This window comes from Vicugna pacos, chromosome X, assembly GCF_048564905.1.
Source record: "Vicugna pacos chromosome X, VicPac4, whole genome shotgun sequence".
Classification (NCBI taxonomy): Eukaryota; Metazoa; Chordata; class Mammalia; order Artiodactyla; family Camelidae; genus Vicugna; species Vicugna pacos.
In genome coordinates this window covers 10,610,739-10,682,827 of record NC_133023.1, presented here as the reverse complement: position 1 = coordinate 10,682,827, position 72,089 = coordinate 10,610,739, and the positions used below count along the sequence as shown (strand labels likewise).

Genomic DNA, 72,089 nt, shown 5'->3' with positions numbered 1-72,089 from the left:
CCTTAAGTAAACTGGAATCCGTGTTGCAAACTCATCTGGCCCTGTGATTTGTGACTTTCAAGATGTGTGAATTGCCGTTCACAGCAAATGTCTTTTATGGTCAAGAATCTCTATAAAAACTTATTGTGTAGATGCTGAAATACTCACACAAAACATGACACTACTGTCACTAGACTGAATTTTTATAGTTTTTCTTTATCTCACAGCACATCAAGGTGATGTCTGAACTCTCCAAGTGGGTCTGTCTGGCTAAGCTGGAATATTTAGAAGAAACCTAAATCAGTTCACGTCTACCTATGATAAAGAACAGGATTCTAAACAAGCTGAATTTTGCTTTTCTAAGCACCGAAGTCAAATTCAATCTGCCTTTCAGAAGAAATAATCAATTCAGTGCTTCTCCAACTTTCAGACACTTAAGATTTTCAGGCACTAACAAGCTTCCTGATTTTTTGGAGGATTCTGATTCAGGGGACCTGAGTAGGGCTTAATAATCTGCTTTTTAAAATAAGCCCTGCAGGTAACTCTGATGTGGGTTGGCCTGTAGTCATTGTTGCAGAGAGAATGATGAACTCTAACCCAGTGATTCCCAACTGGGGGTGATTTTTGCCCCCCTCCCACTCTGCCACCAGAGACGTTTGGCAACATCTGGAGACATTTTTGGTTGTGACGGCGAGGGAGGGGGTGCTATTGGACAGAGCCCTGGGATACTACATCCTACAGCGCACAAAACAGCCCCCACAATCAAGGATGGTCTGGCTCAAAATGTCAGTTTTGTCAAGTTGAGGAACCCTGTGCTAACCCACTGGTTTGAACCTTGGCTACACACTGAAATTACCTGGGGAGCTTTGAGAGATTCCTATGCCTCTGTCTTACCCCTAGAAAGTCTGATTAGTCTGAAATGTAGCCTAGACTTTGGACAAGGTGATTTTTCAACCAATCAGGGTTGAGAATCGTGAATATAGGTGGTTCTCAAGCTTGACCGTGCGTCAGAATCACCAGGAGAATTTGAAAAACACAGATTGTAGCGCTCCTCTTACAGTATCTACTTCAGTTGATCTTGGGTGGGATCTGAGACTCTGTGTGTCCACAAGTTCCCGGGTGATGTTGATGCTGTTGGCTTAGAGGCCAGACTTTCAGGCTCTCTTGGGAGGTGCTGAAAAGTAACTCTCACTAGTTGGTCTTGCTCTCATCTGCCATTCTAATCTGGGGACTCCTAAGCTGCAAATAGCCCTGAAGACAGGAAGAAGGAAGGAAGAAACTTGAGATAGCTTTACTGGGTGGAATGAAACGCTCAGAGAGACAGAGGTGTGTGTGCGGGGGTTGGTTATCCTAAATATGGTTCAGCATTCCTCCCCTCTTCTTCCACAAGACGACCTGAGGCTTCCTATCCCAGGGCTGAACAGCAAAGCTGCTCAAGACTTTGTCATTTCCTCTCCCTTGAGCCTGAGCTCCCACGATCCCTGCCAAGGCCGAACAGACAGCTAGAGATAGTGACAGACCATAGCGAAGATGTGTGACTTCAGCTTGTGGGTTGTCATCAGGGGCTGCCCAGAGAGAGAATGCATGGTTTCACAGCTACTGGTTCTAGACCAGACCTAGAAATTACAAAGGGGTGAAGCTGGAGTGAGTGGAGGAAAACACGTATGAGAGTGACCAGCTTCTAGTGTGGACGGAGCTCCAAATACTGACTGCCTGCTTATTCTGTGAGCGGTGCTGTAGTGGTGCGCTGCGAGCCTGTGGCAGAAGCAGGATAGGTAAGATGCAGCTCCTCGAGGTCTGGAACTTGGTTACATGAGTTTCTTCGTGGTGTTTCTCAGGACCAGCCTGAGAGCACACAAACCATCACTTTCGATTTCCTACTCTGTCTGCATTTCTTGTTCATGTGACTCTCAACTTGCGAGAGAGGGTGGATGGGTAGGGTCGCCGTTTGGGCATGCAGTGTGCTGGGGTTGGATCTCGGTCCTGTTGCTCGCAACTTCCATAAGCTTGGTCAAGTCTTGTCACCTCTAGGTGCCCTAACGGTAAAGAGAGAACAATGATAGTACCTACTGTGTAGATTGGTCACAAGTGCTTAGCACAGTAGCAGGCACGAAGTGAGCCCTCAGAGAGTGCTGGCTCTTATTATTATAGCATGCTGATCAGAACTCTTATTATGGAATATAAACTTTATAAGCAGCATGTTCGTAAATCAACAAAGTAAAATCTGTCTTGTTCTTTATGAAAAATAACACCAGGTAACAGCAGAAGGAAGTTTATTTTTAAGAATGGCTTCAATAAGGCATTATGCTAAGCAGAATAAGTCAGAGAAAGACAAATACTGTATGATAGCATTTATACGTGGAACCTAAAAAATAAAACAAACTAGTGAGTATAATCAAAGAGAAACAGACTCAGAGAGAGAACAGACTAGTGGTTACCAGTGGGGAGAGGGGGGAGGGGTAATAAAAGGGTGAGGGAGAGGCAGAAATTATTGGATGTAAGAGAGACTCAAGGATGTATTATCCAACATGGGGAATATAGCAAATATTTTGTAATAACTAAATGGAAATTACCCTTTACAAATTGTATAAAAATAAACAAATTTAAAAAAGGATTAACATATATCTGGGGTGGGGGAAGAATGGCTTCAATAAAGATTGCCAAGACCTCATTTACAAGAACTTCAGGAAATATGTTGGGTTCAGTTGTTCACATGCATTGGCCCAGTTGCCACTGAGCATTTTTATCTACAAATAGTCATTGACCCTGCCAAAATGAAGAAAAAAGATCAGGTCATTGAATGAAAACTCACTGAAATGAAATGATTTCTAGGAGCAGTGCAAATAAGCATGAACAACCTTAGATTTTTCTTCAGCACAGCTTGTTAGAGCCTGTGTACACATGTTTGAAAAGTTATTTTCCAAGAAGCTTGAACAACAGTTTCAAATCCAGTGAGAAAAGGGTTTTAATTTAGTCCTCTTAGCAGTGGTTGCCAGAAGGGTCAGCTGAGAAATTTTTGTAATGTGAACATCTAAGCATTGCTTTCAACTGAGTGCTCACACACTTTCTAAATGCTGCATTGAGAAACCCAAGAGCCAACTGTCAGAAGAACTGATGATGGGGAAAAGTCATGGGACCCTCCTGCAGCAAAATAATCCGACCATGCTTCTCTTTTTGCTCTGCCTCAAAAGAATCAAGAGTGTCATGAGAAAGAGGGAAGAATCTTTGACCTGAAGAAGAAGAGGAAAAGATGCTTATCAAATCTAACTATGAGAGCATGTGACTCTTCTGTTGCTGGTTCTGATGGGAAGAAGCAACTCAATGAGCTGAGAAGAGGTCAAAGATAAAAAAAGTCTTTGGCCCTCAGCTGGCTTCAGATTGTGAGTTTAGATCTTTAGATCAGGGTTTTTCAACTTTGCGCTATGGATATTTGGGGCCGGCTCATTCTTTCTGGTCGGGCTGTCCTGGGCATTGTAGGACGTTTGTCAGCGTCCCTGGTCTCTCCTCGCTACATGCCTGTCGAACCTGCCACTGCTCTCTGCTGCTGTGAGGATCAAAAATGCCTCCAGAGATTGACTGGTGTCCCCTGGTGGGCAAAACGACCCCCAGTGGAAAACCACTGCTTCAAATCTGATGGAGATCAGAAGATTTAGAGCAGCGCTCCCCAGGTTATAGGGAAAACCAGTTTTGAAAAAAATTTCCCATCCCTTGTGAACCAATACATTTGGAAACACAATAAAAATGAATAACTTTAAAAAAGTAAAGTAACAAAAGGACATAAAATACAAACCAAATTTTTTATGGTTAGACTCAAATGGAATAAAATGACTCTGTAAAGTTGGCAAAAAGGTTTCCAACTGCTTACTCTCCGTTTCTGTACTTACCTTATGTGGACCGGTAAGGAACAGTAGACTGGCTCAGTCCCAGTGGTACTAATTTGGAGCAAATTAGACTTAAAGAGAGAGGAAAATGCATTAAATCAAGTAATATTTGCAGCACAGTAAGAAATTATTCTCAAGTCTTAATATTATATCATAATCAACATTTTAAATTATATGATTTAGGTTAGCTTTAGTGGTTTTGTTGGTGACTTCTATTTAATTTTTTAAAAAAATAAGTGCCTTTGGAAAAGCATGATAATTTATAGCTGTTATCCATGGGAAAGCTGGCAGTGAAGACTCCTGCTGAAATACAGCGTTTGTATTTGTACTTGTAGGTAGTGCATCATTTCTTTGGTTCATTCATTGATTCATTAATTCAACATGTATTTGTTCAACAACCCACAGTGTACCTACCAGGCATTGGGCTGGGCCTTGGGGATCCAAAGATGAATGAGGAAGAAATTCCATCTGTGAGGAGAGGGTACTGGCATTCTGAAACCTTTCTGGAGGAAGTGATACTGAGTAGGACCCAAGGCATGAACAATAATTCATAGGGCGAAGCAGAGGAAGCTGAGTGTAAACTTCAGGCAGAGGGTACTAAATGGGAGACGGTCAGCAGTTAGTCATGACCCTTCCAGGGAACTGAAAGTAAAACGTGGCTGGAGCTGAGAGTAGAAGCGGAGGAGGCAAAAGATGATGCTGTAGGAATAATGCAGGGATCATCGTGACGTCCTCGTCAGCCCATGCTATGCCAGGCGTGGTGCTAAGGACCAGCAGCACTAGCATCAATTGGGAGCTTTTTGGAAATGCAGACTTTCAGGCCCTCCCCCGAGATCTGCTGAATGAGAATCTGTATTTTAACAAGAACTGCAGGGGAGACTTAGGCTCAGTAGAGTCTGAGAAGCACTGTTCTGAGACATATGAAGGCTGAATTTTTTTATTGGAACCTTCATCCTGAGGGATACAGGTAGCTGTTATAAGATGTTTAGGCACTGGAGATTGGCTAAACTAATATCCCCAGGCACTCTTGCCTGCCTTTGCCATCGGTGCCAGATAGGTGAGCATGTAGCTCAATATTGACTTGCCTAAACTCCCTTGCAGCGGGAGGAAGGGCAGAGCACATCAGTGGAAATCTACTGGGGTGATTTTTTTTTTATTGAGGTATAGTCAGTTTACAATGTTGTGTCAATTTCTGGTGTACAGCACCATGCTTCAGTCATACATGAATACATACATGTTTGTTTTCATATTTTTCACCCTAAGCTACTATAAGATATTGAATATATTTCCCTGTGCTATACAATATAAACTTGTTCATCTATTTTATACATACCAGTCAGTATTTGCAAATCTCGAACTCCCAGTTTATCCCTTCCCACTCTCCTCCCTGCTGGCAGTCACAAGTCTGTATTCTATTTCTGTTTCTGTTTTACATATAAATTCATTTGTCTTTTTTTTAGATTCCACATATAAGTGATATCATATGGTGTTTTTCTTTCTCTTTCTGGCTTACTTCACTTAGAATGACATTCTCCAGGGTCATCCATGTTGCTGCAAATGGCATTATTTTATCATTTTTGTGCCTGAGTAGTATTCCATTTTATAAATATACCACCTCTTCTTTATCCAGTCATCTGTCGATGGACATTTAGGTTGTTTCCATGTCTTGGCTATTGTATATAGTGCTGCTATGAACATTGGGGTGCAGGTATCTTTTTGAATTAAGGTTCCCTCTGGATATATGCCAAGGAGTGGGGTTGCTGGATCATATGTTAAGTCTGTTTTTAGTTTTTTGAGGAATCTCCGTACTGTTTTCCACAATGGCTGCACCAAAGTGCATTTGTACCAGCAGTGTAGGAGGGTTCCCCTTTCTCCACAGCCTCTCCAGCATTTGTCATTTGTGGACTTTTGAATGCTGGCCATTCTGACTGGTGTGAGGTGATACCTCATTATAGTTTTGATTTGCATTTCTCTGATAATTAGTGATATTGAGCATTTTTTCATGTGCCTATTGATCATTCATATGTCTTCACTGGAGAATTGGTTGTTTAGATCTTCTGCCCATTTTTGGATTGGGTTGTTTGTCTTTTTCTTATTAAGTCATATGAGCTGTTTATATATTCTGGAAATCAAGCGCTTGTCAGCCTCATCTTTTGCAAATATTTTCTCCCATTCTGTAGGCTGTCATTTTGTTTTGCTTATGGTTTCCTTTGCTGTGCAGAGGCTTTTAAGTTTAATTAGGTCCCATTTGTTTATTTTTGCTTTTATTTCTATTGCCTGGGAAGACTGCCCTAGGAGAACGTTGCTGAGATTTGTGTCAGATAATGTTTTGCCTATGTTTTCTTCTAGGAGATTTATTGTCTTATGTTTAAGTCTTCAAGCCATTTTGAGTTTATTTTTGTGTATAGTGTGAAGGAGTGTTCTAACTTCATTGATTTACATGCAGCTTTCCAGTTTTCTACTTGGGTAATTTTTGAGAAAGCTACTGCTTTCCTGATTAAAATTACAGCTGAGGCCAGCAGATCCCTTTGCTATTTCTTTCTGCCTTTAATGAGGTTGTATTCCTGGAGCCGTGGCTGCCGTCTTGATTATGGGAGAAAGGCCAGTGCCAGGCTTGACTTGTTGGATTGTGGCACCATAGCCAAGAGACACTTGGGTTTTTGTTGTTGTTGTTACTTGCAACTGAAAACACTCCTGTGACTAGCCCTGAATGACAAATCATTAATATATCAGTATTGTGTTTATACAGCCACAAAAACCCAAAACAATGTTTGCTTAAATGAGGTTCTATATGTACTGCACTCACATAGAGAAAATTCAGCAATATGAAGTCTAGGCTAGAATGGAAGTTCCTTACCACAAAATACCAGGAACCCTGTTTGTTATCTTTGTCATTTTCACTGTGTGACTTCTGTCCTCATGATTGTTGCTGAAATTCCACCCATCACTTCTGCACCCCAAGTCAACTGACCACTTCCTAATTTTAAGGAGCCTTCCTTGAAATCCCATACCATACTTCTACATACAGTTCATGTCCAGGACTTGTTACATATTTACCCTTTGCTGTGAAGGAGGCTAGATGATATTTTTTTTCTGGGTTGCCATGTACCAAACTAAAAACTAGAACTCTATGACAGAATAAGTAGGAGGAAGAAGATTTTTGATATCCATATCTCTGTGGAAAATTCCATCCCAATCAGGTTTGCATTTCAGGACGATTATTCTGATAGCGTGGAGAGCAGGTTGCAGGGAAAGAAGACTGGAGGTAGGCAGACCAAGGGATGAGGCAGTGGAATATTCTAAGGCAGGGGTTGACAAACCACTGACTGTAAGCTTAATTTGGTCTGCTGCTTGTTTTTGTAAATAAAGTTTTATTGCAACGTAGTGAGGTCATTGTTAGACATTGTCTGTGACAGTGTAGAGGGAAACAACCATTTTCCACTCTATCTTTTGAGTTCTCAGCTGGGAACCCTGTAATCAAAGACAGTTGAATAACATGTATACCTCCTGTGTACATGGGAGAGACCCAGAAAAACTGAATAAAACTCCCAGAAATGGCTCAAGCCACCACTGTAAATATCATCTTCAGCTGAAGATGAAAGAAAGATGTTGGTGAGGAGAGGGAGCCAGTTACAGAAGGTGGGCAGGAGGAGGAGCACCGTAAACAAGGGTCAGGTTATGCAGATTTAAGGGGGTGCCTCCTCCATTGATAAGAGTTTCTAGAGTTTTAGATCATCCTTCTCTTCCTGGTACAAAGAGAGCTGCGGGGAGACATTAACAAATAGAAATTTCCTTAAAAAATGGTAAATGTCCTTTTCACAAAGGTAACTTCTACCATGTTTCTGGAGAGTCTCCTGTGTCTGCTGTTTCTCAAAAAAATTCAACTCAAAATAATCCTCATGCCAAAGAGGCACATTTTATGGTAGCGTATTCTGTTCCTTGTCACCTGCTTTGTCTCTCTGACAGCAGAGTTGAGTAGTTTAGACAGAGGTTGTGTGGACTTAGAAACCCTAAAATATTTACTGTCTGGCCCTTGACAGAAAAACTGTGCTGACTCTTGCTCTGGAGGAGTAACAAGTAGGAGTGCAGAAATCAGACATTTTCCAGAAGACATCGAAGAGGTAGAAAGGGCAGGTGATTGTTAGATGTGGGGGATTAGAGGCAGGCTGGAGCTCTGGCAGAATAGTCCAGAAATCCTAAACAGTACCCAGGTCACTGACCTAGCAAATGCATGTTTACATGGGAGCGTTCTCGTGCAGCTTCAGATTTATTGTTATTTATGGCCCATTAATGAAAGAACCAAAGAAGTAATTCAGATTTTGAGATCTTGGCTGTGATGAATAAAAAACGAGAGAGGGGACTGGTGCATGCTTGAAAAGGGAAGAGAATGGCCATGGGGACACAGGGTGTCTGCAATGTGTCACAGGCTGTGCTGGAAGTGTATTCGTGCTGCTGGGTAGTACCCAGTGACAATTCTTTTAATTTGGTTTTTTGATGATTGATAGTTAACGTCTTTTAAAGTCTCAAAAAATGATATAACTAAGTCACACTTTTTAATTTTGTTTTGTATCTTTATAAATTTCTTCTTTGTCATTGTATGATGTTTGCCTCGTTTGGGGTCCTGTTGAAAAACAAAATTCAGTTGAGTAAACTTTAAAGATCCTATTGGCTTTATTAAGTGATTCATGCCAGGCAGCATCCCATCTAGCAGAGAGAAGGGAGTTCCGAGGAGCTGTACGAGGTGAGAGACTTTTATAGGCAGAGGGGAGCCAGGAACAAGGAAGTTACACTAGGCAAAAAAGTGAGTTGGTTATGGCAAGGTTACTTTCCTTTAGGGGACGGCAGGGATCTGTTAAGCAGATGACCTCACCAGTGCTGACTGGGCGATTTCAGAATTGACTGGTATATGATTCCATTTTGGGGAGAGCCGAAGCTGTAATTAAGTCTTGGTTTGGTGTGTGGGCCTTAGCATCAGCAACTCCATTTTGGGCCTGCTGTCTTGTTTTTAACAGTTCAAAGCCATTCTGAGGATTTATAGGAGGTGCCTGGATTTGTACAGACATGTGTGAATTTCAAAGGTCCTGTATTCCCTAACCTGGAGAGAGAAATCCCTGGCATAATATCCTGAACGACCCACCACCTACTCAAAGGACTTTTTGAGCCAAGAGTCCTTTCTAGTGCAACCCAGCACTTTCCTCACATGGGAGGAAGGAATCTAATCCTTCTGTTGGCAGCAAAGCCTGCAAGTTGCTGCTTTTGTTCGGTGGCTCTTTGTAGATGCAAACTTGCCCTTTTACTCTCACGAGTGGCAGGCAGGGTTGCTACACCACACAAAATAACTCTTCCTTCGCCATCTGCCTTCCAGTGACATTTCTTGGCTTTAATCATAATCTAAAAGCTCTGTCCTTCTCCCCCAGCCTGGGAATACTTGGTAGCTAACCCTGGATTCAGGAATCTTTTTTTTTAAATAAAGAAAAAAATAAAGAAAACTAAAGGAGACAAATGAGTAGAGTTATGGGTTATCTAAAGTAGCTAAACAAGAAATGGAGTCACTTCGCAGATCCAGCAATGCAAAAATCCATTTAATTAGCACCCAAAGGAAACATACTTAATTGGAGGGATTGCCAGGAGAGAGTTTCACTAGTGTTTTCTGTTTCCAAGGACCATCTCATGTGTTAGAAAGTTGTAAATGGCACCTGTTGAGGTGTCTCTTTTATAGGCACTCTGGAGAGTCTCAGAATGTTGAATAGTTGGTCCCCAGAATAAACTCTGTTTTGCTAATGGGTTTTGAAACATTAAATGAATCCATTAATTCTCAGTGGAGCATTAAACATCTGAATTCATTTTGCAAAGCTGAATATCAAAGTAATTTTTGAAATGAGAATAAGCACAGAGCCATTTATTACTGGTAATCACACCAGCAGTTCTAACGACTAGACCCTGCCAAATAGAGGCTGGGGCATACACTGCATTTTTTTTTTACCATGCAGGATGAGCCCTGCACGAGGGGTGTGCTCCCACCAGTGTGGAAGAGGGTAATCACTTGTGTCCTCAAGACCAGTGCAGGGATATGCTGGGGTTTAGTGTTCTAGAATGTTTGCCCTCAAGCAGTTTTACATTTTCATTCATGCAACAAATATTTATTGAGTGCCTCCCCTGATTCACATGCTATATTTCCAGGATGAGTTTTGTTAGAATAAGGTCAACTCTTTTCCGCATTAGCCTCTTAGCAATTTGTCTCTCCTGTCCTTCTGCCTCTGTAAAGTCCACACTCTATAAACGGTGTACTTCATCAACCAGTGCCCAGCAGGACACATCTGTGCAAGTGGGAAGGAAAGAATTGACAGCTGATCTGAAGTCCAGCTTTTCTCACCCTGGGGACACACCAGGGACAGGTGACCTGAGCAAACCTTGTAGACTTCCTAGCTGGATGTCCTGATGATATTTGCTAATGGGGAGTCCTTATCTATGGAATGTTTATGTCAGGATATACCAGTTTGTATAGGATTGCTTATGGTAAATGTACCTAGAATCTACAGATTTCATGGCCAGCAGGAGAATGTCAGTGTCATCCTTTTAATTATCAGAGTATAAAATGAATAAGTTTCACAACAAAAATAGCTCCTTTTGTATAAATGATACCCCATATGTTAAATCTGGGTGGGACCACTCCATCTGAAGGCTATGATTCCCCGAGGATAGAGACCACATCTTATTCCTCTTTGTAACACTGTGCCCAGCATAGTACTCAGTCCCTAGAGAACACTCAATGAATGTTTAATTCATTTTAAAGAATATGCATACATAACATAACCCACTTATAAATGACCATGAACTATTTAACTAGCACAATCCATAAAAAGATTGCAATAGCTTCTAACCACAACTGTTGGAGCCAAGGGAATGATGAAAAGTCAAATAAAATGGGAGAAAGAATTTTGGAGCAAAAGATAGGAATCCTTTAGATCAGTGCTTTTTAAACTTTAATGTGCACATGAACCACCTGGGATCGTGTCTACTTGCTGCTTCTGATGCAGCAAATTCGGAGTGGGCCCTGAGATGGTCTTTTGACCCAGGTGCTTGTGAGAAATGCAGAATCTCTGGCCTCACCCACTCCTTCTTAATCAGATTCTGGCTCACTTTTCATAGATTGGTTTTTTTTTTTTGGTTGGGGGATAGGGAGGTAATTAGGTTTATTGATTTATTCATTCTTAGAGGAGGTGCTGGGATTGAGCCCGGGACCTTGTGTGCATTCTGCCACTTGAGCTATAGCCTCCCTGCTTCATAGATTTTTTTTTTAGGATTTAAAAAAATATTTTATATAATGTTTTTTATATGTCTAAGTTAAATGTATAAACGTAGCCTGAGTAAGTACTTTACATTAAATTTAACATTTTCCCTAAATAGATAATATTTATATGATACAGAGCCATAAACCTTTTTTAAAATGTTCATGTATACAGAATTATATTATGAATCATCCTTGATTTATGACATACTTTTGCCACTGATCCATTCAGAACCTATTTTTAATTAGTCTGTTAGCTGGTTATTTTTAATAAGGTAATAGGTATCTATAAAGCCACAACCCAATACAAAAACTCAGATCTTGACAACAGTTGACATCTACTCATATGTCCTCTGTCCGTCCTTCTCCTCCCTCAACTAGATGTAACCGTCATCCAAAATTTGGGTTCATTGTTCCTTTGATTTTCATATATGTATGTGTATGTATATGTATATATAATTTCATATATAATATATACATATACATTCTTTAAAAGTATATATCTCTATGTAATATATTTTTAAAACTTACTATTTTTCATTTTGCAAATAGAATGTTATGCTCTGTAATGTTTTAGACATTACTTAAATATTTTCTTTGATATTATTGCATTATCATTCATCTTATTGTTGAGTGTAGCTTAATTCCTTAATTTTGCTGGTGTCTTAAAATAATTTCATTGTGTGACTAAACTCCATCTTTTTATCCATTCTCCTGTTGATGAACATGTGGGTTGTTTCCAAGTTTTTGCTACTGTGAATACTGCCACTAAGATGTGTCCGGTTGCACATGTGCAAGAGCTTCTTTCTGGTGTAGACTTGGAAGTGTTATATACTCATATCACAGTGTAAGTGGATGTTTTCAGGATATGATAGTAAGTAGTTTTCTAAAGTGGTCAAAACTATTCCCACTGGCACCAACTATAGATTCTTGATTTCTTCCAACCCACTTTTTGAAAAGGACCAGAGAATCCTGTTGCTCTCTCTTGAAGGTTACCAGGCCTTACTTTAGAAGTGATATATTCTTTGGTGCCACTGTATCTCCTTCATAATTGGTTGGCTTTTCCAAGCTTATGGCTGAAGGGCAACAGAGATTTCTATCCCTTGTACCTTCCTGAAACCATACAACTGTGAACTTGCAGTCCATTTGATTCAAGCACTGTTTGTTAGGGGCTGCCGGGCCAACAGTCTAATACGATTACACATAGTGTTTACTGGAGGGCAGGAGAATACACTATTGAATAATGAGTCCTGTGGGCAAGAAAAGGCACATGGAAATTTCACCTATAATTGAGTCAAAGAACATTAGATTCAATAGATTTAGAAAGATGTACCTGGGGTAAGTAAAATGTACCTGTGTGTAGGGAGCTCACAGAGTCAGCCACCTTTTTTTCCCCTCCCCTAAAACCTTCATTAAAAATGTATGTTGATTTTTAAGTCATGAAATGGAAGGGTTAATAGGTACAAGTGGCAAAAGATCAGTGCCAGCGCCATTGAAATTCTAAAGAAGAAAATACTACTGGCATGAAGTGAAGTAGTCAGCAGAATTTCTGTCTTCAGAGAAACATCAAGATGCAAAAGAAAACTCAGAAAGGAAATGCCATTAACAGAGAGAGAAGAGGGCAGGTTGAGAGGAAAGGATTATATACAGTTAGATCCAAGTCTGCCAATTCTTAGAAAATGCCATTAACTTTAAACATACTTAAATTGAATGTCTATAATGAAGTCCCCTAAGTTAGGATTCTTGTAATGCCGTTGAGGTCTATTTGAATTTGCCCTTAGTGATGGAAAGCCAACAAAAATGAGTGTGTTTCCTGGAGGTGATAACTGTCTGTGGGCCATGAACTTGGGCCCAAAGTCATGTATGGGTTGGCTGAAATCCTGCCAAGCAGAGAGCAATAATGGCTGACTTTCATGATGAGCTTCCATCTCGGCTAGTTGCAGACACCTTTCACATATTTGACTGATACAGCAAGATAAAAGACAAACATTGGTCCAGATAGCAATAGGAAGGAAGGGGGAGTCAGTCTGTAATCTGGCCACACCTCAAATACAGACTAGCTAAAGGGGGAACATCAGACATGGAAATGCAGATTCACAGAAAGGTCTTTGAGATCGCACACGGCTTTGAGTTAAAATACACACTGCCATATTCAGTAAATTTTGCAAATGGCATGTAGAAAATGAGAATCTTAAGATCGATGCTGGGCTTAACGGTATAGATCTCTGTATTTCTATGTGTCATGACATTTTCACTTTGAAGCCTCACCTTTGGCTCTGACTTAAATTTCTGCTGCCAGCTGGGCTTACAGGCATACAGGATCCCTTAGATTTCTGTTAAAATTCCCAACACAGCGTTTTCCAAAGTGTGCTCTCAGGACACTTAGTCCCTAAATAGATCGCTTGAAGAGAGGATTCCATGATTATAAAAATTGGAGAAATACATAGTATTCTCAAAGATTTGCCATGCACATTAGTACACTAAAGATGCTGAGAAATTCTATGGGGGAAAACTTCAATTTTGTTTAATATACTGTTTCTCAAAATTCTATGACAGTGGAAAACATTTGGCCCAGAGCCAACTATAGAATTAGTATTTTAAGGGATCTTCTGGGGAGAAATGCAGACCTATGGAGAGAGAAAGCAGCCCTTGAGAAACTGCTGGGGCATGATATTAATGGAGCCGTAGTCATCTCTGCTGTGATATGAGTAGGGTAAGAAAAGCAGGGGGAAGCTCCCTGCTCCTTCAACATTTGGGTGAGCCCAAACACGGTCGTGCTCTAGTGAGTCCATGATGAGTGACAGGAGGAATTCTGTCTTTGTGAGTCTTGGAAAGACAATGGGTCTGCTGACCTATAATACCTATCAGGGCTGCAAACCAGTTATTCTAGGTTCTTGGAGAACAGCCACTGTCTCTCTGACTTGATATTTTTCCTACAGCAGCAAGTTATATAATTTGCCTAAAGCTGTGCTAATTAATTGAGGTGCATGGGGTAAAAGGCTAGAAACAAGGAAGGGGAAGGCTGGCCTCAAATTTCAGAATAGTCTTTTTCTTAAAACCAGAGAATTAATTCCTTCATCAAGTAGGCTCCACCCATGTGGCAGGGACGTTGCTAGGGACCTGATAGTGAATGCTGTCCCTTCCCTTGTGGAGTTTATGGTCTAAAGGGAGAAAGGCAGTAATAAAAATCACACAAATATCCAACTATAAGCAGCAACAAGGGCTATAAAAAAAAACAGGGTGTCATGGGAACATCTAATAGTGGGAACTGACCAACCACATACCCTTGGAAAGAGAGAGGCCTTTTTTTTTTTTTTGAGATATCGTTGACATACAACATTTATATATTCAGGTATAAAACATAAGGATTTGGTATTGGTATATATTACAAAATGATCACCATGATGAGTCTAGTTAACATTTATTACTACACATAGTTACAGAACTTTTTTTCTTGTGATGAGGTCTTTTAAGATCTACTCCCTTAGCAACTTTCAAATTTACAATACAGTATTATTAACTATAGTCACTATGGTGTACGTTTCATCCCCAGAACCTATTTATTTAATAACTGGAACTTTGTACCTTTTGACCCCTATACCCATATTGCCTACCCCCACCCCCTAGCCTCTGCCTCTGTGCTCTGTAGTTATGAGCTCATTTTTTTTGGTGTTTTTTTTTTTTAAGATTCCACAAATTAGTGAGATCATAGGGTATTTGTTTTTCTCTGACTTATTTCACTGAGTGTAATGTTCTCAAGGTCCATCCATGTTGTCACTAATAGCAAGATTTCTTATTTCTTTATGGATGAATAATATTCCATTGTGTGTGTGTGTGTGTGTGTGTGTGTGTGTATTACATTCTCATTATACATTTATCCATCAGTGGACACTTAGGTTGTTTTCATGTCTTGCCTATTGAATGTAGTGTCACAATGAACATGAGGGTGCGTATATCTGTTTGAATTAGGATTTTCGTTTTCTTTGGATATATACCTAGGAGTGGAATTGCTGGATCATATGGTAGTTCTGTTTTTAGTTTGAGAAACCCGCATACTGTTTTCCATGGTGGCTGCACCAATTTACATTCCCACCAACAGTTCACATGGGTTCTCTTTTCTCTACATCCTCCCCAATACTTGTTATTTCTTCTCTTTTTGATAATAGCCATTTTAACAGGTGTGAAGTGCTCTCTTATTGTGGTTTTGATTTGCATGTACCTGATGATTAGTGATGTTGAGCATCTTTTCATGTGCCTTGTACGTGTGACCTAAGGAACCTGGCTTATTGGCCATCTGTATGTCTTCTTTGAAAAAAATGTCTCTTCAGATCTTCTGCCTATGTTTTAATCGGATTTTTTTTTTTTTGCTACTGAGTTGTATGGGTTCTTTAGGTATTTTGAGTATAAGCCCCTTATCAGGTAGTATGATTTGCAAATATTTTCTCCCATTCCATTGGTTTCCTTTTCATTTTGTTGATGGTTTATTTTGCTGTGCAGAAGCTTTTTAGTTTGATGTTGTCCTACTTGCTTATTTTAATTTTTGTTGCCTTTGCTTTTGGTGTTGAATCCAAAAAATTATAGCCAAGACCTGTCAAGGAGCTCACCCCCATGTATTCTAGGAGTTTTATGATTTCAGGTCTTATATTCAAGTCTTTAATCCATTCTGAGTTAATTTTGTCTGTGATGTAAAATAGTGGTCCAGTTTCATTCTTTTGCATGTGTCTATCCAATTTTCCCAACATCATCTACTGAAGAGACTTTCCTTTTCCCATTACATATTTTTGGCTTCCTTGTCATAAATTAATTGACCATATTTGCATAAGTTTATTTCTGGGCTCTCTATTCTGGTCCATTGAGCTATATATCTGTTTTTATGACAATACCACACTGTTTTGATTACTGTAGCTTTATTGGATAGTTTGAAATCAGGGATCATGATCCTTCCAGCTTTGTTCTTCTTTTTCAGGATTACTTTGGCTACTTAAGGTCTTTGTGGTTCCATACAAATTTTACGATTGTTTGTTCTATTTCTATGAAAAATGGCATTGGAGTTTTGGTAGGCATTACATTGAACTCATAGATTGCTTTGGGTAGTATGGACGTTTTAACAATATTAATTCTTCCAATCCATGAGCACAGAATATCTTTCCATTTATTTGTGTCTTCTTCAGTTTCTTTCACTAATGTCTTATAGTTTTCAGTGTACATGTCTTTCACCTCCTTGGTTAAACTTATTCCTGGGTATTTTATTCTTTTTGATGCACTTGTGAATGAGATTGTTTTTCTAATTTCTCTGATAGTTCATTATTAGTGTACAGAAGCACAACAGATTTTTGTATGTTGATTTTGTATCCTGTTGCTTTACAGAAATTCATTGATTATTTCTAACAGTTTTTTTGCTGGAGTCTTTTGGGTTTTCTCTTTATAGTATCATGTCATCTGCAAATGGTGACAATTTTACTTCTTCCTTTCCAATTTAGATGCCTTTTATTTAATTTGTTTTTGCCATATTGCTCTGGCTAGGACTTCCAATACCATGTTGAAGAAATGTGGTGAGAGTGGGCAGAGAGGTACCTTTTATGAGCAAATGATAAGCTGAGAGCCACCTTGAAGAGATGAGGGTGGGAGGTTGTGATGGGGGAAAATTCCAGGCAGAGAAATGGAACCCAGCCATAAACAGGAAGAGAGAGGCGGAAAATGAGGCCAGGGAGGTAAGAAGGGCCAGATCATTTAGTAATTTGTCAGGCCAAGTTAGGAAATTTAATCTTGGGTCAAGAGCTATGGGAGCCACTTGAGGGTTTTAATCTGGGGAGTGATCTGATAGCGTGTTTTTTTCAATGGGTCCTAAATATCCCTGACTACAATATGAAGAAAGGACTACAGAGGGTCAGAAGGGAAGCCCAGACACTGCCTGGGATTGTTGCAGAAGTTCAGGTGAGAGATGTTGTGGATTAAAGAATGGGGATGGTAGTGGAGAGGGAAAGAACTGGAGAGGGGAGGGGCCCTGTGGGATCAAGGATGAAGGTCAGGTTTCTAGCTGGTGTAAGTGTGTTACCATGAAACTTGGTTCTGCTTGCCCGCATGCAGTAAAGACAATCTACTGACACCGGGTTGTAGTGAAGGAAAGTACAGCATTTATTGCAGGGTGCCAAGCAAGGAGTATGGGAAGCTAATGCTCAGAAGACATGATGGCTTTCAGGGAAAGGTTTTTAAAGATAGGGTGAGGTCGCAGGATGCCTGATCAGCTCGTGAACATTCTTCTGATTGGTTGGTGGTGAGGTAATCAGGAATCAACATCATCAGCCTCCTGGTTCCAACTGGTCTGGGTGCTATGTGCTTGTGGGCGACATACAATTAACTTCTTCCACTTGCTGGGTTTCAGTGTTTGCAAAACAGCTCAAAGATATGGCTCAGAATATTAGCTATAGTCCCTGAGCAGGAAATAAAGGTTCTTAAATTTGTTTAATGGTTAAACTGTTATTATTTTGTCTTGCTTGACTGTTTTCTGCATTTTCTCACTTCTCTGGTTAAATTTGTTCTTTGGAACTTGGGGAGGGCCTAGAAGGCTAAAGTTTTTCTACAAACAAGAGGCAGCAGAGGATAGAGAGGGACGGTCTGTCCCAAGAGGGCTCCATAGGGTCCTGCTCAGGTTACAGTCCCCCTTTTCCTTGGTACTCCTCAATCTTGAGGGAGAACAGGTGAGGAACAGGAAAAAGAATAAAGTTTTGGTTAGAGAGGTTAATCAGAAACTTGGCAGAGGGACTTGGTTTTAGGAGGACTCTGTTTCACATGGATGGAGGGTGGTACCATCCATCGAGATAGGGACTGGAAGACTAGGTCTGGGGGAGAATCATGAGTTGTTTTTGACATTTTGTCATGTACACCTGCAACTGCTGAGTTGATGGTGGATACATATGTTTAGATCTAGAACAGGAGGTCTGGTTAGAATATCCAAGGGTTAGTGGCTTGCTGATGCTAATAGTAGCCCTGAGTGTGGAGGAGATAACCTATGGAGAGAAAGGAAAGCCCACTTCTAACTTTAACATCTTGTAGACTTTGTGAAGGAAGATGGGCCAGTAAAGGACACTAAAGCGGGAGAAAAGAGGAGCAGGATCTTGTTGTCTCAGAAACCTAGTGGTTGATACAGCTGAGTACTGCTACAAGAACTCACTTCAGATTCAGGCTGGAGCAAGTCCACTGGATGAAGTGATAAGATTCCTCAAAAGACTAGGAATAGACTTACCATATGACCCAGGAATCCCGCTCCTGGGCATATATACAGAAGGAACCCTACTTCAAAATGACACCTGCACCCCAGTGTTCATAGCAGTAATATTCACAATAGCCAAGACATGGAAATAGCCTAAATGTCCATCAACAGATGACTGGATAAAGAAGAAGTGGTGTATTTATACAATGGAATACTACTCAGTCATAAAAACTGACAACATAACGCCATTTGCAGCAACATGGATGTTCCTGGAGAATGTCATTCTAAGTGAAGTAAGCCAGAAAGAGAAAGAAAAATACCATATGTGATTGCTCATATGTGGAATCTAAAAAAAAAAAACCAAAAAACAAACAAAACATAAATACAAATCAGAAACAGCCTCATAGACATAGAATACAAACATGTGGTTGCCAAGGGGAATGGGGGTGGGAAGGGATAGACTGGGATTTCAAAATGTAGAATAGATAAACAAGATTATACTGTATAGCACAGGGAAATATATACAAGATCTTATGGTAGCTCACAGAGAAAAAAATGTGACAATGAATTACATATATGTTCATGTATAACTGAAAAATTGTGCTCTACACTGAAATTTGACACAACATTGTAAAATTATTATAAATCAATAAAAAATGTTAAAAAAAAAGGTCATTGCTGCACCTTAGCAAGTACTGTTTTGCTGGGGTGATGGGAATAGACACTAGAATGGAGTGAGCCAACAGGGGCGAGATGCAAGTGGAGATGTGATGAGGACCCTTCGTAAAGAGGTTCGTCTAAGAGGAAGACCAGATTTTAGTCCTGATTTTGGTCCTAGCTGTGTGAGCAACCTCTCTTACATCTGGCCCTCAGCTCTTAGAATCAAGATGGTCCTTTCCACTGTATATAGCATGAGAAATATGAGTGTTTTTCTTTCATTCATTCCCAATTCTCTTGTGTCTCTTAAGAGAGTCTTACTGATGGTGATTCTAGTTTTAAAAACACAATACATATATTTATTATATTACATGACACCACTCCCCAAACAAGACACTTTATCTGGTGTTAGAAAGAGTTGGACTCACCAAAATATGGGTTACTGTGTCCATCTCTATTGTCCCACCTTCCTAATGAGTTTTCAGGGGAAATTCTAACTGTACTCAATTCTACTCTAAGCACTGACTTTAGAATACAAGTCTTCTTTAAGACACTTGTCTATCTTTAATGACTAAGATCTTAAGTGGTTTAAGAGATCTCAGAGCAGTAAATAGTGAATTGCAAGGAAGCTTTGCTTTTTACATCAGTTTCCTTTTAAGCAACTTATTACTTCAGTCACAAAATAAGAAGGTAAATTTTGCTAGACTGCATCATACTATTGTAACCCCCTAAGAATAACCTCCACCCTCTCTACCCCCATAAAAGGAAGTAGCTGGAGTCAGAGTCAGAGTGCTGGAAAAGTACCCAAAACACATTGTTGACATTTAGTGTTTGAGAACAGCGATTTGGTATTTGACTCAGGTTTCTCAGGCACATTTGCCTGTTAGTGAGTGAAAGCCGTTTAGGGCAAACTTAACTGCAAACAGGAAGTTCTACTGAACAAATCTGTATGACAGTATTAGAGTGAGGGCTTGCTGCAGAAAAGAGAGGGGTACTGGAGTGGCAAAGACAAACGGCTCACTTCTTAGTTTGTTATATTCCCAGACACTGCAAAATGGGACAGTCATAATATTAGGAGTTTTGAAGTTTCTTGAGTCAGAAACAAGAATATATACATACATAGAAGGTGAAATTAAATCTGAATTTGTGGGCAATAGCAAATCCGTGCGGAAGGAGTTTTGGGTGACTTACAAAAACTAGTGAGATTTTTTAACACACATACATCCATAGCTGTAGAATCACCTGAACATTTGCAGGGAACTTTCTGGCATAATAGAACTTAAGGCACTGGACTTGGATCGCAAGTAAATTGGACAGTAAATGCTGGGAATTACGATGCAAGTCTCTGTAAGAAATGATTTTTTCCTTTCTTACTTTCAACCTTTTCTTGTAGCTGTGTTCACAGAGCATATATATGTCCAAGAAAACTAATTTCAACAAACAAACTGAAGTGAATGGATTATTCTGAAAGAAAAGGGAAAGTTAAAAAAAAAAACAACTAATTGTTTTTTCACTAGAGCTTCGTTTACAAAAGCACACAATTACTGGAAGTCCTCTTGGCCATAGCACGTTTAACTCCTCGTGAGAATGTTTCTCAAGTGTTGTTTTTTTTTTAATGATTGAATAAATGCTTAAAATAGTGGTGACATACTTTCCCTTAACAGATTATTTATAAAAGTGTGAATACTTGTGTGCTGTGAGACTGAAGAAAGCCAACTAGGGTAGAGACTTCCTGTCCTCCACGCCTACCGTTTGGTGCCTGACACAGAAGTTCTAGTCTGTTTCCTTTTATGTGCAGGACATCTATGAATTCAGAGCAGTCCATTTGATTGGGTAAGATTGGGTTCAGCTTTCTGACCCTCTGTTTCCTGGTCTGTAAAGTGAGGGACCAGTTTGGATGAGCTTGCAGGTCATACACCCTCTATATACACCCAACATACACCCTCTATAACCCTTTCCCCTTGAGTGAGGGCTGGGGCTAGAGCACGTGCTAAGACAGCACTCCAGTGATGTAGGTTAGCTTATACAGCAGAAGGGATTTTGCAGATGGAAGATTCCTAATCAGTTACCTTTGAGTTCATCAAAGGGGAGGCTATCCTGGGTGGACCTGATGAAATCAGGTGGGCCCTTAAATGGAACTAGGTTCTTTGTGAAAGAAGAGATTTCAGGTGGGAACTGCCGTGTTGTGAACTGCCCACGGAGGAGCCCACATAGCAAAGATCTGGGAGTGGCCAGTAGGAGCTGAGAGCAGTCTTTGGCTGATAGACAGCAAGAAATTGAGGACCAAAGTCCTACAGCCACAAGGAAAGGAGTTCTACGAACAACCTGAAGGCCCTTGAAAGTGGATCTTTATCCAGTTGAGCCTCCATGGAGGATGCAGTTAGCTGACAGCTTGATTTTAGTCTTGTGAGACCTTGACTGGAGAACCCAGCCATGCTGTACCAGGCTCAACCCATGTAAATTATGAGGAAATTTGGGTTAAGATGCTAAATTTATGGTAATTTGTTCCATGGCAGTAGAAAACTTAAATGATCTGATTGTGTTAAACACATGACTCCTTGAGGTGCCTAGACTATGGCTGAGACAACTAGCAGCAACATACCCTACTAGATGCCCTTCTACAGAGTGATGGATAAACCTCTTAGAAGGTTGATGCTGCATAACAAAGCCCTCCACCAACGTAAACAGTACATTAACCTGTACGTTTCCAAGCTATTTCAAAGTAAGGTCTGTCTGGAGCTTAGAATACAAAGAAACTTGCTTTTCCAGCCAAGGATCTTGAGCAGTTATTTGTGTTTTTGTCACCTCTGCTTCTCAAGTATTCTACCTTCTCTTTTTCCTCTCCTGCTGTTTTAGGGTAGGTAAAGTTCTCAGACCTGTCCTTTCAACATTTGAACCTACTACTCAGACGTGGCAGTTCTGAGTGCTTGTAACCAGCAGTGGACTTGGGAGATGAGTTCAACTCTTGGCTCTGAAACCAAGTAGCCGTGTGACTTTGGGAAAGGGAATTATTTCTCAGGCTCTTGGCTTCCTTATCTGTAAAACAAAAGATCTTATGATGTATTCCCAGGCTGTTGAGACAATGGAACATGAACAACTGGTAGTTTCAAAGATCAAATTCTAGCTCTAGAAAGACTTGAAAATGGGCACAATCTTGTTCCTATGGGTCAGGGAGATGTTCCTCTATAGTCTGGGCAATTGAACCAGTTGCCTCAAATATTTTAACCTGTGTAAGGCAAGGGTTTTGCTTTGCATGGCAGGGGATATGAGTAGGGTAGGGAAGAGGATCTTTGAACTTTACAGGGAAGTAACTATATTTGTTGTTAAGGACAAAGTCATTATTAAGATGTGAAAGATCCTACATGATATTTTTATTGAATTGTTACAAATATAAGGGGAAACTGTGATGGGTGGGATACTGCAAGATCAATTCCGGGTGTGGGCGTGGTGTTTTGAAGGGGTGTGAGTGTAATGGTGGAAGGAAACATCAAACCAAGTCTTCCTCAGACTGGTAAGGGATACTCCTTCACAGGATTCAAGGACGCTGATCATCCTTGGAATACATGTATCCCTTGACCTGGGTATGAGGATTGAGTGAGGTACCAAGAAAGCAAGGGTTGGAGTACAAAGCAGGGAAAAGTCTGGAGAACTGACAGTTGGCTTTGAATGTGGTGGGATATTGAGGAAGATCAACCCAAGTGTGAAAAGTTCTAGGGAGCCGGGATGGACAGTGGTGGAGGCAAGGGTAGCAGAGGTGATTGGCTTCTCCAGGGCCGCTTTAAATGCACCATTTCCTCTTCATCTGGCATTCATCCTGTGACATAGTACTATGATGATCAGACTTAATGAGGGAAAAGGAAACTGAGGCTGAGAGAGGTTAACATTCTCAAGTCAGACAGGTAGTGAAAGTCAGAGAAGGGACTGGAACCCAGGCAGTCTTCGTTCAGAGCCCTCACTCCTGACCACCAATGCCTCAGATGGGACAAATGGAAGGACTTCCGTCTTGGGCAGGGAGAAAAGGGGAGCCCTGTGCTTCTGGGGACCCATGTTGTTCCGACGTCAAGAAACCTCAAGTGGCTGCTAAAATTTAGAGGAGAAAGAGCTGAAGGTTGTTCTAAAGTAACCGAGCCTTCTCTAGCTGGAGCTTTCCCCACAGGAGCTCTTCTGTTTCCTAGAAAATCGTGTCTTTTAGGAAAGGAGGCCACACCCTCACAGTCCTGGGTAGGTGCGGTGCTTCCGGGTAGATCACGGGTCTGTCTTTGTAGCTGTACTCTGAATTTCTCCCATGCAAAGGGAGAGGAGAGGTTTCATATCTGCACCTCTTTTTCAGTTTGGAAGATGAATCTATTTGGTCTATTTTTCTGGAGAATTAGCTGCCATTTGGGATTTGAGTCCTCCAGTGGTGAGGGGACCACACAAACAATCCCCAGGGCCATTTCCATCAGCATCCGGGGATGCCCTGCCACCCCTCCCCAACCACACCACGCCCCTTGCCCAGTGCTCTGGTGCCTCCGTGCAGGGACCAACTTCCACGCACCCGGCAGCCAGGTGATTACTTCTCATCAGCCTGCTTCCTGCCAGTCAGGCAGGCAGGTGTGTAGGTACTAGGATTGCGGGATGTGGGGCAGCTCTAGTGATGGATTCCACGGTGGAGCCCCCAGGCCCTGGCTGTGACAGTGAGGGCAGGCTAAGTCTGGGGAAAACGGACAGCTCCAAGGAACAGCCAGACCCTGAGCTGGGGGCAAGGAGAAATGGGCCACACCAAGGACAGGTTCATCTGATGACACAGTTGTACCTTTGGAAGTTTGTGGTGCCATCCTTAGAAAATAATGTAAATAAAGCAGGACGAGAAGAAATCAGTGTGATCTTTGAATGGTCAGAGTGAGCCTGAACATTGATTTTTTTTTTAAGATGCTTTATCAATTAGAGACCAGAGGTTTTTCCTGATGATATTTATTTCATAAATGTAATTATTTTTCTAAAACATATTAAAATAGAAAACATGTTCTTTAGATCAGTTTATACAAAGAAAATACCAATATAGTAATAAAAATACTGAAAATATATGAAAAGCACCAGAACATTAGAGAAATTACACTGGCAACAATTCTAGGAATATATTTTTTTTGCAATTTTACAATAAAGTGCTATTAAATCCAGTCAAAATTAGTGGCAGGATATAAAAACAGTTATGGTATATTATGAAATTTGAGGCTAGGTTTACCAGCAATTGGATTTCTAGGCTACTTGCCTATAATGATATTTCATTAATGTTTTCATGGGAACTCTCTGAATTTCCATTCCAAAGTGAAAACAATTTAAATCTAAATGTTGGTCCTTGGTAATTTGGTCATGAACAGGTAATGACATATTAAAAGATAAAATTATTAATCATAGAGTACTCAAAATAATCATACAAATATGATTAAATAAAATCAAATGACAGAATAAAATCAAATGTAAATATATGTGATTAATCAAGACAAGTACAAAAGTTTAGATGCCTTTGATTTTATAATTTTCAGTAAATTTTGCTTAGTCACATAATAGACACACAAATGTTAACAAGATATGTTATTCAATTCAACTGGCCAGACATCAGGGAAAGACATTTTAGCGAGTCAAAGTAATTTTCATGTGAAACATTAAAGGGACGCCGTTAGGACAATACATTTCCAATTTTGACTAATTATTTCTTCATTTATTTTCTGAAGACCAAAACACACACACAGATACTTTGGGATTAGCTTATAATAAAGCCAGGAATCTAACACAGAAGGGGAGACCGCTGTGCACACAGACACAGGGAGATACTACGGACAGTACTTAGGGTGGCCTGCAGTCACTTTCGCAGCTGGAGTTGGCAAACTGAAACAGAAAAACCCAAATTAAGACAAAGTATCAGACCAGTGTCCATTTAAGGTTTTATTTCCTAGGCCAATTTTGAAGGGGCTCTAGTATATCATTCTTCGGAGCTCAGTTTTGGAATCATCAAGTTCTCAAGATGCAAGTCGCCAACACTACACCTCGGAATAAAACATTCTCCAAACGTGGCTCAGTCACAACTCAAAATTTATTTTAACAGGCAGACTATGTTTTTTTTTCTTTCATATAAAGTCGATTTACATGTGAACCAACACGGACTGAAAGTGGGTATATTAATGAGAAAACCAACTACTTCCGTTAGCCTCCGCTCCGGCAGCGTGTGTCATTTTAGGGGTTTAGGAACCATCCTCAGCGTGACTGTGGCGGAGGCGGGGCGTCAAGTGAATCGGTCAGCCCTGCTCTGACGGCTCTACAGTCGGGCACTGCGTTCCATTTTTCACTCTTAAACGGAGAACTGACACTCGAGTTTCGATGTTTTTTTTTGTCCTTAGAGACACTCCAGTCTTTTGTCAAGTTCCCTTCTCATGGCTGATTTTAAGGACGTGAAATGGAAATGAATTATATTGCTATGCATCTCAAAGATTAACTTTTCAGAACATTTTCTCTAATTCCTTTCATTGAGAAGAGAGGGTGAAGACGGTACACTGGAGAATCAAGCCTTTATATTTATAATAAATGAAGCAAAAGGGTCCGTGTCCAGCTATAGAGAGTAACGTGAACCTGCATACGAAAGACTGGAGAGTGGGACTGGAGAGGTCTTCCTTCTGGACGTTCCTAACAGAATTCAGAGAAAATCCAACCAGACTTAGTTCCCCAAATTCTCCCTAAATGAGAGTGTGAGTGTTCATTAAAAAGTCCATGATTAATAAAAGGCAGGCAGGCCGTTAGGGAAGACGGATAAGAAACAAAGGCTAACGGTGGTTTGGCATCAAGTAGTTGTACATTCCAAAAGGACATGGACGAGCATCTGTTAGTAGTTCTCCAAGTTACAGAGTCATGGTGACAGAAATTACTCTGTATGGGTTTGCAATATACGTGTTCTTCTATATACATAGTATAGAAAAGCTAAATAAGTTGGCTCAGCTATAATAATTCTGTCCAAAAAAAAAGCAGATTATATTTTTTGGCTGCAACAAAGCACATTACTTTGACTTTTCCGTTCAGCTGACATATATATACACGATAAAACAAGCTTTCAAAGTATCCAGATCAAAAGGGAAAAATAAATATATCTCAACTATTAATTCACACAACAGATAATGCCTTTACTTACTTTCCTAACTACCTATAGTCTCTTATAATCAACTTCTTCAGTGTTTCCTTATTCTAACACTTTATTTTCAAGATGTTCCAGTTCCCCTCCTAAATGTCATACATTTCCTCGGTGGAAGCACAGATGTGCGACACTGTCAGCGTGGTGGAGAAGCTCCGGGTCTTACTTTTTCCAGCTAATGAACGGAAGAGCCAGATTTGCTACGGAGCACCACTTCTTTAACTGTACAACAGATAGAAGAAAGAGATGACTAAAGCAAGCGAGAGCACGGTTAAGGAGAGCAGCAGCTGCTGGAACCAGATACAGCGCTGAACTTGGTCTTCAAGCTTCCTATTGCTTTCTAGTAAACGATTGAGCTAAAGAGGGAAAAAAGGATGAAAGATTTGTGTCAGTAACACAGTACAGTACTCATAGGAAGGACAGACAGGAATATTAGCAATCCCACAAACATTTACGGGATAGAGTCCACCTACTCTGAAAGGCTGGGGACTGGAAATGCAACGAGGAATTAGATTTGTTTGGTAAACAGATGTGTATCTGTTTAGTGTCATTTTGAAAAGGTCTAATTTTCTGGCTGCGAAAGGAGCAAAGCAATCACTTCCTGGAGGTACTGAAACCAGCTACTCAGAGAGCCCCTCCATCTTTTTCAAATTTACATGTACTATGTGGTACCTTTTCCATGAGATCAAGTTCGTTGATATTCTCCAAAGCACTATGTGCTTTGCTATACGGTGTCCAGTCCACATCCGAATAGCCAGAGCTTTCAGAAAGGGAGTAGATCTCCAAGAGGAACCCACCACTTACCATTTCTGCTCTGGCTTCTTCACAAAGGAGAGCTTTTCTGTTGTGTCTATGCGAAAGGTTTTCCTTATGTCAGTGGGAAAGAATGGAATTCTTATATTGCTTAACATTAAAAACTTGTTTTCGTTAGGAAGAAAGAACACTTACTTGCAGATACAGATCTTCACTGGTTTTATCTGACATGTTAAAAGCATGGTCTTTTAATGTAAGAGTGGTTGGCTTACTGCTTTCAACAATATGGCATCTTAACCTATGAAAATCCAAAGGAAACAACTTCTTAAAGGTGTTAATGAGATAAACAAGATTATACTGTGTAGCACAGGGAAATACATACAAGATCTTATGGTAGCTCACAGAGAAAAAAAATGTGACAATGAATGTATGTATGTTCATATATAATTGAAAAATTGTGCTCTACACTGGAATTTGACACAACATTGTAAAATGACTATAACTCAATAAAAAATGTTAAAAGAAAGAAAAAAGAAAACAAAGTGAAAAAAAGCTGAACACAGAAGTGTATGTAACAGAGGTGAAAGTACTCATTCCTCTCCCCAGATATACCTAAGGGAGCAGCTCAGTGTGTATTTATTTTTGAAGGGGAACAATCTGCCACCCCAAAATACGCCTCTTTGGCACAAGGTTTATCTTGAGCTGGTTATTTTTTATGAAACAGCGGACACAGGAAAAGCTCTGAAAACTGAGGAGACGTTACCCTTCTGTAAGAGACGTTTACAGTTACAAGGGGAATCTCTATTTGCAAGGGTGTCTCCCTCTGTACCAGGAAGAGGAGACATCTCTAGAGACTCCTATCAATGGAGAAAGGCCCTGACCTAAATCTGTACAACCACCTTACCTGTGTTTTTTGTGCTTTTCCTGATATCCTCCGATAACTGGCTCCCTCCCTCCCCAACAACATCTTTTATCTCTAGCTGGAGACAGTATTTAAGGTGGTGTCAAGGGCCATTTCAGGGAGTTTTTACTGTTCCTGGGTACCTCTCAAGTATACAGGAGGTATGCATACTATTAAACTTCTGTTTTCCCCCTGTTCATCTGTCTATGATTAAGGGGGGATGGGGGGGTCTCGGCCAAGAACCTAGAAAAACAAAGGGAAAATTACTTTTCCTCCCTGACAGTTTGGCAACCTACTGTGCGACCTGCTGAGATGCCATATTCGCTTGGGAACCTGCAGATGGGCTCTTGGAAAGCTGGCAGGAGCCAGAGAAGGGTAAGAAGTCTTAGCAAAGTCAGCTCTCCTGGATCTCATTCTGGTGCCAGGTTGAGAGAGGAAAGTAAAAATTCCCCCTTGTCTCTTCTTTCCAGATTTCGATTAGCAGGAGAAAATATCCGTGTAAGCTTGTCCCTTAGGTATAGTGACTTTGGTAGCGATTTTTGTTATGAGTACTTTCCTGTTGATCCTCTTTCCTCCCAGAGACGGTCATTGTTTTCTTTTGTGGTGTTTGTCATAAGGAGAGCCAAAGGACAGATGAGCTTTTCCTCTTGTCTTTTCTGTCTTGCGAGCTTGGCTTTGTGACCAGTGAGAATATTGTCTCTGGTTCTGCCAGCTGGAGGGTGCATGTGTCTGCCTGCATCTGGTGACCAACTGAACAGGCTGGGATCCGAGACACAAAGTGATAAGCAGCCTTCTCTGTCTGTCTGTACCAGCTCTCGTGGAAGTTTGTCATAAGGGGTCCTGGTCCCTAAGGGGCCCTTGTCATCTCAACCTTCCCTGTCTCATTTAGTGCTGGAAAAGTCCTGTGCCGACAAAGTGTCAGGAAATGGATCAGCTGAAGGCCAATGTTCAGGGGCTGATAAGAAGCAATACTAGGGGCTTTTTCCCTGTAAGGTGAATTGGTCTAAGGTTGAATTGTGCACTCAGAAAAAGGAGAACATTCAAAGGCCTTTGTTGAACACTTTATACAGACTTTGTAAAGGCATGCTACATTAAGCCCTGAAACCCCAGAACATAGAAATCATTTGATTTCCATCTTAATTGGAAATCTCCTTGATACAAAGCAAATTGAAGAAAATGTAGCTGGATGGGCGGGTCAGTCCCTTGATATCATTCAGGCTACAATCCAATTTTTTGAGGAATTAGAAACAACTGTCTTTGTCTTGCAAACCTCTCCCAAACCAGAAATGCAGCTCTAGAAGCAATGCAAAGTCCACCTCTGCTCACCAATCCCCAAACCTGCCCTATTTATCTCAAAATACTTGTCGGCATTGTAAAAGAGCTGGACATTATTAGAAACAGAACTGTTCTGCACTTAAGAAAAAGGAAAAATTTAAATAGTAACTACTCTAAACCTCTGCTAAAAGGCAAAGATACCCCAAAACTTCAAAAAAAATGTGGATAATTTCTCTGTGCTTTTGAGATGTCATATCTCTACCATGACTTCCCTAGGGGCTGACAGCCAGCTCTTAGAAATGCAGACTTTAGGAAAAGGATTCTCAACAGAAGGGCAAAAAGGAGCTATTTAGAAACTGGGCAAATGAAAAAAATAAAAAATACAAATATTAGTCTTAAAAAAAAAAGCTTTAGCAGTCTGAGCAGGTAAACTTATTCCAACTGCCAGAAACACAATTTGGATCCAACTGTTCATTTATAAACTAGTGAGTTTTGTGTTGTTACACCTAATTCATGGCTGAAATTTTAGAACTGAAGCCATAAGGTCTCTGTTTACATCTGTATGTGTGTATGTGTTTACATATGTATGTTATAAATGTGTGATATTTTTCTGCCTCTAAATGGTATTGCCAAAATTAATTCATAAAAGTGCTATTTAATTGGCTTAAGAAAAATAAGTGCTTTTCAAATTAAGTGTTCCTAAAACTCAAAAATAGAGAAACTAACTCCAATTTTTTTGAACTTTGTGTGCTCTGGGATAATCTTTGGTAAACAGAAGCTAGGTTAAGTTTGTTGGTTTAATGAAACAGGCAGGTCTTCAGAGTTATCAACATTAGATGTAATGCAGATATGCAACTGTTACCCCACCTGGGATCACTATTCAAATAAATTCATGTCACCTCTATTACAAAATCTGCCAGCAAGAGAAACACCTTTGGATAGTGGCTGACTTTGTGTAATGCCTCATGACGTTTCTGTGAGTAAATATAATTGTTGGGAGCAAGTGATTTAGATAGATGTCAGTGGGATAAAGGTTTTTAGGTGAACTTTTTAGCAATGAGTGTTTTCTGTGGTATACCTACTTAAAAATTGTTTTCCAAATGTCTTTGGTAACTTAAGAGTTTTGTTAAGTTAAACGGTTCAAACTTCATTGAATATCTAGATCATTTCCAAATAAGAAAATACTAAAACATTAATTCCTAAACATAGGTTTGTCTACTTTTGGCTTCTTACTACAGAATCAAAGATACTTGGGTTTATTAGGAAACATATCTTGTGCGGTACTAAGAGGAAGTGCAGCTTCTAGAAATTACGAAATATGGCCATAAATTTGCCAGTCTAAAGAATGCTGGTGTAACAGGCTGCCAGTGCTTACTTCTTAGTTTTCACGAAATTAAGGTTTCTAAGGGTTATTAAAACTACTAGAAGGGGTGGGAAGAGCTAAATTTGGGAGTTTGATATTTACAAATGTTACTCATTATATATAAAAATAGATTTAAAAAAAGTTTCTGCTGTATAGCACAGGGAGCTATGTTCAATATGAAAATGAATATGTGTATATGCATGTCCGGGACACTGTGCTGTACACCAGAAATTGACACATTGTAACTGATGGCACTTCAGTAAAAAAAATACAAGTAGAAATAATAACTCTGTACGCAGGAAGTAGGGTGTGTTTTTGGCTAAGAGAAGGTATAGACATACATTTTTGTTAAGGGAAATGAAAGGAATTTTAAAGTAAAACTAGTTATTTGCAGAATAGGGAACAGGAAAATATAAAGGGCAAACTAAATGGACATAGAAAGCTGGGAAGAGAGAGAAAGAAAATTTTACCTTGTGTAGTCAAGCTGGCTAAAATTAAAGGAATTTATTATAAGGGTTTTAAAAATAAGCTTAATAGCAATAGTGTAATTATGTAAAACTAAATTTTCTTTCATTTGCTAAAAAGATAGCTTTATTGGACTCTTGGTTTGCCCCTGATAAGAGACTGAAGGTTTTTCTTTACCTTTTAAATAATCTGCCTGGAAAGCAAAGATTTTGTCTTTTATCAAAATAATTTCCTGTGCTTCATGTTATCTTTATCATCAGGTCTTTGATTACTTTAGAAAACTGAGTCTTTTAAAGATTAAAAGAGCTAAGTTTTGTTCACAACTATGTGACCTTCTGTATTTGCCTTTGAAATTTTTTTAAATTGTCGTGGGTTAGTTGGATAATTATTGTTTCATGATGATTTATGATTCTGTTTATTCAAGGGTCCAAAACCTTTGATATTTTTGACAAACTTCCCTAAATCAAATTTTAAATGAAGTCTTTTTGACCTCAAAATAACTTTGGGATTTTCCAGAGGGCCCCTGAAACATCTCAAAAGATGTGTTCTCTCTCCTTGTAAAAAGATTAACTAGGCCTATTTTTGTATGTTAAATTATGTGGGATGCATTGTCAAATGAGAAGAGTAAAGCTTCTTGATTATATTTGTATGGATGTATGTTTCATTATCAAAGAAAGTCACAGAGCAGACTCTGGCAAGTACTGTATATTACAGATTTCTGATAACTTTAAGATTGTAAAATTGAAGTAAGAATTTCCAGAAATAATGGACAAACTGGATTCAAGCAGAACAAAAAATAGTAACATGGGATTGAATGAACCTGATGAGAATGATTATAATTTTTATGAGCTTCTGTTTGAAACATGTTTTGTTTCTCCAGATTTAAGGAAAAATTTTTTCTCTTAATCCATCTATGATTTACAGCACTTTGGTGAATTATACCTTTCTTTGTTAAGCAGAATAGAAATACTTTTTCTCCATACCTGCTTCCTCCAGAATTTGGAAACTTTTAGTGAATATTCTCATTTTCGTGGTGATATATAGTTATTTGCATAAGTTCACTGAGAATCTGTTCTTGTAACAGGATACAACTAGAGACATGATTATATCATCAAGGATTTGACTTGAATGTCATATTTGAAAATGAAACGTGTAAAGTCAGGTATGATCAGACAGCTTTAAAGAACTAAAGACGCTTGGGACAAAGTGACCTACGTTGCTTACAGAGCTGGTTCCATACTGCCTGACCAGGTGAGTGAGGGAAGTTACTACGTGGCGAGCTGAGGAGCCTTAGGATACGCTGGGGATGTCAAGACGAGAGGAATTCGCCTAACTCGGCGTCAGCATAACAACCTTACCCTTGTTTACGGTGCTTTTCCTGACAGCCTCTCATAACTGGCTAGAACAACATCTTTTCAACTGGCTCTAACAACCTTCTTCTTCTTCTTTTTTTTTTGTGTGTGTGTCTTTAGCTGGAGATGACATTTAAGGTGATGGCTCAGCCCATTTGGGGGAGTGACTCACTTTTCCCGGGTCTCTCCCATGTATACAGGAGGTACACATGTTATTAAACCTGTTTGTTTCTCTCCTGTCAATTGCATTACTGTGGGTCTCTGCCAAGAACTTAGAAGGGTAAAGGGAAAATTATTTGTCCTTTCTTACATCTTCCAGCTTTTTAATGCATGTATAAATAACACAAGCAGCTAGAGATAGTGCTCAGTAACCGATGAAAAAACTTTTACATGGTAATTCAGTAGAATTCACCTGATCTTATGATTTGATGGAAACTACCCTTTCTAGGTGGGGCACAGTGCTTTAACCTGGGCCATCAAGTCTCCCTGTTTCTGTGAGGTAAGTGATCCCCTTTTGACAATTAAAGAAAAGCAAGCCATTAGGAATTGATTTACAACAAAAACAGAACAAAGCAACTCATATAACAAAACAAAACCCTAATTTTGAGGTACCGTTTCATAAGAACTGTAAAAGTAGGCCTTCCTATATAACATAATTTTAAAGTTTAAATAACTAGTCTATCTAAAGACGCGTCAAAACCAGCATGAGCCTTACCTAGAGCTAGCCTTCTCTCCTTCTTGACTTACGGCTGATCCTTACCTTGGCTTTAGGTTCTGTCCCTTCTAACTTGCTCAGGAATTTCGCTGTCAGTGATTTATCTTGTAAGGTCAGCCTTTCCTTCTGAAAGAGTCCTTACTATGGTTTTAAACAATGCTCAAATATCTCCCATTTTAAAAACCCAAACAAAATCATTAGCACCACCTTCTTCCTTCCAAATAGAACCTTGGTCTCTCCCCAACAAGCTAAACCTCCGGAAGAATCTTACTACCTCTGTTTCTTTGGCATCTAGCTCCTGCCAACTGAGTGTTCACTGTGAGGTCATCAGTGCCCTCCATGATGTCACCAGCAATGGCCACTGCTCACACCTCATCCTTGACTGGAATGGTGGCACTCTGTTCCTCTCTCATGACACATACTCTAACCTGGGCTTTGATGACACAGCTTACCTACTGGTTTCTCTCCTGACTCTCTGTATTGTCCTCCTCTTTTTGGCCACTAAAATATTTCTCTAGGCTACTCTAGCTTTTACCCTCTCTGGTGGGGACAGCTGAAATAAAGCTTGTCTTCCCAGGTCCATCCTTCTTCTCCTCCCCTGTATAAAGGACCCACAAACGGTAACCCTGTCCAAGGCATTTCAGATCAGGTGGCTGTTCTCCCACTGGTTTTATGATGGAGACCAAGCTCCCCCTCTGTGTCCTGTCTGCCTCGCCAACGTTCTTCCTATGGATTCTCACTGTTCCAGTCACATCTGTATTCTTTCAACTCCTTTTCTGAACATTCAACTTAACCAAAACCATTACTGGGTTCCCCAGCTTCTCACCTTTAAAATGGGAAAAGTAGGCACCTATGACCTAGGGCTGTTGTAATGGCTAAATGAATAAGTAAGACTAATGCACTAGAGTGCTGTGGGCATATAGCAAGTTCTGTTTAAGTGTTAACACTCTTTCACCTGTGTCTGCCCACAGTCTATTTTCTACACAGCCCCCAGAATAATCCGTTTTAAAAATCCAGATTACCTCATGGCTCTGTTCAGCACCAACTAATGGTTTCTCCTCTGAAAGTCAGAAGTGCTCACTATAGCAAGGACCTGGCTCCTATACTGTCCCCCTTACTAGATCCAGGCTACACCTCCTTGCTGTTCCTCACACAAGCCAAGCATGTTTTTTAAATTTGTGGTTCCTTCTGCCTAGAAAGCTTTCTGCCCAGCTATGTGGCTTATTCTCATTTCCTTCAGGTCCTATTCAGATGTCATCAGAGTGGTCACCCTTAACTACCCTCAACTGAACTTTCAGTCTTGGCACTACTGACATTTTGGGCTGGATCATTCTTTGTTGTGGGGGGCTGTCCTGTACACTGTGGGATGCAGAGCAGTGTCCCTGGTCTCTACCCACTGTCCACAGCACCCCACTGTCCTGTTGTGATAACCAACAGTGTCTCTAGGCACTGACAAGTGTCCCTTGAGGGGCAAAACTGGGCATGTTCCAGTAAATAAATAAAACCAGAACTAGCCTTCTTCTCTAGTCCCTTTTCTAGACATCATGTCTTTTCTGGATCAAAACAGACGTACTACACTCTTGAATGGCAGCAGAGTACTCCTCAGCATGGACATACTCAAATGCATTTCACTAGTGCTTTACTAGTGATCATTTAGGTTCTTTCCCACTTATCACTAATAAAACAATGCTGCAACAAGCATTCTAGTACATAAGGTGAGCATTCCTACAAAGGGAATTGCTGGGGCAGAGAGATCCGTATTTGTAATTCTGACACGTCCAGATTCTTGCGTTGGCCTGCAAGCAAGTCTGCTATTAGCAATCTCCTAGAGAAACTCCAGGTCTCATTCACCCGGGTACCTCAAAGCCTTACAGGGCCTGGGGCCCACACTGTAAGCCACCAAAACCAAGAAGGAAGGGATGCCTTGCCCGGCCCATGTAGGCACACTCCTCTTTCAGAGCCTTCCCATCACATTTAAGAGCCTGTGAGTAAAAAGCATACCTGTGCTCCATCACTTTGTTTCTGGGAACTTCTTTCCAGAACTGAGTCAGTTCTGCTGGACCCGTGCCAGATGACTGTTCCATTTCTGCAGCCATTATCAGAAAACGGTCTTGGGCTGAGACCGTTAAACCTGCATTCCAAAAGGGTAACTTCTTACATAAACAGGAACCTTACAAAGGGTTGGATTTGTGGCTTGGGCATTATTCTAGAAAACAACATTGAGGAAAAAGAATAAAATGGAACTACCTTAAGAATAGAGAAAGTTCTCCTAAAAATGAGGACTTTTTTGTTTGAAATTCAGTTTCAACTGGCATCAGTTTAAACAATTTTACGTGTTAAAAAAAAGACAATTTTAATGAGACCCGTTCACCCATCTCATCTTATGGGTGAGAAAACAGATGCCCAGAGTGTGGTGAGGTGACTTGTTGACAGTCTGCTAATTTCGAGATTCCAGTCCAGCTCTGCTGACTCATCACTCAGCCCCAGGTCCCGCCCAGCACCCCACTGTGGCCACCAGGTGACAACTCACCACCGTGGGGAGACACGACTATGTCAATTGATGCACCAGGGTCACAGCTGCTGTTGCTTGGCTTGACTCTGTATTTTTCTGGAGCAGTTGTTCTCACCTGTTTATAAAAACAGTAGTCACATAATAACCTTTGCTTTTTTTGAGGGGGGGAAGTGGCTTAAAACTGACTTAAAAAAATCAATTAATAAAGTCTATAAAACAACCTTAGTAGTTATGCACAGACTGTATCTTTTCCCATCAGAAGGAAATAAGCATCTTAATCTATCTTAAAAAAAAAAACAACTTATCAGTCCAACTGTCCTTAGCCTTCCTCTTAAATAAAAAAAATTAATCCAACTGTTAAATATTTATCCTGTTAATTGCCTGAATTTAATAATTCATATTCAAAAACAATGCACATTAGAACATATGTTACAAGAGCATTCATAAATTTAAAAACAGTAGATAATCAAAGAACATCCAGAAAGTAGAGGACTTAAGGAAGTAAAACCTACAATATGGGGCAGTGGTGGACTCAGTCTTGTTACACTTAATGCTCACTGCCAGGTTAGTATCCAGTATAAACGACACTCCAAAATACAGCACACGTGGGGAAAAATGCACTTTTGATCTTATAGTTTTGTTTTTCATTGGTATGAATTAAATTATTCATATAATGAAGAGTGACTGTCTTTTTTTTTCACACAACAAACATTAAACCCTGGGATTAATTTCGGACAGTACCCTATTACTACACATTAAAGACTGAGATACAGACCTCAGGGAAATTTTTAGATAAGCTGTGACACATGGTTAGAACTAGAAGGCAGTATAACAAGACTAAAAATATCATAAATAAAAACACTGTGCAAGTTCAAAATGACCTATCTTTCAATTTTCACACATAAAAAAATTTATATCTTTCAGATATTTACCTTAAATGCCACTATGTTTTTAGTTACATTTGTCAACACTATTAAAGCTTTCTTCTCTCCAGATTCTGCACTTCCAAAATACAGTTCTTCTGCTGGGCTGAGTGATGACAAAGCATAAGGCATTGGTATTGCTCAGAATAAACTACAATCTATTCATTATCTTGAAGAAAAATATTTGGTTAATATTTCATGCTCATTTGTATAAAGAGATTTCATCAAAAAAAGAAAAGATTACAAAACAATTACCTAATATATTTTGTATTTTGATCTTGGTGATTTGATGTATGCTTTTTAAAAAGTCCTCTGTTTTCCCCAAGATCAAAAGAAAAATAATAGGAAACAGAGGAGAGAATTAGGAAGATTCTGAATTAGTCCTATAATCAACACCATCTTAAGGTTTATTTATTAAAACTCTTTGGTAGATGATAGAGAAAAGTCAAAAAAGAAATTGCTGCTTCAACTTTATATAGAATTACAAACATTAGAATGGGGCACGATTTTATGTACCAACAGAGAAGGGTATATAACTTAAAAAGATCACTGGCAATGTATTTAAGTAACAAAAGAATTCTTGACTATAAAGGGTTTTTTCCTACGTAATATGAGAAGAGAAAAACCACAAAATTTGGGGTAGAAACTACAGGAAAAATTTGTCAAAAAAGGAAATCAGTGAGCCTCAAAATGCAAATTTTACTATTATTGACCACTGTAATGCCTACAACCTAAAAGAAAAACTAAAAGACCGAAGCAAAGTTCATGGCGTTTAATTACATGAGCCAAATTGTATCAGGTGCCTCCAAACAATGCGAAGAAAAGGCTGTTTTTTAGATAAAAAAGTGAATTCTTCAGAAAGCCCTCGACTTTGAGCTCTGGCTCTTCCAGCCACACCTCGGTATGTATTAAGCCAGAACCCATCGTTTTGACTGGCCGCCAGTGAAAGAACAGCATGTCACTTCCAAAACAGTAGAGGGAAAACTGGGAAACTCTGAAAGGGGAAAATGACAAAGAAAAACCATGGAAAGCAGAACATGGTTTCCCATGTTCCCCTCGCACTGCCCTCCCTCTCACACACACGCATGCAGATGGTGAAGATAAATCCAAATGTAACAGTAATCAAAATATACGTAAACAAACCAATCTTGTCAATTAGAGAATTTCAGATTTGCTCTTTAAAATGTCTGGCTGTATTATTTCTAAGAGTCATACCTAAAACAGTTACATAGAAAGGTTTCAAGTAAAGGGATACAATTATATATTAGGCCATCACTAAGTAAAGTTAGTAAAGCAGTATTAACCTAAGGCTGTCTAGATTTACCAACCAAAAGCATCATTAGTGAGAACGGTCTTTACATAATGATAAAGGAAAACTACTGAATTTTTTGGATTGAATAACCTAGAAATTTAAAAATAGAGATATGCTGAAATTTGGCTTTGGTAAAAACTCTATTTTTCTGGTTTAGCTTTAGCTTTTGGAAGGTCAAATCATTAAATGCCTGCTTCCATGTCATTTCTGGCCACCTCAGACTGGTGCAAGTCAAACACTATCAGTAAAATGAGAAAAATATATGTCATTAAGATTTACTGTTCATATGTGAATATTCACTATTATTACCTGATGTGCGATGATGGCCCTTTCACACTCAGCAGAATAACAAAAAGGTAGCTACAAACAGCCACTGTGTCTGGAAACCAAGGTGAGTCTTCAGATAACCGTTAATTTTATATTTCCACAGTTGCAAAAACAGTCTAGAAGTTTTCTTAATTTTGCAGTTCCCTGAAGATGACCACGGTATGTTATAAAAGCATAGCCAATAAAATCGTCAAGTATTACCTGATGTGTAATAAGGGCCCTTTAAACACACTCAGTGGTTTCTTGAAAGCTTTCATTTTGGAATCAACTTTTTCATTCTCTTCTGCTTTGGAAGTAGGTTCGGTTGTGTTAATCTAAAGGCAAAATATATATATATATATGAAGAAAAAAAGAAAATTGTGTTTCACACAGGAAGTTCATTAGGTCAAAAAGTAAACATGATAGTGATTCAATACAAATTGTAATCTTTAACATAGGTTTATTGTATCTAAATTACATATTTAACATACATGAACATGATCATTAACATATATTTGAGTGCCTACTACGTATATAGGCCCCTATAGAAAACAAAAAATGGTCCTTCCCTTAAGAGTTTTTAAATCTGTTCTACACTGTGTTATACTTATTCCTCTATCAAGCCGGTGATGACTCATAAAAAGATAACTAACTGCTCTTTAAAAATAAAAGAGGAAGTAGATCGAGGTAACATTTTAAATGAATGACTTTTACTTTATTTTAGATAAATAAAAAATATTTTAGATAAAACAGTTCTTTCCAGGTGCTTTTATACAAAAGCACGGAATCAGCCTTTTACACAGTGTGACGGCACTACCAGCCAGCCAGTGCCAGCCTTCCTCCTCCTTTTCACATACAAAGATGTGGGAGGGCAGCAAGGTAAGTGAATTACCCCAAATCACAGGCAGCTAGCGGTAGAACTGGGGCTGGGCCACAGCTTTTGTCTCAAGTTCATTTTACTGTTAAAATTACCTTTTTAAGAAGAGCTGTTTGTTCTTCATTAGAAATCGTTTCCAAGGTTTCTTTGCCATCACTTTCTATATCTTCTTTACTAGAAGCTTCATCCTCACTGGCAATGGGCCCGTTCTCACACAACGGCGTCTGGAAGTCATCATCTACTAGCGGTGGATAGCTATACTTGAAAGGATCCTGGAGAAAAGCATTTTGTATCAGCTTGCTAACAGGTGGGTGGAGGAATAATTCTCTGAGTAAAGTTAAAATCCATTCCTCTGGCCAAGAAAACCTGAGTTAATTCGATAGTGAAATTTAAAACAGCAAGCATTTCAAAACAGAAAGGGAGAAAGCAGTAAGTGGTGTGGGACAACTGGCCAGCCATCTGTGAAAGAACCAAGTTGGATCTTGAGCTCATTCTTTACAACAAGAAGAATTACAGATGGATAAAAGATTTAAGTGTTTGTATGTGTGTGTATTTTTTTTAAACCATGTAAGCTCCAGGAAACAACACATAGGAGGGTTAAAAAAAAACCCCAAACTCCAAAAACAAAACCTAAGTAAGGAAAGGCCTTTTAAGTATAACACAAAACCTAGAAGGCATAAAAATACTGATAAAAATTAAGCATGCTAAAATGAAACATTTCTGAGTGGCAAAACAAACAAAACCCAACCAATAACAACAAAAAACAACCCATCTTAAAAAACAAAGTTGTTTTTTAAAGGCCACAACTGGGAAAATATATACCACATATAACAGAAACAAAAGACAAGTTTTGTTTTATTAATATATACAAATCAACAAGAGGAGAGTAATAATCCAGCAGAACAAGGAATAAAGGAATAAGAGAGTTCACAGAAAAGACAAATGCAAATTAAAACCACAATTAAATATTGTGAGACTGGCAAAGATTCCAAAAATGAGAATATGTAGTGTTGGCAAGGATGTGATTCAAGCATTCCCACACGTTATTGGTAAATAGGCACCATCTCTTCAGAGGGAAATCGGTTAAGAGCTATCGAAATTCAAACTAAATATACCACCCATTGACCTAATGATTTAAATTCTAGGAGCTTATCTTTTACAGATCCTGCTGCACCTGTGTACCAAGAGTTATTTACAAGGATATTCACTGTAGCATTGTTAATAACGGCAAAAGATTGGAAAACAACTAACGGTCCTTTAAAAGAAAAACTGATTAAATAATACATTGTTAGATCTACACAATGGAATATTCTGCAGTGGTTTAAAAAATCAGGTAGATCTCTATGAATCAATATGGTATGACCTAAAAATAAATGATATGAAAAGAACACAATAGAACAATATACTATATGGTATGTGACTATTACATTAAAAAAATACAATGGATAGACTATCTCCAGAAGAGAAAACTTGGAAACAGTGACTGCCTGTAGGGAGTGGCAGTGGGGCAGTAACCTGGGGAAGGAGACGTACTTTTCATTGTACTTCTCAGTCTTTGGTATTGTTTGCTTTTTAAAAAAAATCATGTGTATGTATTACTTTTGGGGGGGAAAAAGTGTGTCGAAGAATAGTAGTCCTACTACCATGTTAACTACAATCCTGAAGAAATATACCACTAACAACAGAGAAGAGAAATAAAATAACTTTTTCTACCCCTAAAAATAAAAATAATTTCTATTAAATGCTATTAATTTTAAGAGACAATTTTGGGGCAAATTATTAAAAATGACAAAGCAGTCAAATCATTATTTTAACTAAGGGTAGTAGTTGAAATGAACCATACTCTGTTTTTCTAGGTTAAAATGTGAAACATAAAGCCTCAGAATAGGAAAGCAGCAAACTTCAAATTAAAAATATTGGTTCAGGTTTTCTCTAATGAGAGAAAAGAAAAGGACACACCATAATTTCTCATCTTGCTAGTCCCTTGGTTCTAATTGAACACAATTTTGCTTGGTAGGCAGTATACAAAGTAGATCATAAAAGTCAAATAATTGAAATACTATCAATAAGATTAACCCGAAGCATACCAAATTCCAAAAGTTTTACAGCCCATAAAAGTCACTATGACAGTATGTTTCATGAATAAGGAGTATTAAAAATTCAACACATATCTACTTACTCCTGGTCTCTTATTCGTAAGTAGTTAAGATTATTTCCCAAAAAATCTTGATAGTATGTATTATCTTTTAAATTAAAGACTGTTCAACAGTAAACAACTGGAAGCAAACTAAAGACACATCAAAAGGAAAATAAATAACTTATGGTTATTCATTAAACAATTTGTGATTCATCTCTAGACACTGGAATACTATGCAGCCACAAAACAAGAGTAACTCAGCTTATCACATAAGATTTAAAATGATCTCAAAGACATGTGAATTAAAAAGCAGGATACACAACAGTGTATAAATACCCTACTTGTTTAAAAGAAATGGGAGGGAGAAAGAACTATATATACAGTTGTTTACATGTATTACATATTAACTATCATTGCTTACATAGGCAGTACAGATCCATGGAAATAAAAATAAGAAATGAAACCTGGGAGGGAAAGAGGATGGTTGGTGTAGCAGTAGAAAAACTTTTTGCTGAATATTTGTTTCTGAATACGTTTCCATTTAGAACCATATAAATACACAACCTATTCAAAAATAAAAATATAACTTGAAAACTTAAGTAAAACATGTCTGTAACACTGCTTGCTCTTTCAGGGTGTCTATGATTTTTTCTTAGGATGTTAAGATACTGCTTTTCCTTTTTCCTTGAGGGAAGAATACAGCCTCATGTGCCATGACCATCGTCTTTTTTTTTTTAACATTTTTATTGATTCATAATCATTTTACAGTGTTGTGTCAAATTCCAGTGTTCAGCACAATTTTTCAGTCATTCATGGAACCATCGTCTTATTTGACAAACAGGTTTCAAGTACTGTACTTACAGTTCCGCCCATGTGGGGAGGCAGGTATTCGACACTGACATAGTCCTGGATGTCACTTTTGCTTGTAAACTTCAACAGACTCACTGCTTCTGGACCAAGCCAGGATTTCACAATTTTGAAAGCAGCTGAAGAAAAAACAGTCATTTCATTAAATTCCTTTCATTCTCCTTCTCGGTTTACTTACTCTGTATGCTAGTCCAGGTCCTCTGAAATTAGTTTGGGTTAAAGTCGGTTAATATGTATTTTACCATGGCACTATACTTAAGTGACATTCTCTAATCCCTGTAGGCATTTACCTTGTGACTGTCACTTATGGGTTTCGAATGTTCAATGATGATTCAGGAATATTAAGTTACCCTGATGTTCATTAATAAACTTATCAGAGTTTTGGCCTCTGTACAAATCCATCAGTGATACCAACTACCAAGATTTCTAGACAGTGAATCAAACAGTACTGTGATTCACTGACTGCACTACGGTACGGCAAGGGACATTTGCCTTATGCTTCTGATAAACCCCCCAGTCTGAAAATCCTCAAACTGGAAGCCAGAAAAAGAAAGTAGGAGCCCTCTTCATCATGTGTGAGCCAGACCCAGACTTTCCTCCTAACCCTAAACTTCTGTGCCTTTCTCTCAAACCCTGCAGCTTAGAACTGTGAGGAACTTATGGAATGTGCAAGAATAATCTAACATAGCACTTTAGTAATTACAATCTTGTTCTGTCATGCCATTATGATTTCTACTTAATTTTTTAAACCTCATTTCCATCATGATATTCTAAGCACATTTTAAGGAAATTAAAAGAAATCCCTGCATTAAATTTGCAAAAGTGTCAATGAAAAAAAATCAGGAAATAAAACAGCATGATAAACGTTAAACAGTAGTTCAGAAAATTGCATTTCTACTTTGGCTAATTTGGCTTAACATTTTTTTACATAACATTTACATTTTCATTAATTTCAATTTAGAAAGTCTGAGTTGATGTGTTTGAAGCTATGCTACTGGAATTAACTGAAGTGCTAAATGTGATTTTTTGTAACAGCTTTATTGAGATAAAATTTACATACCATAAAATTCACCCTTTTAAAGTGTATACACCAATGTTTTTTATTTAGTATATTCACAGAATTGTGTAACCCATCACCACTATCTAACTTTAGAACATTTTCATCACACCAAAAAGAAATCTGCTCCCATTGGCAATCCCTCCTTATCCTCCCTTCTCCCATTCCCTGGCAACCACTAATCTAGTTTCTGTCTTTGTGGATATGCCCATTTTAGCCATTTTATATAAATGGAATCATTATATTACATGTTCTTTTTTCCTACTGGCTTTGTTCACTAAGCATGTTTTTAAGGCTCATCTATAACATAACATGTATCAGTATTTAATTCCTTTTTATGGCTGAATAAGTTTCCATTTTATGGATATACAACATTTGCTTATCCTTTCATCAATTTATGAACTTTAGACTGTTTCCACTTTTCACTATTATGAGTAATGCTGCTATGAACATTTGAGTACAAGTCTTTGTGTAGACATATGCTTTCAGTTATCCTGGGGATTTACCTAGGAATGGAATTGCTGGGTCATACGGTAATTATGGTAACTCCATGTTTAATTTTTTGAGGAAGTGCCAAACTTTTTCCACCATGGCTACACCGTTATATATTCTAACCAGCAATGTATGAGAGTTCCAATTGCTCTACACTTTTGTCAACACTTGTGACTTTAGTCTGTCTTTTTGATTACAGCTATCTCAGTAGGTGTGACATAGTATTCCATTTGGTTTAGACTTGTATTTCTCTAATGACTAATGATGTTCAGCATATTTTTATGTGTTTATTACCCATTTGCATATCTTCTTTGGAAAAATGTCTATCAGACTCTTTTGCCCTTTTTAACTGGGCCATTTGTCATTTTATTGTTGCACTGTAAAACTTATTTATATATTCCAGATCCTTATCAGATATCTGACTTGTAAATATTTTCCTCCACTCTGAGTTATCTTTTCACCCTCTTGATGGTGTTTTAAATTTTAATGAAGTACAATATATCTATATTTTTCTTTTGTTGCTTGTGCTTTTTTGGTGTTATATCTAAGAAACCACTGCCTACTCCAAGGTCATGAAGGTTTACTCCTATGGTTTTTCCTAAGAGTTTTATAGTTTTAAGTCACCCATTCTGAGTTACTTTTTGTATATGATAGGAGGTAGAGGTCCAACTTCATTCTTTTGAATGTAGGTAGTCAGTTGTCCCAGTACCATTTATTAAAAGACTAGTCTTTCTCCACTTAAATGTTTTGGCACCATTGTCAAAAAATCCATTAATCATAAATGTTAGGGTTTATTTCTGGACCCTCGATTCTATTTCATTGATTTATACATCTATTTTTATGTCCATACCACACTGTCTTATTTACTATAGATTTATAGTGAGTTTTAAAATCAAGAAGTGTGAATCCTTCAATTTCACTGTTCTTATTCAGATCATTTTTACTACTCTGGGTCTCTTGCATTTCCATATGAATTTAAGGACAAGTGTGTCAATTTCTGTTAAAAAAAATAAGGCAGTTGGGATTTTGACAAGGGCTGCATTGAATCTATAGATGAATTCATGAAGCATTGTCATCTTAACAACGTTAGGTCTTCTAATCCATGGACAAGAGATCTGTTTACCTAGGTCCTGAATTTCCTTCAGTGGTATTTGTAGTGAAAAGTGTATGAATCTTGAACTTCTTTTATTAACTTTATTTCCAAGTATTTTGTTCTTTATGATGCTATTATAAATGGAGCTGTTTTTGCTAGCATATAGAAATACAATTGGTTTTGTGAATTGACTTTGTATCTCGCCACCTTGCTGAACTTGTTTATTAGTTCTAATAGGCTTTTGTGTATGTAGATGTGTATTCCTTAAAATTTTAAATAGAGAAGACTGTCACCTGCAAATATTGATAGCATGACTTCTTTTTCAATCTGGATGCCTTTTATTTCTTTTTCTTGCCTAAGTGGCCTGGCAATATAAGCATTAAGAGCCGACAACCGTATCTTGCTCCTGATCTTAGAGGCAGTCATTCTTTCATTGCTAAGTATGATACGGGTTTTCAAAGATGTTGGTTTTACACAGATGACCTTTATTGGGCTGAGGAAATTTTCATCTGCGAAGAATTCACTTTACCAAAGAAAGGCTGGCCTTTGCCCTCAGGTTCCAGAGGTAATCTTCATGCCTGTTGAAGTGTCTTAGTTTGCCTATGGGCCTTGAGTCACACTGGAACAATATGATTAGGGTGGAGGCTTTGGGCCACACAGTATCTTTAGACCTCTGGAGGGACTACAGACTGAGATCAACCATATGATAAACCACTCAGGCCTATGTAATGGAGCCCCAATGAAAAGTCTGAACACTGAGGTTTGGGTGAGGTTCCCTTGTTGGCAGTACTCCATGTGTATTGTCACATATTCATGGTAGGAAAGTTAACACATTCCACATTTGGTACTTCCCTGGATTCTGCCACATGTTTTTCTTCCCTTGGCTGATTTTAATCTGAATCCTTTCCCTGTAATAACCCATAACTGTGAGTATAACAGCTTCCAGTGAGTTCTGTTGAGTGATTCTAGTAAACCTAAGGATGGTTTTGGAAACCCCTTGAACTTACAGTTGGTGTCAGAAGTGAGGGTAGTCTTGTGCAAACTACTGTTGTTCCCCTAACATTGCTGCTGTTTCAACTCTCTGCACCTTCTCTTCCTAGTTTCTTGGGTGCTTTTATTATGAGAGTGTAGTGGATTTTGTCAAAAGCTTTTAGTGCCTAATAAGATGTCTTTTTTTTCCTTTAGTCTATTAATATGTTGGATAACTGGTTGATTTTCATGTTGAACCACTTTGCGTTCTTGAGAGAAATCCCGTACAATATAAACATTTTTTAAAACAACCATAGCAATATGGCTAAATTGGCAAAGAAAAACAGGAATCAGATGTTTTGTGTTAGGAAAGTATAAGTAATGTACTCACCATTCATTATCCAAGGCATATCAAAGATCACCATTTTTGCTGAAAGATAAAAAACAATTCATTGACTGTGACTTAGTACCACGATAGTAGTATCACTTATACCTGGCCTAGAAAAAACTGGTGATCTAAATTTAACTAAAAACTGAGCTGGAGGACTCAGTTTTAATTCCATGAAGTATAAGTGGTGCTAGAACTAACTTCTCACAATGGTGGGGGGCCTACGTAGGGGGGACAGCTTGTGTGAGATGAATAATGTACTATTACTGCCTGCTGGCAGATGGCCTGTTCTTTTATTCATTTATTGCTCTTGTTGTTTGCAGAAAGGTACAAGAGAAAATAGTTACGTGGGTAAATGGAAACTTCGGATGTTGCATGTTGTAATAGTGCTAAAGTCCACTGAGTTTTAAAATTATTTCAGTGTCTAATTTATGCTTTCAGTTATAATTTCCTAGAGATTATACTGTTAAACCCACTCTGGCAGTTGTCCCCCCATTTTAAATAAATCATTATGTTTTAAGAAACAAAAATTATTTCAGCTTTTCTTAATATTATGAGCCCCAGAAAGCCAATAATTTCAAAATATACAGAAGTATCATTTTCATGCTTAGATGAAGATATTAAGCAGCCGTATTAACAACTGTGAGAAAAAATCAGAAACCACAAAGGGGATTTTTATATCAAATTCATTCTTCTATTGCAGAAGAATCCAGAGAGTTCCAGTGAAGATGGTGGAGTGGTAGGACCACAAGCTCGCCTCTCCTTGTGACTACAATGAAACCACAACTGAATGCTAAACAACCATCGAAAAAAGACTGGAACCTAGCAAAAAAGATCTTCTGCAACTGGAAACATAAAGAGGGAACCACAGCAGGATGGTAGGAGGGGCGTGCTCAAGATATAATTGGGCCCCATGCCCCCCTGGTGGGTGACTCACAAGCTGAAGATTTGTTAAGTCGCAGAGGCCCTCCCACAGGAGTGAGAGCGCTAAGCCCCACATCAGGCTCCCCAGCTCGGGTCCCGGCATTGGGAAGAGGAGGAGACCCCAGGACATCTGGTTTTGAAGGCCAGAGGGGCTTGGCTCTGGGAGCCTCAGGGGACTGGGGGAAACGGAGTCTCCATTCGCTTGAGAAGCATACACCGAAACTCATATGCACCAGGTCCAAGGGCAGAGGCAGTGATTTCATAGGAACCTGAGCCAGACCTGCCTGCTGGATTTGGAGGGTCTCCTGGGAACGTGGGGGACAGCTGCAGCTCACTCAGGGGACATAAAAGCTGGTGGCGGACATTCCGGGAGTGTTCATCTACATGAGCTTTCCTGGAGGCTGACATCTTAATTGGATCATTAGCACCAAGACCCAGCCCCACCCAACAGCCTGTAGGGAAGCCTCAGGTCAAACAACATGCAGGGTGGGAACACAGCCCAACCCATCAGCAGACTTCCTGAGCCACAAAGGCCTCTAGACACGGCCCTACCCACCAGAGGTCCAGGACCAAGCTTCACCCAGATGAATCCAAACATAATATTATTCTACTCTGAACAGAGAACCTCCTAGAGTGATTATATTAGTGTAGGACAAGTAAAGTACATATAAAGAACAAGGTGTCTGCAAAGAAGTACCCTGGTGCTTAATACCTCACTCTTCATCTGAGATATGCCTAAAAAGATTTGGACTCAAGATTTTAAGAAGTAATAGTTATATTTCATGACAAATTTTGAAGCATAATCAATTTAGGATTCTACAAAATTCAACATCTGCAAAACATTATGTAGGTAAGTATATATACATTATCTCTAGTTAATTGGAATGATGGTCTTCATCTTCATATAGATTCATGAATTTATGAATAATTTTCTCAAAAGAATTTGAGATGTGTTTTATAAGGTAATAATAATAATTATGCTATTATAAATGGCTCTTCACAAACCCCTTTAGATGTTTCAATAAATAAGTGAGTGTTTTATTTTCATTTCGTACATAAGAGAAATGAGCTAATAACACAGGGTAGTGATTCTCTACGGACCAATGACTGGCACTGCTCAACGAGTCTTAATGAATCAGGGTAAATGCCGGATCCAGGAAGAATCTAGAAGGAACAGGTTCCCCAAACCAGACATTCTCTACCCAAAAACATTTATGAATACTCTCTCTCTCTGAAGACATGAGAGCACAGGGCTAGGAGTGGCACTGGTCCTCGATATTCATGATGCTTTTTGTCTGTTCCTCACTTCATATTAACACGAACGTGAAAGCATGTGAAAGTAAAGTGATCTAGGGATTTCATGCTTTAGTGTGACCTGAATCATAAGTCCTAGAAGACCCTAATTGTGGTATCTGCCAGGGGTGTGCCCAGGCCGACCTCTGAGTTTCCATATGTTGATAACCCTGTTGCCTCTCTTCTTTTTACTTTCAACCCCCTGGGTTTAAAACTATGACTGTTTATGTGGGATGGCATATTGATTTCCTTGGAGGGAAACCATCATGTAATTCCAATAAATCAAAAATGAATACATAAAACTTAGGAGTTCTTCATTTAGGTAATTAATAGAAGAGTCATAATTAAAAACAAACTCCAAATATCACACTCAAATATAGCACACTACTCAAGTGTTTTCTTAATGACAATTTGAAAATAGCAATTAGAAACACAGTATACTTTATGTAATGAGTATTGCTTATCACACAGTATACTTACCAATATTTCTCATCTGTTTCTGGCATGTAAGAAGTTCCATATAATAAATGTTAAAAAATAGTAAATTTAATCTGTCAATTGAAAAATTAGTAAAAAGCAAGATAATCTTGGAAAAATGTATGTTTTTATGTCTCTACGTGTGTGTGTTATAGGATGCCATATATACAGACTATAACTTAAGGTTTTAAAACTAACTGTAAAGGACAATGATTATTTATGAAAAATTTCCCCTGTACCTACTAGGATATATACTTAAACTTCTATGAACACATTTAAGTTCTTCACCAGAAAACAATGTCTCAGGTATTAAAATCCATAATAATATAATGCTCCACAATTCTCATTGTCTATGGTTTCAATATATTACATTTTTATAAAGGAGTAAGTTACTTACAGAGGTATTTAGGGTAATAAACCTTAAAGCAGTTGATGATAAAGCGTACAAAGTCCATGTCCTAAAATAAAGATTATACATTTAAATCTTTCAGACTGTCCACATTAGAGAATTTTAAATTGCATATTTCTTAAGGTGATAAATTATTAAATACCAATGAGACAATTATCAAATTCTTAAAAAAAAATAAGCTCATAAAATATCGATATTCCCAGGGATTAGGTTTTAAATCATTAAGCTACTTACAATATTTAGTCCTAAAACTGAGTTAAAGAAATTAGATTCTTAAACATCATTCATGTTATCTCAAACTAGTTAGATACTTCAGGCTGCTAAAGTAATGTGGCATTACAACATGGATCTGAAAAGCAAATCCCAAAGAGAAATTCTAAAAATCTGTTGAGCAATTAAAGAATTAGTATAACAAGTATACAGTTTATTACCTGACTACTTGGAATTATAAAACATATGTATATAAATTCTGTTACGTCTGTTTTTTAAACCTAATTGCTACACCTCATAATAGCTTCAATAAAATATACTTTATTAATCTGATTATATTAATCTGCTGTATCTACTTCACTTCTGGCTTCCTTCCTCCTTATGTAGGAACCTAGATTTTGAATTTTTTAGTTTATATTCAAATGTTGTTCACTGACTCCAATTTCTGGGAGACTTTATAGCTATCTGTTGGTTCTACTGCATTGAACACAGCAACATGAAATTAGATTATTAGAGTTACTATTCAATGGATCATTTCATTCTGTTTCCATTGGCCGCAGGTTGACTTACTAATCCTGATCAGCCATGTTATAAGGCCTGCAGGATGAAAGATACAACCAGGAAAACTTAAATCCATCAATTACTAAAAGGTGAGTTGTCCGAGAGATGAAAGTGTATAAAGTTATACCTAGCATGTGAGTTGTAGCATCTTTAACTCCAGTAAACTGAAAGTAAGCATCCTTAATGATCTTAGGTATTTATTATGGGATAAATCCTAGTATATAATAATACCTTTGTAACTAATCACTGTGCACAGAGTTTAATAATTTGTAGTTAAGTTAGAGTCAAACAAAATATCTCCAAATAACTAGTTATATGAAGATTTGGTTACCTGGTATATGATCTGTGGCCCCTAGACTTTCCCTAAAAAGTCTTCATCCAATATTCTTGTTTTCATCTTTAACTGAATAACTTTGTTTATAAAATCCCAAGTTACTGCTCATTCAAGTCGATTTGACAGGATGCCACTGGTGTACATATATTAGTGGGTACTATGTAAAACAGTTTCAAGAAACCCACTGGTCTGCATTCTGTGAGGATGTTTTCAAGGATGCTATTCATTGTCTTATAAAATGTCTTCCTTTTGAAGACTCATGAAAGATTTTTCTTCTAGTTCAAGTATCAGGAATGGATACACTTTTCTTAAGACAATGGCTTTGAGTAATTTTATATGATTCCATTCCTTTCAGGCAAGCTTAAAGCCAAATTAGTGGCCCAACTCTAACAAATAATTAAAAAAAATTTTGCCATGCAATTCTGTATACAGCTTTAAAGGCCACCTTAAATCTTTTGTGAATTATGAGGGTCATATATAAAAATAATTCAGTAAAATTCTAGTATTTGAAAACATTAATGATTTAAACTCAATAATGAAAATAAACCTTATTTATAAATTAAAGATAATGAAACAGTATATAAGTAGGTTGAAAAATAATCAGACAGCTCAAGTAAATTCTTTGGCCCTATATTTGTCAATAAAAAACATTTTTTATGATTCTGGATTAATAATCAGAAAACTATCATACATAAAGGATAACAGAATCATGATTTACTTTCATGGAATATTTATTTATCTAGGCATTTTGATGTAGATTTTGGATATAAAACGATTACTATGTAATCTAGAACTCAGTGACATGGAAATCAGATTGAAAAAATAATCTAGGGCAAATGACTCTGATATATAGAAAGATAAAAAAAATTTGTGGTCCCACTGCCTAAAAAAACTTGTTCTCTCAAGCCTATTTTTTCTTTGTTTTTTTAACGTCTAAGGTTTCCCTTTTTGGGGGCTAGGTATTTCTATGATATAATCCTGTTGCTTTTTCATTTTAAGAAAGGTATTTTCCAGTGTTACTACAAATTCTTTATAAACATCATTCTACACAGGTACACATACTGCATTAATGAGATACACCATAATTCACCACTTCACCATGTTGACATTTACATTTTTTCTAATTTTTCACCATTTTAAATGACATTCTGAAAAAAACATTTTGATGTACAATGCTTTTTGTGTACTCAAGTTTCCTTCTTTAGAATAGATTTCCAGAAGTTAGTTACCAAGCAAAGAATATAAATATGAACACTTCAAGGTTATTAACATACTTTGCCAAGTGGATTTTCAAAAAGATTTCAGCAGTGCCCCAGGGAGGTCCCTGAAGGGCAGCTGACTGCTACCAGAATTAGCCACGGTCTGAATGTCAGAGACAGTAGCTCTAACAAATGCACCAACAAATCCCCATCGCTGCTGAGAGGTTTGTAGTTACCACGAAGGTCACAAGGGCCCGAATTAAAGACTGGTAGGTTTTATTTGTTTTTTAATCTTGGCAAAATCTCCTGAAGAAAACTGGTTTCCAACGCTAACCAAATCAGACAGACAGAAAACAAATCCAAAAGAGCAAGTGAAAAACCCCAACAAAATCACCAAGCACTGCATATGCAAAAAACTCAAGTGAACTACTCGCCACGGCAAACGTGGCCTGCAAGCAGTGGTCCGCTAGAGAGCATACGTTACTTTACTCCACATTTACTGAGTGCGTTACTCTGTGCCAGGCCTGGGGAGGGTGCTCTATAGGATATGAGCTTTGATAGAAGAGTTCACTGTTACCACATCTCATTACTCTGCCAGCCTCGACATCTTCCTTCCATATCTTGCCTATCAGACAAAGAACGTTTCTAGGAAATCTACAGTTTCAGTGCCGAATACTGAAGCACATTTAATTCTTTGCAGATCCTATTCCATGTCTGACTTCACTCACAGTGCAGCAGAAAAAAAAATCTCAAACATGACTTGGCTAGCTTGGTTTTATAGCGATATTTGGTTGGGGGGGTGGGGTGGGGGTGGCAGGGAGGACGGGAGAGAGGGAGGACGCCGTGATAAACGATGATTTAGAATTAATGAAAAATGCTTACTATGCTATTTATTCCAGTCTCTGATAGGTCAAACATCACTGTCACAGGTTTCCCATTTTCTCTCTTAGCATAACGTTCCAACCAGAATGCAATAAGCTTCTTTTTGTCCAGTATGGTCTTATGGTCTTTTATATGATACTTCACCCTGATCCAGACTTTAAGCGGAACAGAAGATAAAAATAAGAAAAATATTTATGGCATTATAATACCATTTTACACACGTATTATATTATTCCTTTTCCTTGACATTTTTCTTTATTTACAATTAATTTTGTTTCTCAGATTAAAAACATCCCCCCTTCTTTTAAATGAGAAAGAGCGTATACGTAGGAACCCGAAAGAGGAGCAGAAAGGTCAACTATTTTCCTTCACTTAGAAAATAAACTTTCCTCTTTAATAAGTAAGGGGGAAAAGAAAATACAGATGAACAAACAGTATTTGGCAATAATCTAAAAGTACTCTACACAGTGCTTAACAAAAAAGAAAACACTAGAAAAGTGTTCCTTCCAGAGGGAAAGCCCCGACAGAAGCGCGCAGTGGCAGGAGCGGCTGTGGCGCCTGTGGGCGGACCACGGCGGCCGAGGCAGAACGGGGCGCGTGGAGAGGGACAGCTGAACAGAGGGACACAGGCTGGGCCTGAAGGACTCTGAATCAAAGGCTAAGGTGTTCTGATGACTACACCTCAAACTCTTGAAAAGCCAGTACAATTAAATATACTTACACAACTTGTTCCCTTCTTTGTCATAACCGTGGAGATAAATGCCACCAATTTCCAATAACCACCTGGGAATGGAGGCTTCGGTCAGGTCTAAAAAGTGATAAGATTAATGAGTAATTATAACTTAGAGGTCTTTTAAAAAGAAAACTTAAAATGTAACGATTACTGTTACATAGTAGCTCTGATATTAAAAAAAATGACGCTTATTCAAATATCTGGAAAAAATCCTCTGGCAATAAAACATGGTGCTTCTTACTAAGTAGAAAAAAAAAACTACATAAAGACATAGATGAGAAAATTGAAAAAATCCATTTGCCTTTACGTGCCTGACATTATTATGTGGATGCATTTTCACGTTCTGGTTGTATTTCACATAATCACTTGCAATTAATAAATATTATCACTACTGGACCGTTTCAAAAGAACATGGCAGTATAATATCCACATTATAGCCTCAGAACTGATAGCTTCTCTAGTAAAATATTTTTCGACGAGGTTTGATAACCAGTAGAGTTTAATGTATTTTATAATCTTGGGGCAAGTGGAAAATACTTCAAGAAAAATGTTAGATCCTTTAGCAGGAGGTCCACTCACTAACGCGGCCAAGAACCAACACAAGGCAGCACTTCCCCGAGGACTCACAAAGATTTCTTTATCTTTCCCCACCCCTCTTTGTCATATCGCTGCTGTTTGCCACTAGAAACTAGCAAGTCTATGTAAGAAAAAACTATTACTGAGTTTAAAGCTTTATTCTGTACTTAAATGACTGAGAAATATCAGGTTTACATTTCTTTGTTTGATTAATAAATGCTTCACTGTTGAAATTACCAACAGTTTTTATGTTTCCAATCAAATTATTTTTTAAATACTCTCCCTTGGAGAGAATCCTTCTCCAAGTATGACGACTGGGGGGAATATCTTTTCTGGATATATTTGTTGGCTATTTTGTATTAAGTCTCTAGACTCGGTCACTCCAGAGTTTATAATCCTCAAGGTCAGGAAAGCCTTCGTATCTTGTCAAAACCAGTAGTTATGCCAGCTTCTTCCTGTTACGTTTTCAGGAGGACAGAGATAACGGGTAACCTTTCCTGAGAAGAGGTCTTCATTTACTTGGAAGATTATTACAAAATCCCCTCCAAGATTTAAAACTTTTTGGGGAGGAAATTTCAATCTAGAATGGGGCCTGGAAATCAAGAAGAGGAGGCTGCCATAGGCATCCTTGGAGGTAAGCTTGCTTTTGGGGACCCCCATTCACCTATTAGTTCCATACGGAGCACCTAGTAGCACAAGGAGCCCTGGGAATAGAGACAGGCACCGGGCAACAACTGAGAAAAACAGGCAAATAGTATCTCTTTATCTCTAGGCCTAGTAGTGCGGATGCTGTCTTGCTATTTTAATGGCACCAAACTGAACATGCACAGATTAGGAGACTCTGCTGTGAGTGACGAATGTTGAGTGTGGTTCAGCTCCTTGGTGATCTGGTTTCCTTATGAATGATCCTACTTTTACAACTTATTCATAAGATGCTCCTTTCAAAATGTTACTGGGTCTTTATAAAACATTATATTCTGGTGTTTATGATGATTGCCAAGAATATTTGCAAATACACTATTAGATAAACGTAGAACAGTAACATTTATGCAGGGGAAATAGTACACAGTCAAGGTGAAAGTGAGTAGCTTACCGTTGACAGACATTTCCTTTCTCCACTGAAAACTCTCATCAAGCATCTTCAGTGTTTCATCTACAACATTATGCCTCCAAAGTAAGTAACTTTCAACCCAGTTATCATCTTGTTGTAGTCTTTCAACATCACGTGGATCGTATTTATCTGACTTCTCTATGGGAAAAACAGTAATAAATATCCAAGTCAGCTAAATTCTGCAGTGAACGATAACCAACACTAATACAGTGGAGAAGAAAGACCCGGAAGAGAAAGCTAAGCTAGTTAAAGATAGACAGACACAGGGATGCAGTTCAGATGAAAATGCAACTTAGAGGATTGATGGAATTTCTAAGTGTGAGAAGAATAAAGTTATCTAAAAATTGCAGCTTTATTTTACAACAAGCCACTATAGATTTAAAAAATAAGACCACAGTATAATATTTTGCAAACCCCCTCTCAAACTATAAACTAACATCTAGGAAGATCAGTTAAGTTATCTGAACTTGAAATCCTTACCCTAGTCAATGAAAAATGAAATTTTATGTTTAAAGAAAGAACTAAGTTGTAGTTAAAAAGACATGTGTTTGGGAAGCGTCTTTTTAAAAAATGAATGTGAAATGAAATACAAAATGGAAAACTATGTATGCAGCATTTCCCATAGTTTATTGGAATAATTGTTGCCAATAATAACTTCTCATTATCCATCTACACACATGCTGTGTTCTCATCAACCTCTATATACCTGACATTCCTCCTTCCACACCCCACTCTATTTTTCTGTAACTGAACTTTCCTTGTCCCCTCACAACCACCTGCACATCTGAATTCTCCCATTCTGCAAGAGTCCTTCCAAATGCTTCCTCTTACTTCCTGTTCCCAGAAGTAAGTCTTTCCCTCCTGTGAAGAGCCACAGGACCTGAACGACACCTTTCTTAAGGCACTTAATACATTTCCCCTTGACTCAGAGTTATGGGCATGAATGCTGTATCTTTCCATTTAGAGATCATAACAGCACAGCTGTACATCCTAAGAACCCCCCAAAACAGATTACAGTAGTGCCAATTAAAAGGCATTTAGGAAACATTTGTTGATGAAATCTATTTCTTCTCTATTTTTATTTTCTTGGTTAGTTAGTACTCTCCCAGGGCCCCAAGGAAGAAACTTCAGAAAACTCCCTGGCTCCTTCATCTCCATTTTTTGTGCATCTACTTAGTTGCCAAGTTTTATAGATTCTGTCTTCCCTCCATTTGCTCTGCCTTATTTCAGGCCCTCAGAGGTAACAGCTGAAAGGGTAGGGAAGTATAAAGTACATTCACAGAATTATCTTCTTTGGGTCCCAATTTCCTTATCTTTCAACTGTTTTTTAGATGCTCACAGGGTTGTGTGAGGATCAGATAAAAACATATGTATGAAAGTACTTGAAAGTTTAAAGCACGATAAAATACAAGATAAGGCCAGAAGTCACGCATCTGTGGAGTGCTACCTTGGATATAACTTTCAGTATCTGGGCTGTATTTTTCCAATCTATACAATAAGTGGTTCTGTTGTAGGTAAACCTTGGAAAATGGTTTTTTTTAGCTCTGCTATTTGAAAATTCATCAGTATTCAAAGCACAACTTTTCTTTAATTATAACTTATAAACACAAGTTGGAAGAAAAGAATTTACACACTGTTTAGCAGCAAGAACGCCCCTGGGAGCATCTGCCCCAACCAGTCTGGCCACTGGACAGCCCTCTCCACTGGACCAATATGGTGTTTTCCTTCAAATTACTGACTTCATTTTCAAGAAAATTTCTGCCAAATACCCAAGTCTCAATAACCATAGTTTACTTAACAGCTGTTCTTTCAAATAAAAATGGTAGTCCATGAAAAATGTGAGCAATTTAGCTGGAAACTCAAATATGTGGAAGTATTTAATGCGTACTTCCTGATTTGTTACTCAGAATGTTAAAAGGACATTTACTCTCAAGGGTCAAGATTCAATAAAATTTACTGCTTCATCAAGGGCTTTCTAAAATAAAACTAGCTTAAAAAAATTTCACTGAGGGTGCTGGCAAGGAAGACTACAGTGCGCACTTGCCTTGATTCTGGCTGAGGAGGCAGGAGGTTGGCCCACCATGGCTTCCAAGTCATCAGTGCAAATGAAAAAGGGAAAAGCTTCTCAGTATCACTGTGGAAACAGCTCTGACCTCACGGGCTCCTGAAGTCCCAGGCATCTCTGAGCATCTGCAGACTAAACTCTGAGAACCACTTCTCCAGAACAATATGTGGCAAGTGGTGAAAACTCCGTAAATATTAGCCAGAAGAAGAAGAATAGAACATCACTGTTGTCACGATTACTACCACTACCGGTGTCACCACCAGCGACCCCATCAACGACATAGCGCCCACTACCAAGAAACGTAAAGCTGATTGCTCTTGACAGCTTTTAAGGAAGCAGATCTTTGAAATTAGAACTCTCCATTTATATTAAAATGATTAACTATTGTTATTAATAGAACATGTACTTACAGATGAGATTCCCATTGTTAAACACTTACCCCTAGACAGATAGAAATGGAAGGAGAGAGCTAGAAAAGACAGAGGAAGAGAGGACTAGGGAGGAGGTCAGGTAGGAGTGGAGGGGAGGCAGGAGAAAAGCAGGGGCAGAAGAGGACAGAGAAGAGGGCTGAGGCGGGGAGAGGGAGAGGAGTCACAGAGAGTGAACTGAGCAGCCAAGGGAAGGAAAACCTGGCCTGGGACCACTAGGCCAAGTGCAATAATGACCGCTTATGACAACACAATTCGCTGCTTTCAAACACAGCCCCCAGGCAACTGAAGTGGGGGCAGGGGTAAAATATACCACTCAAACCTGCCTGTTTGGCATAGTGATTATTTTAGGCTGATTCTTTTTAAGAAACAGCAGATACAGGGAAAGCTCTGAAAACTGAGTAGAAGTTACCCTTTTATGAGAAACATTTATATTTACAAGGGAAGCCTCCATTTGTAAGGGTGCCTCCCTCTTTGTAACAGGAAGAGGAGAATGCTGCTGTATTTTTAGAAACTTATCAGTGGAGAAGGTGGTCTGCACCATACCTTTGTTTACTGAGCTTTTCCTGGTCACCTCTAATAACTTGACTCTCCACCCCAACATCTTCTGGTCTTTAGCTGAAGATGGGATTGAAGGTGGTGGCTTGAACCACTTTGGAGAGTCATTCCGTTTTCCTGGGTCTTTCGCATGTATACAGGAGGTATACATGTTATTAAACTTCTGTGTTTCTTCTGTGCATCTTGTTGGGCCCACTGACGTCCTTCAAAGTGCAATGACCCCCGTTCCTGGGCTCTCAGAGGTCTGACATTCTTCGCGGAGCGTATTTCTCCTAACAAACTAATAGCCTCAGGTAATGCCCACCTTATCAGAGTCATAGACCCCACCGCCCTTCACAGACCCTAAACCTCTTTCCTCACCTACAACCAACCACAGACTTGCTCACAAGCCCATCAGGCACCTTGTGACCCGACCTTATAAAAGACCCCGACGTCCAGCCCTTGGGGCTCACGCAGGCACCCCACGTCTGTGTGGCCTGCTGTTGTCTATGACACCGCCCCCTAATAAACTCCTTTCTATTCTTATACTTAATCTCTGATAAATTCTTTTACCAACCCACGTCACCATGCCACCGACTGGCCGCCCACTGTAACACACAACACATCTGTCTTCTATCAATTTAATTATTAGACCAGTCAAAGGACCTAGAAGGGTAGAAGGAAAATGTTTTCACCTCCACAGGACCCTCAAGTGTAAGGTAGTTTTTGAAAACCAGTCCTTTGGGAAGTCCAGATGTTACAGGAAGAAGCTAAAGGCGTACACGCAAAAGGTATCTGAAGATACCAAAACACACAGGTGTGCGCGCACCCTCCCCTCCCCCGCCCCCCAAGGACACATCACTTTCAAAGACTTTACCTCTTGATGATTAAAGCGCACAGATGAGGAAGAGATCAGCCTTATACACAGATATATATGCATCTACTCTCATAACACCTTGTCCTTAGTACTTTCCTCTTGCTGAGGGCCAGCGAAAACCCCATCACAAACCAACAATAATCTCAAGTGGTGACTTTTAGCCTCCTCCTTGCATTTGTTCAAAATAGCTCAAAGCTCATTTCTGGCTGTTCCTTTGTTAAGAAACCGTAATGAACTGTCAACACACCTATAGTTCATTGTCTCTGCTGTTTATTTCTTCTTATATGAATTTTGTTCTGTAAATTAGTCTTATATTTATACAGTGTTTCACCACCAAACTGTAAAGTTCATAATTTTGCAGAGAAAGAACTAGATAAGTGGCAATGGTGAGTCACCTCTGGATCAGACAGGACTAAGTGTTCCAGGGTAAAGATGACTCCTCTCAGTTCTTCATCTCTGTCTCTCATGTACGCAGATTCTCAGATCCTATCCATGAGTAGACACTCTGGGGGCAGGGTGGGGGGAGCCCAGTGATGCCTGTTTTAACAAGCCCTCCTGGTGTTCTGATAGTTTTGAGAATTGCAGCTACAGGCCAATAGCTTCATCCCATCACAGAAGATCACCTGCCTCTCAGTCTCTCACCAGCTTCAGGAAAGTGGAGATTCTGGGTAGATTGTGGCATAATGTTCAAAAGCAGCAAATATACAACTGTCAAACATTATGGTAGTTCAAAACCCCTTAGGATCTCTTATTTCTCTAGGACTCTGAGCATTAGTCCACTTAACGTCCTTATGGGGCCTTGGAAGAGCATTTGTACTGGAGGGACCATGTGAATGTCAACAGTGGGAGTGATCAGACCGAAATAACAAAAAAGTCCCTTATTATTCTCCTGCTGGTTGGCCACAGAGCTGAGAATCTGCACTTGTAGCAAGTTCCTGCAGGAAGCTGCTGCTGCTGTCCAGACACCGCACTGTGGTAACTACTGGTCTTTTACAGGGGTGGGCAAAATTGCTCCATAAAGGGCCAGGTGTAAACAGCTAAATATCTTAGATTTTGAAGGCCACGTATGGCCTCCATTGCTGATTCTTCTTTGTTTTTTTTTTTAGCAACCCTTTAAAAATACAAAAACTATTCTTAGCTTAAGAGTTATTAAAAAATATCAACAACAGGACTTTGCTGAGCTCTGGCATGCTGCAGAGAGGGGAGGTGCTTCCTGCTTCAGCTGCTGTCCTTCAGGGGCTGGACTCATACGCTGGATACTTAAAGAGATTTTCTACTTTAGATGGTTTCTCTCTCCACTGATCTATTCAGGTCTTCTTTCAATGTTCTTTAATATCATTTTAAAATTTTCTCTATAAAGGAAAAAAAGTTATATGTTTCTTCTATTAGATTATTAGGCAGTTTAGAGATTTTTTTATGGCTATCACAAGCCAATAATGGCAAGCCTGGCAAACCTTATAGCTCTTATTTTCCTTGCCATATTGATAACTAAGTTATTTTATAGCCTGTAGAATTATAGAAATAACAGTGGAGATCACTGTCTTTTTCCTGATTTTCTGGGAATTATTTTGAAGTTTCACAATTAAACATGACATTTCCTGTAGGTTTTTAAAAGGAACATTTGAGAGTTAAAGTTTACCTTGTTTGCTGGAAGTTTTGTTTGCTTTTCATAAAGTTGAATTATAGCCAGTGTGGTTTGTCTTTATTAAAATAAACATTTCCCTCGTTTAATTTTGCTAGTGCATATATGTTTGTATTTGCTTAAACAAATAAGAAAAAAGAAACAGAAAGCAAATATGGCTAAAGAGGGAAGAGAAGAGAGTGAAGAGGCACAAGAGACAAGACACTTCTCAATCTTTACTGTTTTATATATGTTTATATACTGTTATGATCGTTGAACTGTACCCATTCAAAAATTTCACTGAGAAGCGTTCTGTTAACGTGGTAAATTCCTCTTCTACATTTTCTGACTACGAGTTATCTTTCCATGCTTGGGACTCACAAAAGTGCTTGGGCCTTAAGTGTACGTGTGTGCCTTTGTGATGGTAGAGAGAGTGGGAGACATCTATCACTACCAGTTCAATTTCCTTAACAGTCATTGATCCATTTAGGTTTTATACTTCTCATTGAGACAATATTGGATGATTTTCCTTTTCTCCAGAAAGTTTTCCATTTCATCTAAGTTTTCTAAATTTTCTGTGATAAAGCTGATTATTGTATTTTTTTATGATTTTTAAAATCTCTCCCACATCAATAATTCTACCTGCTTTCTGTTCCTAGTGTATGTCTTTGCCTTCTCCCTTTCTTCTTAATTAGTCATTCTAGGTTTGTCTGTTTCACAAGTCCTTTCAAAAAGCCAGCTTAGGTTTATTGCATCTACTATCTTTTCCCCATAAATCATGAATACCTGCTCTTATTTCCTTCTACTTTCTATGTATTTACTCATGTTCATTTTGTAGCCCCTTGAATTGACTCTTTAGCTGATTTTTATTTGGGCCTCGCTTTTTAACAAATGAATATAAAACCACAGATATTCTCTTGCTTAGCTTTAAGTAATTTTTAATTTCCATTGTGAAATCCTCTTTAACCTAAGGATTATTAAGCAGAAGGAAAAATTACACACACCCACTGCCGGGAAGTTGTTAACTCATGGATTATTTAGAGGTGTTGTTTTACTTTCCTAACAGTTGATTTGTTTTTGAGTACCTTTTTATTGTGACTTCTCATGTAGTTGCTTAAAATGGGGTGAGAACGTGGTCTGTACGATTTAGTTGCTTTGGAATTTCCGAGACTTCCTTTATTATTTAATATGTGGTGAATGTCTGCAAAAGTTCCAAAAGCACAAATATATATTCTATCCATGTAAAGTTATGATATCACATTATATTCTCTATATCAGAAGCTTGATATTTTTAGATATGTGATAAGGACAAAACCCGATAAACTCTTAAGATCTTTTCCTCCTATTCTGATCGTGACAGCTTTAAAAGGATGACCTTGAGAATGCTGGAGCAGAATTTAAGAAAATCCAAGTGTTTATCTATCTGTCAGTCTTCTAAAGGCTTCCTCTCTTGGGGGTAGTACTCACTAGTTATGAGGACTAATTTATGACCACCCACCACATGTTAGCTCCAAAGAGAGCTAGGTATTGCAGACGCAAAGAAGAATAAAACCTGAGCTTTATTTTGGTCCCTTAGGTGGTTCACAATCTAGAGAGTTTATGTAAAATATCCAGGAGTGAAGTGACACTTTGAATGCCATTTTCTTTCCACCCTTCCTTTGCAGAGAGGGCAGTTGATAAGAACCATCCCTATTTTAAGTACCCTTTACCTACAGGTTCCTTTGGCTCACTGCTTATCTTCCTGCCTTTGAAATTCTCCTCTCTGAGATCATCCATGATACTAACATGCCCTGGTTCTCTGACTTCTCTAACCACTTTGTCTCCCTTAGCCTAATAAAATGAAGGCATTCCTCAAGGTTAATTGCTTAATTAAAAAAAAACATATTCTCAAAATTAAGAGGACCCCACCAAGGGAAAATCTAAAGGTTATACTTAAGATGAAACAATAATGATCCTAGATACAAGATCTGAAACTCAGTAAGGAAAGATAAATAAAGATGCTAGTAAATACATGGTATGTAAACAAACACTAAGATATAAAACAACAATGATAAATTGGAGGGGTGAATATGGGGTGAATATGTCAGTATTGCTGCACAAAAATGCTATCTTTCAGGGATCAGAAAAGAGGAAACACTCCCCACCTATTTTATGAAGCCTGTATAATTTTGATGTCAAAGTCAAACAAGAAGAGTATAAGAAAGGAAAATTATAGGCCGATTTGTGAATATAGATGCAAAAATTCTAAACAGAATACTAGCTGACTGCAGCAACATACATAAGAGCATAATAGCAAAATCTAGAAAGAACCCCAAATCCACCAATTAGTGTTTTCATTCCATGAACTACAACACAGCTATAAAAAGGAATCTTAAAAACCTGATGAACATAATCTACTATAATAACAGATTAAAAGAAACACCAAGCGAACATAACAGATACAATATGTTCAACAAATGAAGAAAATGCATTTAGTAAAATTCAATCCTCAATTGTGATGGGAACAAAACAACAAACAAAACAAAAACCAAAACTACCAAATCAGGAATAGAAGGAAATGTCTTCATTGTGATAAAGGATATCTACAGAGATCGTGTTTGGGGCTGTCTTTCTAAGATCAGGAATAAGACAAGTAGGCTTTTGTTACTGCTTCAATTTAACAGTGTTCTAAAGGTTCCAGCTAGTGTAAAGTAAAAGCATTTCAAATTGTAAACATCGGCATGTTAGAAAATTATCATTATTTCAAGGTGATGTCTACATAGAAATCCCAAACTAATCTAGAGACAAATTATCACAATTAAGAACAGTTAGTAAGGTTTCTGAGTCCAATATTAATGCAAAAAAGTCAAATGTCCTTTCTATTAACAACAATCATTTAGAAAATAAATTCTGAAGAGATACTGTTTAAACCACCACAAAAAGAAAACCTATCAAGTGTCTGGAAATAAATTTAACAAAAGTGGGTTAACTTTATGGAGAAGATTACAAATCTTTCCATAAGGAGGAGCTCAGCAGATAGGTATACCAGGTTCTTAGATAGCAAGACTTAACCATGATAATGTCAAGTATCCCAAAACTGATCTTCTGATTTAATACTTTTCCACTCAAAATCCCTACGAGGCTTTTTTTTTTTTTTGCAAAAACATGATAAACTGGTTCTGTAATTTATATGGAGGAACAAAGGGCCAAGAAGAGCCTGAGGAAGTGATCTGCATAAGTGGAAACCAGATGACCCATAATGATATGAAGAAATGCTCAATCTCACTGGTACTCAAATGCAAATTAAAACCTCAATGAGATATCACATCACCCCCATCAGATGGGCAAAAATTAAAAAAAAAAAACAATGCCCGACTTTAGGGTGTAGAAAAACAAAGACACTCAGAAACAGGTTAAAATAAAAATGGGTGCAATCACTTCGGGAGCTAGTTCGGCATCACCTAGTACAGCGGAGTAGGTGCCTATTCTATGACCCACCCATTTCACTGGTGGCTGCAAACCAGAGTAGTTCTCCAATTCCTTGGTCTTGGGACCCCTTTTACATTCTTAAAAATAACTGAGGACTCTAATGAGTTTATATGAGTTATATTTACCAGTAGTTAGTTATTAGGTATTAAAACCGAGAAAATTTTTAAACATAAGGACACACAAGCACACATTCCATCAGCTGTCAGACCAATGATGACATCATCACATGCCACGTAACCTCTGGAAAACATTATTGTATGCTTGTGAGAGAATGACAGTGAAAAAGGAAAAGAGTTACTATGAACAGTTTTGACCTTTCAAGATTCTTGAAATGCTCTCAAGGAACTATATAGTTCCTAGACCAACTTGGAGAACCACTGCCCTAGAGAAAGTCTAGGCACCAGACATGTAGAAGAATGTTTATAGAAGCACTGTACCTAATCGCAAAATCTAGAAGGGACCCCAAATCCACCAACTGGTATTTTCATTCCCTGAACTACAACACAGCTATAAAATGGAATCGATTATGGTTATATTTGACAACATCAACGACTCTTGAGTAAGAGAAGCAAGGCATGGAAAAATCTATTCAGCTTTTATTTCAAGTTCAAAAACAGTAAATTTAATAAAGCACTTGTGAGGAAGCTGTCATAGGTGATGAAGCTCATGAAAAGCAAGAATGAGTAACAGCAACTGCAGGACAAGCGGCTGCCCGTGAATGGCAGGGATACCCAGAAAGTCCTATTTCTTTGTCTGAGTGGTGAGTACATGGCTGTTTATTTTATTCATGTTTTATACATTTGGTACATAAAATATATTTCAAAATCAAGAAAAGAAGCCAAGACAAAACAAAAATTAAATGATTAGAAACAGTTATTGGATGAGAGAAAATTATTTAACTTAATGGCAATGGAAGAAACCACAAAGGAGTGAAATTCAAAAAATGAAAAATACCCAAGTGATATAAACAAAAAAAGCCCAAACCAATTTTAAAAGCCATACTAATGAAAAAAAATTAACTACAAATGGAAGTAAACATATGAAAAGAAGCTGACTCTCACTAGCAATCAAATGTAAACTAATACAAAGAAGCACGAGCCAAGAACTGAATATTAAGTGGTAATGGAAAACGTTGTTTACTTCATAATATGGGGAGATAAGATCATGTCAATAAAAATGCAACACATAAAACTACATACAGAACGGTCTTTAACTACTTTTTTTAATGTACAGAAAAAAAGCATCCACTGTTAGAAGAGCTACCTCTGGATGATATGCTTCCGGGGGATTCTCTGGCCTTTTTTTGGTATCGCCCACATTTATTTAAATGAATTCATATACTTGTAGAGTCAGGAAACAAACCTAAAATAACGAAACCCACAAACCTTTCAGTTGCTCTTCAAACTCACTAAACAAAGCACAGTCGCACCTCTTTGGTGTCCAAGGCTCAGGACACTATGTTGCCACTGTTTGTAGCCCGGTGTGCCTACCCTCCTTAGGGCTCATCAGTGGACTTCCCATGGCTTCCTGAACACGCCCTGTACCTTATCACTTCAGCGCCTCAGGCAGGACTGTTTCATCTGCCTGGATCACATTCTCTCCCTGGCCGAGTTCTACCATATCCCCAAGTTCTTGAGAAACACCACATTTTCTCTGAAGTTTTTTCTAACTCCGTGCTAACCCAGTCATCCCAATGAGATGTGACTTTTCCTCGTCTTTGACTCCTACAGAAGTGATTTTAGCACTTTTATTCCTCTTGACACAACTTGCCTTTACTTTAGTAGTTAGCTCTGTTTTTAAGTATGTTAGAACAGTCTTCATTTATTTCACGGAGGTACTGGGGATTGAACCCAGGACCCCGTGCATGCTAAGCATGTGCTCTACCAGTGCGCTGTAATTCCCGCCCCCAGGAGTTGGCTCTGTTTCAAGGCCTCTACTAGATTGTAGTAGTTCAGGAAGGGGCTCTATCCTTCTTCTGCTCTTTCTCTAATATTGACACACTGCTTCCCAGAATTAAGCACATAGTAAGTATGTGAGGAACTGAATAAATTATTGTCACAAGGGATTAGTCTCTTGCTTTGGCCACAAGAAAGAGGAAGAGAGAAAGGGAAATGTTTCTCATCTGAGACTCAGCATGAAATTTCTCACAGAAACAATGCTAGAAAAAAAAGACCATTAGTAGTGCGTGCAACAATTATGGACTTAGATTTTCTTCTTTTTGCAGCTACAAATCTATCTGTAATTGGTTACTTAACTTCTGTGGAAACAAAAACATGCTTGGAATTCCCAAGAACCTACTTCCGAAAGAGATTTTGGAGTACAGCCAGTGTGTGAAGTGATACACTTGCAGATAATACATGTGTTCCCTTAGGAAAAACCACCTTTCCTTAGGCCTACCCTAAGCCTCTTCTGAAACAAAATATCGTTAATGACAATAGAAAGGATGAAATGAAAGACAGAGGAAGAAGGAAAGTGGATGTTCCTTTCCCATGCAAGTCTTTACATTAATTAAATTCCTATTTGCCATGGCTATGCTGATAACGCACCTACATACATTCACACACATCCAGGGGTGACAGAGCCCTCCCTATACTTAATGCCAGACAGTGCTTTACTTGGAAATAGCACTGCTCTTTATGAGACATATTGTTAGGGCTGCTCTTTGCCAGATTTGGGTGGGGGAGGGGTGATGGTTAGGACAGCTCTTAATACAGCCTGGGACTCATCTCCATATGTGTGTATTTAAGCATTGCTATTTTCAGTCAAGGACTATGCAGTGAGAACTGTGCTAGGTACAGAGGTGAGTCAGACCCTGCCCTCAGTGCTCACAGGTTGCCCCAGACTCATGTGCTCTACTGGAGGAAATGAACACTAAGTCAACAAATGAAGGACATAATTACAGGTTATGGTAAGAGCTGTAAAGGAGGCGAGATGGGGAGGCTGTCTAATAATGGGCAAAGGCCTCTCAGATACATTTAAAGCAAGATGGAAAAGGAAAGAAGACCCTAGCCACGCTCACTGCCTGTAAAGAGCCTTCCAGGCAGAGAGAAGGGGAAAGATCCTGAGATGGAAAGAGCCTCAGTCCGTCTGAAGAGCATAAAAGCAGCAGTGGGGCTGGTCATATTTTTCAAACTGTGGGTCAGTGGGTCACGTCTGGAGGTTGTGATGTCACTTTTGTGGGTCACTGTATCAGGGAGTCACAGGCTTTTAGCCTGAGCACTCTTTAATGAACTTGTGCTTCAGTTCTGTGTGTACTAGATTATGTAGAATATGTTTCTTACTGTGGGCAGTGGTGAAATCTGTACTAAGCAAGAAGAGCAGGACCAGATGAGGATGAGGGGTGGGGGCACAAGCTAGGACAGACATGGCCTTGCACTGTAGGCCACCATAAAGAACTGGCATTTTGATTCTAAACACTGTAAAGGTACTGAAGGGTTTCAAGTTGGGGAGTGACACGATCTAATTAGACACACTGGTGTTGCCAAAAGATCCCCACAGTGAAATTCAGAAGACCTGACCACCAGCCCAGGTCTAGCCACTAACACCATGGAGTTTGAGCAAATCATTTAATCTCTCTAGATGTTACTTTCTTCATTGTAAAAACAAGAAGGTTGGACCAAGATGACTTTTAAGATCTTATCTGTTGCTGAACTTCTATGACTATATTCTACCTCTTCTGTTGGGCATAAGTAAATGACTATTGGGGAGCACTAGCTCGTTAGGTCAAGTTCCGGGTTATTTCTTAAAATGTTATTAACCATGTAGCTATGAGTGACATTTCTATGGAAAGTAATGTTACAATTCTTTCTGTACTGGAACCGGCTACATTATTAGAAATGAGATCTCTGGGCTAAAAGTGAATCAAGTGCTTTTGCAACTCTCTGGTACAAAGTATGAGATGTGAAGAAAATTGACAGGGAGGGATGAAAAGATTTACTGACCAGGTTATTTGGAACAGATTCCTTTATTTGTTCTAGGTCATCAACTGACATATAATCTTGGGCAGTCTAAAGGTGCCGGGAACCTCTGCTGAGCACTAAAGTCAAGATGTGGAAGCTGAATTCTTTACAGTCACCACAATGACTACTGAGGCAAAATATCCATTGAGAGCCTACTAGACGCTAACCCCATGCTACACAGTTTGATATATACTTTTTCATTTACTCCTCTTAACCTAATTCTTTGAATTTCACAGACATGGAACCAGGGGCTCAGAAAAGACAAGCAAGATATTAAGTGGCAGGGTCAGGGTTTGACTATTTAGTCCCTATTTATAATAAATTATCCTGCATGCTTTTTTGAAATTACTGCACAAGAATTCAATCATCAGTTAAATATTGGACAACTCAAGTATCTGTGACACCTGGGAACAGAATGGTCACTCAACAAAACAATTCTGTACTCACAGTACTTTGCAAAGTACCATGTGGGATGAAAAGATAAGAACTTGTTCCAGCACAGGAGGGCCTACTTCGTGGGTAGCAGGCTGGGTTCTCTGAAGTGGAATTAGGCAAAACAGCCAAGGAATTTGGATCCCCTATTAAGTAGACGTGAAAAGTATTAAGGCAGTTTCCAGGTTCATGTTCTTGATTGTTGCTGGTGAAAGGTCAGTAGGAGAGCTGTGGACTGGACACTGTCACCCGTGCCAAGGGCCTAACAAGTGTCCCTACAAGTTCTATAAACTCGAGATGTGAGAAACACCAATTTCCAACTTACATTAACCCTTAGAAAATGGACGCATTACTTGTCCAAGTGGAGCAGTGTGCGTGCCACATTATAGAGCGGAAAACCTTGGAAACGTAGAGGGTACGGTCCCCGTGAGAATCTAAATGGTCCTTAATTCCTTTCACAGAGACACCGGCAAACACCCCAGCAAAGTTGGGGACGCTCATTGCACACCTGCCTCAACACCGAGAATGCGGTACCCACCTGTCACATACTCAGCTTCGAACCTCCGTCGCGTGTCAGAGATGAGCTTGGCTTTATTCTGGGCTTGATACTAGAAGGAAGACACGAAGGGACGCTTAGACACCACGCGCACCACCCCACTTCCCCTCAGCCCAGCCCACCTGCACCTGAGTGCGCGGCCCCCAGGCCTTAGAGGCAGCTTCGGGGTCCGGGCTGGGGGGCCCGGCAGCGGTGCGGTCGGCTCCTCACCTCTGCCATGGTCGCTGTCGTGGACGTGATTGCGCTTGCAGTCGCCACTTCCACAGCTGCGGACCGAGTATCTCACCACCAGCCAAGCCGGCCCGGAGGTAAAGAGGGAAGGGCGGGACGTAGAGGTGGTCGCGTGACAACGGAAGGCGGGCGGAAGCGTCGCCGCGCCGACCAATCCGATGCGGCCGCCTGGTTCCGGAGGCAGGACCAGGCCCTCGGCCTAGCTTCCCAGTCGCTTCCCGTTCGGGCCCCGCCCCCTGACGTCCCCTGCACTGCGGGTCCGCCCCCGCCAGCCGGGGGATCGCGGGCGCTTCCCTCGCGGAGCTCCGCCCGTGCGAGCTCCGCCTGCCATTCGCTTTCACAACAATCCCCGGAGGCCACGCCTCTTCAGCCTTCCTTGGCATCCGTCTTCTGGCCAGCTGGGCAGGCTCCGCCTCCTCTGCGCTGGACGCAGCCTCCGGCCTGGGCCTCCCAAGATGCAGCGCGGGAGCGGGAGGTTTGGAGTCGTCGGACGCTTCGCTTGTTTGTGGCGTCGGGGACGTGGCGGCTGTGGTACTCGGGAACCCCACGCGCAGAGGTAGGGCCGGTGGCGGCTTGTTTCCTCAGGTGACTTTCGCCGAGGAGGTGGCGGGGCTGGGTTGGCTCCCCTGGTCCCTTCATTGCGGAAGAGCGGGAAGGAAATGGGCGTCCTGGGGCCTGTGCCCATCATTCTGTGGAATAACTAGATTTCGTGCTATGTTCTGGGAATTTTTCGCTTGAACCTTTCTTTACCTCTGCAGCATCTTTCCCACTTGGAGTGTGAAATACTTAGCAATGAGTAGATATTTGAAATCTTTAAAAGTTATATGAAGTTAAAAAGATGTGAAGCGTCTTTCAGTTTATTAATTAAGATAGTTCACAGCTGGGGCGAATTTGCCTCCCAGGAGGCATTTGGCACTGCTTGGAGATATTTTTGGCTGTCACAACTGAAAAACTACAAAGTTGTAAGAAGAAAAGAACAGTTCTCATATTCCCACGGTCCCTAGTCAACCACGATGGACGCTAGCATTTTTTTGTTTCAAACTTTTAAAATATATGTTTACTTTTTTTTAATGAAGAGAAATACACACATTGTGTAAAAAGTATTTGAATACATCTTCGAAGTAATAACATTTCAGATATAGCTAAAGTCTGTGACTCCACTCCCCTACCCTTATACCCTTCCTCTTCTCCAGAATAAACAGTCATTGGAATTTGGCAAGAATCTTTGCATTTTTTATTTTGGACCAGGCTGCCTAGGTTTGAAACCTGGCTCTGTCGCTTACTATCTGTAGGCCTTAGAGAAGATCCTTAAACTCCATGCTTCAGTTTCCTCATGGAAATGGGTTAATAAGGGTATCATGAAAAATGAATAAGTTAGTGCAAAATGCTTAGAACAGTGCCTGGCACAGAGAAAGCAGTCCGAGAATGTAGCCATTGAAGGTAAACAAAATATATAATGCTGTTTTATGTGTTTTGATTTTGATACATAATGTACTACAGTATACATTTTTCTGCAACTTATTTTTTTCACTCGATTTTTGAACTCTAGACACAATGTTATCTATCTAATTCATTCCTTTTAACTATAAGATGATATTCCATCTGTATTTATTCATTCCTCTATTGGTGGTCATCAAAGTTTTTACTTTTTATTTAATATTACAAATAACAGCACAGTGAACACTGTAGAGCAATGTCCTTGTGCGTTATTATGTAGGATTATTTCTCTGGGTTTGTATCTAGAAATGAAATTCCTGAATAGAAAAACAAAAAAAAATTTTTTAAACAAAATGAAATAAAAAAAACCTGGGTGTATGCATTTCCATTTATGCCAAATTGCCTTCCAAAATCTCCCTTTAATTTAATTAAGTATTCATAATTATTTCCTATTGATGGCTCTGCCTCCAGTCTCACTTCACTCCCCCTGTCACAGGATCTTTATTATTTAGAAGTACAATCTTGTGATTTCTATTTTTGAAATCTTTCAGTGGTCTATCATTGCTTAGAGAAAGAAGTGCTTAGTATAGCATAGAGAGCCTTTAATTTAATCTTTTTAAATTCTCTTAGTAGATCACCATTCCCCCACATTCTTCTACACTTCAGGTACCCTAAGCTTTTTTGGGAAAGGAAAAAGGGAGATTGATTCTGGGTAGGCCCCAGCAGATGACTTCTAGTTATAAAGGTAGAAAAAGTTTTAACAGTGGACCCACTCTGTAGCCAAGTTAATTTACTTAGGTAAACAGTGTCCTATATGTTGCAAAAATGACATCTATGAGTATTATGCTCATGAGATTATGTTTAATATTATTAGGTGAATTTTTTAGTTAGATATATTTTTTAATTAAAAATTTTTTTATTGGTGTGTAGTCAGTTACAATGAGTCAATTTCTGGTGTACAACATAATGTCGCAGTTATACATATATATACATACATTCATTTAGTTAAGTGTCTTAATTCTACCTTTATTCCAAAGATAGAATTCCAAAGACACTGTCCATTGGTTGCAATCAATATGGTTTCTTAGAGAGTTTTTTAGATTTCATCTGCAGATGATATAGTGCTCTTTTAGGATCTTCCTGAACTACACCTGTAGTTTATTTAGAGTTCTGAAATTTATAATGCCTAATGAATTTACTAGCATTTAATGGAACATTGTTTATTTGGTAGGAGGCTGTGAGGGAAGGTTGGATAAGGGTGATAATTTGTTGCCAAACTATTATATTTAGATTATCATGTATTGTTTTTCTAGTATACTCTCACGTCTTTTTTCATTTTATGTGTAAAATATAAAGTCAACTTTGATGTGTGGTAATAAAAAACAGGAAAAGCTCAAATTAACTACATAGTATTTTATAAATAATCTGCATCGAAATCTCTCTCCCATCCCCCTCCAGCTCTGCAACAGAAGGTAAAACTGGTTTGAGTTACCTGTTACTTCAGCAGCCACTGTTGTAAGAGTACTAAGTAAAAAGTCACATGACTAGTAGGCTGGAATCCTAAGTCTGGTGTCCTGATTTGATTAATCAGAGCTTGTTAATATTGGTTTAAGAACTTCTAAATTGGAACTTAGTTTCACTTGTTTCCAGATTATTTCTATCTGAAAAAAGAAAATTACCACTTACTTCACAGGCTTAAAGGTTTTTCTTACGAACATATGCTAAGAACTTTTACTTTTAAAATAGATGTTGCATCAGTATAAAATAAAACATATACACAGATATGTGAATTCAGTAAGCCTTGAGATTACAGAAAGTTTGAGGAAAAAATTTATATA

At 38.9% G+C, this 72,089-nt stretch overlaps 1 protein-coding gene and 1 long non-coding RNA gene across 7 annotated transcripts; one reads left to right on the top strand and one right to left on the bottom strand.

Moving 5' to 3' along the window:
- Positions 1–24,506: 24,506 nt before the first annotated feature.
- MOSPD2 (motile sperm domain containing 2) lies at positions 24,507–68,921 on the bottom strand. 6 transcript variants are annotated; one of them, XM_072956607.1, is made up of 16 exons: positions 68,794–68,921; positions 68,566–68,635; positions 54,623–54,778; positions 52,942–53,028; positions 52,221–52,375; positions 49,023–49,083; positions 45,935–45,973; positions 41,927–42,051; positions 39,024–39,200; positions 38,274–38,386; positions 36,443–36,539; positions 35,529–35,625; positions 35,000–35,129; positions 27,123–27,225; positions 26,979–27,041; positions 24,507–26,530 (listed from the first exon to the last, which is right to left on the bottom strand). In XM_072956607.1, exons 1-16 carry the CDS (start codon positions 68,800–68,802, stop codon positions 26,393–26,395), a joined length of 1,620 nt encoding a protein of 539 aa, XP_072812708.1. In that variant the 5' UTR covers positions 68,803–68,921; the 3' UTR covers positions 24,507–26,392. The 6 variants fall into 6 exon arrangements, with proteins under 6 accessions (XP_072812708.1, XP_072812709.1, XP_072812711.1 ...); XM_072956608.1 differs by having other exon boundaries at positions 24,507–24,883; XM_072956610.1 differs by having other exon boundaries at positions 24,507–24,883; positions 26,979–27,024.
- Positions 39,117–49,894, top strand: LOC140691996 (uncharacterized). The gene is made up of 3 exons (XR_012067595.1): positions 39,117–39,235; positions 46,635–47,705; positions 49,805–49,894. It is a non-coding gene; the product is annotated as an uncharacterized lncRNA (long non-coding RNA).
- Positions 68,922–72,089: the final 3,168 nt, after the last annotated feature.

What these genes read in the sequence shown, in the direction of transcription:
- MOSPD2 (XM_072956607.1), bottom strand. An exon ending in CAAAGAAGGGAACAAGTTGT is followed by an intron (nt 52,376 to 52,941) that starts GTAAGTATATTT and finishes TTCCGCTTAAAG; the next exon opens with TCTGGATCAGGGTGAAGTAT. An exon ending in TTATTACCCTAAATACCTCT is followed by an intron (nt 45,974 to 49,022) that starts GTAAGTAACTTA and finishes TTTATCTTTCAG; the next exon opens with CAAAAATGGTGATCTTTGAT.